We start from the raw sequence: 72,089 nt of genomic DNA, 5'->3' as shown, positions 1-72,089 counted from the left end.
AGCTACTCTTTCTGGTCCCTGCAAGGCCTTTGCCAGCTCCCTCATTTCTGCCTCATGTTTAATTGGTTTGTTTCCCGCTGTCCTAAACCCTGCTCTCATCCATTGTCTTAGCTCCACATGTGCTGCCCCTACCGTGTAAGCAGAGTCAGTATAAATATTCACTTCCTTGCCCTTTGCTAACTTCAAGGCCTCCACTACTGCCATTACCTCAGCTCGCTGTGCTGATTGCTAACCTTTCAGCCTTTCTGCTTTCACCGTCCAAAATTCATCTACTTCTCCCTGTGTTTCTGCCACCACTGCACACCCTGCTTTTATATCCCCGTATGGTCCTCTAAATCCACATCCATCGGTGAACATGTTCCCTGCTCCTGGAATTGGTTCTCCTTCTAGGTCTGGTCTCACCTTCTCCTGCTTTTTGACTTCCTGTTCGCACTGATGAGGCTCTTCTCCTCCCATCATGTCTGCCATGTTGATTCGTTCATGCGTGTACGTGATGTGTGGTGCTTCCAAAATTTTGCTGATCCTCTGTTGCCTTAGTGCTGTCAAGGCGAAAGCTTGTGAGTTCACGTATGCTATTACACTGTGTGTGGTTAGTACCGTGATTGGATGTCCCATTACCAGATGCGCTGTTTTCTGTATGGCTTTAGCCACTCCTGCTGCATGTCGGGTGCATGTTGGGTGTCTTTTTTCCATGTTGTCTAGCTGTGTGCTCACATGCATGAGTACTTGTCTCTCTCTCCCTTTCTTAGCTCACAATCTGATTCCAGTTTTTTCAGTCCTATCAGGTACCATGGAAAGGATCCACTTCCAATCCATGTAGACTCTCCTCTGGTGTCCCCCAGGGCTCAGTATTAGGCCCTCTTCTCTTTGTATACCTGTTCTCTTGGTGATGTAATATCTTCTCATGGCTTTTCCTACCACTGCTATGCTGATGACACCCAATTATTTCTTTCTTTCCCACCCTCCGATACGCAGGTCTCCAGACTTATCTCAGCATGCTTGACTGACATTGTGTCATGGATGACAGCCACCACTTGAGGCTCAACCCCAGTAAAGCCGAGCTTATGTACATCGAGAACTCCCTGGTATCACTATCTGAAGCTGCTCGTAGCCTGGGCATAACTTTGGACAACCAGTTGTCATTCTCTACTCATATTTCAAATCTGACCTGGTCTTGCAGATTTCTCCTTTGTAGCATACGAAGGATTCGGCCCTTTCTTTCACAGGAAGCTGCCCAATGTGTAATAATATTTCTTGTTTTTGTTCAGGAGATGTGCAGACATTATCTGCTGTATTATTTTTGTGGCTGCCATTGTCACCTATATTCTTATTCGCTCCCTGGGTAAGAAACATTTCCAACTACACTTTCATTGGGGAAAAAAATCATTATTATTGTGGGCTCAAGCGGAAGGTGTTTTACCCATGTATGGCTTGTGAGATATCCTTCTAACGGAGGTTCTAACACAGCGTGGCTGCTGGGAGACTCTCGTCATGTCGTGTTGCCCCAGAACTCCACTGGGATGTTTTGTGGAGCTGGAGTCAATGTGTAAGTCCCTCACATACTGGATTGGTATTTATATCTTCACAGGAATACCAAAACAGCACACCCAGTATGTAAGGAACACCGTCAGTATTCTTTCGAATGGACTTTAGTGAGTCGGACTAGGGTTACAATGGAGCTGTGCAGGTGCAAATCATGTGGAAACATGAAACATCAACAAGACAAGATGGGTTAGACTTTAGCTTTAAGATTTTCATGATTGGCACTGCACAGCAACAAGTGGAACCAATCAAATCACTTGTGTTTAATGATTGTCTCTAAACCAAGGGGTCCAAACTCATGTCTAGGAGTGTCACAACACTGCAGAGTTTATTGGTTACCCCTGTCAAATTCACCCTCGAAGAAAGAACACTTAGCTGGGTAGTGTTGTGACTCTTCAGCACTGAATCCTGATACACATACTCAAAAAATTGAATAAAAATTGTTTATTTAATTGGCTAATATTCATGTGTCAAGCTGCATTTGTTTCCTGCATCCTCTCGTGTTTCAGTGACAAACCAAACGTCCTCTACTTTGACCTTCTGAAGTGTGCCAGAGCAACGACAGAAATGGACGCCACTCTAGAGGGTCTCCAGTGTCCAACCACTCAAGTGAGATTTCCATACAAATGTCCTGTTGACATTGTACAGAAACCAAACACGTATGTCAGTAGCCTTTTAGAAATATGCACATGAGACTCATTTATTACAAAACAGTTTAGCATGTAATATGTGAATGCCAGTTTGTAATTCTGGGGGCTTGGGTCTCTTTTCGCTGCTTGGTTTGGGAGCCTTTTGCTGTATCATGCAATGAACAATGTGTAAATAGTGTAGATAGAAATTAAAAAAAGCAACACTGTGTTTAGCTACTCAAATAAGATCTCCTTCACTCTGTGTGTTTGTGCGTTGGTTTGCAGGTCTGTGTTAAAAAATGCCCTTCAGAGTTCTGGAAGTTGCCCCCAGAGGCGTATGCCCCAAATGCCCTGCCTAAAGACTTCTTTCAGCAGCAGTATTGTGACCCTAGACTTGACCTCGCCCAAACCACATTGGTAAAACCTCACACTGCAAATAAGCAATGTAACCAGCTTCATCTCTGAGAAATAAACCTTCACCTCACTCTTGACAGAACAGAATTTGTCGTATCAAAAGTCTTTGCAATATGCAACTCTTTGTACATGTAATTCATGCATTGGCTTAGCCACTCACGCATACATAGCATTTGTGCATACATAGCATTCTGCATGTTAATGAGATTTTCACATGCATTTCCACTACAGAGTGTCCAAGACATCCTCAATCAAGAGCTTTGTCCATATTTCTACACCCCAAGTAAACCAGGTACAGACAGCAGGATTACACAACTACCTGTCTATTTGTCCATTCTGTTTTGTAACAGTTTGACTATGCTATGTACCAAAACATAACCAAACCACCAGGAAAGTACTTATACCTGCAGTGATAAGTCAGCAGGTTTAATTGTTAGTCATATTATTTTCTGTCTCTCCCTCCACCCAGAACTAGGGAGATGTCTGCCTAGCTTTGACTGGCAGGACGTTCCTCCAGACTTCTCTCTCCCTGGATTCGCTTCCGTTTATGAAACAGTCGAGCACATAAAGGGATCTATGGAGTAATCCTTCACACACACTCACACACACATTTCACTCTCAAGCTACTACACATATGCCAATCATCAGGACTATATTGTTTTTATTTCCACTGTGATGTTTCTGTCTCCTCTAGTGGAGGGTCTGGAGCGTAACGACGGCACCGTGCAGAGACCATACCACATGCCCAGGTCTCTGTGGCAAATCCTTCACAAGAGAGACAGCTTTCTCCCTTAATGAATAAACCATCCAGCATATATTTGAGTCTTTTTTCTGTTGTTGTAACTGTAAAACTGTTCTCAACAGCATTTCGACCACTGTTTTGTTCAAGAGAGATCTGACGGGGCGGCCTCTGGACTGATCCAGTTTTGACCGAACGGCAGACACACACTGGATGTTCTGGCAGACATTTACATATCTGGCTGGACCTTAACCATGTTGCTCTGTTTATTTGATACGCCTGCTCTTTTCATATACCGCACTGCTTATTGTGTAGGAGTAGGCTTGTTCCTAAATGTGGAGTATATGAGAGGCTTAAGGGGAAGTTGATATATTTAATTGAGTTTTAGTTCATTGCCAACTGCTCTCATTATGTGTGAAAGATCACATTTCATGGGATGCTACAATATATTTTTTTTAATTCCTGAGTGTAATAATGTCACGATTGGCCACCCTCCTGGACTCCCTGTTTCCGTGGTTTCACGTCTTGCGCTGCAGGCTGCTCCCCCCTGCAGCGTTGGTCAAGACGGGTAGACGCTTACCTGGGATCTCGTCGTTATCAAAATAAACGTGACCCTGCTTCTTCCGGGAACGACGAGATGCCCGTGTACAGGCAGCCACGACCAAGGCACACAGCAGGGTTTAAATACATGAACTAGAAACGAGGGACAGGTGTACGCAATCAGTGTGAGGACAAAATGAAACCGTGGAACGGAACAAAACACAAGACATGGAAAACACGGAACATGGAAGGGACTGATCGTGACAATCAGCATAGATTATTTAACACAAAGATTCAGAACTGCTGGTGCGGTGTATTTAATCATCTAATATAGACACCAGTACCTCCACTAAATCCTGCCATAATGATATCAACATCAAATGCAAAAAAAGTAATTTTGTTTACAATAGTGAATCTAACACCAAAAAAAAAGCCAAACAAATAAAACGTGATGATGGACATGCGCCTCTTTAAAGGATTTTCTCAATAAATATATGTAGAATTTATGACTATAACAGAAAACAGCAAAGAGAAAAATGCAAGAATGCATATGGCGAAGGACGTATGGCAAGTATGGCAAATTCCTCCTAAATGTCTATTTGGTTCCATCAATGCAATATTTGAAGCTCAATGAAATAAACAAACCAAATTGTTATCAGAACACTCCACTATATTCATGAAAAACACTTTCTCATGTACTCATGTTTTCTGTATGGCTTTAGCCACTCCTGCTGCATGTTGGGTGTCTTTTTTCCATGTTGTCTAGCTGTGTGCTCACATGCATGAGTACTTGTCTCTCTCCCCCTTTCTTAGCTCACAGGCGAAACTCTCTCTCCTGGGGGCTACGTGTTGACATTCAAGCCGACAGCAGGGCCCAAACTTCGGGAATTAAACCTTAACAAGCTTGCCTGTCTAGCTAACTCAACCAGCGAGTAGGCTTAGTTAAAATAACAGCTTTAGTGAGCAAGGCTCCGATGAAAAATGCAAGTTATGATGGCCATTCACACTCCAGACACATTTTTTTTTAACTCAACAACGACTCCTAAGTTCTTTCAAACTTCTCAGTAAGGAATTCAAATCTGAAAAAGTACGTTCAAGAATAGTTTTGAGATGTCATTCACCATCAGTTGGTTCTGAAAACTTGACTTGTAGAGTAACATACCATGCTGATGAGGTTACAGTGTCAAGTGTGAATGTGTGGAAGCTTGACTTGGAAAAAAGACAATGAATCGGCCATCAAGTCTACAACAAAAGCATGCCAGCTAACATTGGTACTCACCCCAACCTGCCTTTGCACTGTGCAATTCCAGCAGTCTTAAACATTGTTTTGCATTTCAAACTGTACAAGACGATGCATCTGAAACCTTGACCAAACTCCATGGCACAGTGCTCCATCGATAGTTGTTCTCAATATCGGACTACATGATACAGATTTTCTGGAAACTATCATGCTAGATCATTAAGATATTGTGCTTTTGTCACAAAAATGTGACATCAAAAAGGCATTCTATCTGCTGCCACAACTGCACAAAATATTTTTGTGTCCCACATACTTCATGCTCATTTTGCTATACCACTGTTATTTGTAGTTGGCATGTGAGCTATGGCAGGCTGTTCCCTATTGGTTGTTTTTATACGCGTGTTGCGTATATGTGTACTGCGAGATTTTAGAGCAAAATTTCTGACACTGCATGAGGAGACATGAGATGCCCAGTCCAACATTTCAGTAAAAAAAAAAAAAAAAGTCAATCATTCATATTTTGAAGCACTATAGACTTTTTATGGTCTGAAGCTATAGTGGAATGGTTTTCCAGGCTGGAGGAGGTATGAAGTGAAAACATGGACTCGATCATCTCCACGTGTGGACTCTGTGTCCAGCAGGGCCTCTGCAGGAGCCTGGATAGTGACCGATTTGTCCCCTCTGCTGTCCCTGCTCTTAGAGCGGTGCCTGTCTCTCCGATCCCTGAAACACCACCACACACGCATGCGCACACAGATGTATATAAACATTTATATACACAGTATACTCCAAGTTGGTACATAAAGCAACATAAAATGGATAATCGTTAAATAACGATACGGTGGTACCCTCAGTGTTTGCAGTAGTGTACATTCACATTTGTATGTTCTAGACAAAACATCAATGCCCACCCACATTTAGGCAAAAGGGAAGAATGTCGGGAAATGGCATACGCACCTGTGCTTGCGAGAGCTACGGGAATGGGAGGACTTGTAGGAGTAGCCCGAGTACTGTGACTCGTTGTCCATGTCTGGGGCCAGTGGGCGGGGTTTGTGGACCCCAGCTCCGCCTCCTGGAACATTTTGTTGCTATGCCCAGTTGAGTTTTGCGCTCTGAGATAGATTTAGAGGATAGAGCCAGCGGCAGCTGCAGCAGTTCAACCTTACTCCTGAGAGAATCTATTTTGAAGGCTGAAGAGGAGGAGGAGGACTAACCTGAGGGAGGAAGAGTAATAAGTATACCTTTAAAGCAAATACCATAATCCAGAGCAACACATCTCAGAGTGAACACGCTCCCTGTTAATCAAACCAAAGACTGGTGGTGTCAGCACAAAGCTCTATCTGCTCTTAAAGGTGAGCTACAAGTGCCCACAATTTCACTACAATCTGTTCTCATTCAGAATGAACAAGTGCATATAAAATCAGAGCAACACCATAATATGTAGAGATCTATAAAGATCTGTTTTTATATATTTCAATGAATCCATTAATGTCCCAGAACAGTGATAGTATAAAATTGAGTCACATTTTGAAAATGAACATCTTGAATACACACTGAAAATTGAAACAAAGGTTGTAGTCTTCATCTATTAATTGAACTGTGCAAGAATAATGAACAAACCAGAAAATAGCATTACACACCACTTCACCTTCAAGGTATTAAATGTTTTTCACCCTAAGGAAGCAATTTACAAAAACAGGCTCATCGTTCAACAACTTTGTGAATCGGTACTTTCACAATTCTCACACTCACCACAAGGTCTCATCACTCTCACACACACACACACACACACACACACACACACACACACACACACACACACACACACACCAGCCATCTCCCATCATCTCCAGGGTTACCAAGCTTGGCTCTTTACCAAAGGAATGAATAAGAGGGTACAGGAGCAGTGAACAGTGTGGGGGCTAGGTTTCTATGGTTACATGACCTTTAACCACACAACCCTATTTCTGGGGAGAGCAAAAATATGTCAGTGAGCTGTTCGTATGTTTACCTGGGTCTGTGTGTGTGGTCAGCTCTAAAATAACAGCAGCAACTGTCATTGAAGAAGCTGTTGTGTGTGCCTGAGTAGGTACTAAACACATTCTTAAGAATAGTGACTCTTAATCCAATTCCTTTAATGAAGAACCACAACTTTCCTCACTTTCTATTTCTAAATGTCTGTCCCCTTCTCTCTGATTGGCTGTATATGAAGGGAACGCAAGCTTTCCTGATTAGGAAGCCAAAAACACAGACCTCCTCTTTCTGCTGTGTCTGTGTGCATGCACTTCTTACTCACCCACTTGTCAGGGATTGTTTACAAAACTGGTAATACAGTCAAGGATACCATTTGTCGAGGGCAGACTCCCAACACATGCCACGCATCAATCTCAAATAGGGGCTCTTGGATTCTCTCACACACACACGCTTCTCACAGGAATTGTAAAAACAGTAGGCCTACGTTTGAACAGAATAGAATGGGACCATAACCCCATGCATTTTATAATAAAGGTTAGAATAAAAACTCATATATAAAAACATAACTCTCGAAGAAAATTAAGAGATCAGTCCCAATCAGTATCTCTGCATTTGGCAATGATTTCAATTCCACAGTCTGTTGAATTCCACCACATGTACAGCTCTTTGTATTTAATGAGATTCTGATTAGGTAATCAAAGCTTATTTAACAAGCAGTGTGAAAGACTGGTGGAGAACACCTGAAGATGCATGAACAAGCTGCAATCAAAATCTGAGATATTCCACCAAATACTGATTTCTTAACTAATCCTAAGTTAAAACATTAGTACCATGAATGTGTTTTCTTTGCATTATTCTGTGGTTTGGAAACAATGCATTTTTTTTTTTGACCCATTGTCATTTTGTAGGTAGGTGTAAACCATCAACAGTGATCTCAAATTACTTGTCGCCAAGCGACGTAACCAGCTCAGCGGATCATTGTCTGCACAGGGTAAGGCCTAAATGCCTCAGAGTAACAGTGGACAAGAATTGCAGGGGAGGTACTCAGGGCGCCCCCAACACCCACGCAAAGACAGGCCGAGGCTTAGAGGCCTTCATTGAAAAGCTCGAATGCTGGGACTGGACCAAGTTTGGTACAGTAATCAAAATATCCATGAATCTAAGGCAGTTTACGCCGCACCTACATTTAAGAAAAGTTTAAGTTGGTGTTCGATTGTAAATACATAACCAGGACTATCTACATCCCAGCTTTTGCAACAACTTAAGTCGCTGCTTGACACACAGTATCGGTTCTCTCTCGCGTTTACTGGAGTTAGGCGAGCTAAGGATTAAATCGTAGCCAAACCCATTTTCCAATGAAGACTGCAATAAGGTATGGTGGAAACAGTTTGCGTCTACTGATACAAAGATTACTGCTGTAAGCATACATTAAAACATGCACTTCAAGCCACCAAAACAATAAACAAGTGAAATGAGTGGAAACATTAAGAATTATTTTATTGAAATCAAGTATTTGGGTTTAAGAAACAATTTGACGAGACTCCACACAAAGGAAATGAAAGAATACCCAGCAGGGTTCATCAATCCGGTTCCATTTTGTTTGCATGTCAGCACCGAGTTCACCGTATTCCAATAACCCTATCCACCAATACGCCAAGAACTATTAAATTACTGCAGGCTTAGAGCACAGCGACGCGGACAGGACAATGCGACGCTTAAAATGAGTTTTACTTGGCTACAAAAGTTAAAAGGTGAAAAACACAAAGCGAAGACAGGCGTCGTTCCCTCAATTCGCTGTGAGGGGAAAAAAGACTACAAAAATTAGGCGACTTGCCTTTCTTTGCGAGGGGCTACATCCGAATGCTAAGGACCTTGCGGCACAAAGAAAATCCAAGCGCAGGGGTTTTCCAGACTGGAATAAAATGCACTTTTCAACATCCACGTCGTGAAATTTTGCAAAACACTGCCCAGTTCTATGGAAATAAAGAAAGTAATCCTTAAAGGCAATACGTTACATCTTAAGATCAGTGCAATGTAAAATCCATGATCCGTTCCCAACTCTTCCACTATGCGTTGGTTCAATGCCTTGAGCCCCGCTGCGTGTGTGAATACTATCATTCATCACCCAGACACTTGCGAATCAGAGCTATTCGGCTGGAAAACCATCCAAATGAAGAGCGTTAAGGATCATGGAGAGAGCATAAAACGTATGCTTTACTTTCCATTACGGCATGCATAATATTGTTTCACCTAAGCATATAATTTATCCTCACTCTTATACGCTTGAGCAGTTTTAACGCCACGTTTCTTTACACTCACTATTAGACAACAGGCGTACTCGTCGCACTTTCTTGTCTGTTCCTTTGGCCGTGCACCTTCCCTAAACCAAACAATTCCACTCCGTTTTCCCGTTTTGCCTGCGGGAACAGCTACTCATCTGTTATTCACAGAAACACATATTTCCGTCTCCTTCATTCAAACCGTGGCTACTACACCGACTACGCCCCATGCCAACACTTCTCCTCCCCCATGTTCCTTGTGTCGCCCCGCCGTCCCAAACTCCCGATCCCTTTCCTCAATATTCTACAGGTTATCACTCACCGAATATACAGCTTTCAATCGTTGTTCACCCTATTCTACCATACTACTTCAGATCATAGTTTAGGTCATTATTTAACCGCCTGCTTCAGCTTCATTTTTTTTTTTTTTTTGTAGATTTGATTCTTTATTGATCGTTGACCGACTGTTATCTGGGTTGCGGGCCACCTTCAATACAGCAGCGTTGTATTTAGAAAGCGATCCTAGAGAATTAGGACAGCTAACGTAAACTGCATGGCGCAAAAGATGGCCTGTAGTCCTTTGGGTTTTTCTCCGGGATCATTCTCTGATTGGGTATGGTAGGCTCTGAGTTTAATTATTTTTGCCTTAGATTCTGTTAATTCAAGGCTTCTTGTCTGAACCTTGTCTGATCCTCTTCTTTGAGGAGAAGGTTGCAGCAATCCGCCGGTCCTTTTCCTCTGTTCCCATTCTTCCAGCCAGTGTTCATTCCTGTACATCCAACTCTCTGGCTTCTTTTTCCCCTCTCTGCTCAGAAAAACTCTTCAACTCCTGACTTCCAGCAATCCGACATGTCCGCTGGATCCCATTGCCTCCACTCTGTTCTAGACGATCTCAAGAGATCTGCATTCTGCATTCAGAACCACCAGGGTGGTACCAATCCTCAAGAATGCCACACTCAACAGCACCAACATAACCAGTTACAGACCAGTATCACTTCTCTCTTTCCTCTCAAAAGCCCTTGAACGAGAAGTTTACAATTCATTATCTGGTTTCCTCACACAGAAGTAGCTGCATGATCCCCATCAGTCTGGCTACAATCCAGCACATTCAACAGCCCTCATAGCAGTGACTGCGAATCTTTATGCTGCTAAAGCTGCCAAACTGTCTTCTGTCCTGATTCTTCTGGACCTTTCAGCAGCCTTTGACACAGTAAACCACAACATTCTCCTCTCTGTTCTCTCCAGCCTTGGTGTGACTGGCTCTGCATGGAAATGTTTTCAGTCCATTTAGGTAACATGGAAAGGATCCACTTCCAATCCATGTAGACTCTCCTCTGGTGTCCCCCAGGGCTCAGTATTAGGCCCTCTTCTCTTTGTATACCTGTTCTCTTGGTGATGTAATATCTTCTCATGGCTTTTCCTACCACTGCTATGCTGATGACACCCAATTATTTCTTTCTTTCCCACCCTCCGATACGCAGGTCTCCAGACTTATCTCAGCATGCTTGACTGACATTGTGTCATGGATGACAGCCACCACTTGAGGCTCAACCCCAGTAAAGCCAAGCTTATGTACATCGAGAACTCCCTGGTATCACTATCTGAAGCTGCTCGTAGCCTGGGCATAACTTTGGACAACCAGTTGTCATTCTCTACTCATATTTCAAATCTGACCTGGTCTTGCAGATTTCTCCTTTGTAGCATACGAAGGATTCGGCCCTTTCTTTCACAGGAAGCTGCCCAGGTAATTGTGCAGTCTTTTGTAATCTCAAAGCTAAGCTACTGCAACTCGCTACTTGCTGGTCTTCCTCTAAGAGCCATCAGCCCTCTACAACTTGTCCATAATGCAGCTGCATCACTGGTCTTCAATCTTCCTAAATTCATATGTCACTCCACTGCTGCGCTCACTTCATTGGCAGTATGAAGTAACTGACCACATCAGATTTGAAATCTTGATGCTTGCATACAAAGCCAAAAATGGACCAGCCGCTCTATACATTTTGTCAATTGTCAAAGCCCGGTCCACATTCACCCCAAAATCCAATTACACCAACGACCCTCAAAACAGTCCCAACACATGGGAGTGGGAAAGCCACACAGGATAGAGGGCCATTCTTCCTTCTCCCTTTCACAGGTTAGTTTATAAAAGGGAAATGTGATGGCATAATCTAGCATTAGGCTATTAGCATCCAGATGCAGCTAGATTAAGGTAGAACCTGGTCCTTAACACTGATCTTGGACAGTTTCATTCTTTTTTGAACCATAACATTAGCCATTATACAACAAAGGCCAAACTGGAGTCAGTGTAAAGGAGCCACTTCTACCAACATCTTAACAGATCAAAGTATAAATCCTTTCATATGTGTCAAAAACCAACCCTGGCATCACTGAGCCATTTCAAGAGGTGAGGGACGAGCTTCACAGTATTTACACTACACAGAAGGTGCCCCTTCATAGGTAATGACATGATATCAGACAACAAATGTTCCTTTTTGTTCCCTGCAATGTTGACAGGAGTCAGTCCAGAACAGGGCTGCACAAATAAGTATACAGTAATGAGCAGTGAAGATGATGTCTTGCCACAACACAATGGCAATCCCAGTACGCCCTGCCTTATCCATTGTGCGTAAAGAGAGGCCAAACCTTTATTTTCTATTCTGTAGAACGCTTAAAGAAATAAAATAAACTCCTTCCACACTCTTTATTCTTTGCTCTCGCATAGTGTTAATTTATAAAATAAAGGATACAACATAGACATATGATGATATTAATGCAAAATACTCTCTTGGAGCCCATGTGTCTTGCAGGGGTCCCAGTGAAAAAGAACCTGAATTTGTTTAAGTCACCCATCCACACATTCCATAAGGCGAAGAGAGCCACAATCTTGGGTCAAGTTGACATGGGCTGATTATGGGTCCTCGAGCAAAATGGCACCTGTTGGGTTGCCAGTTTGTCACTGATGACGTGAGTGAGTATTAACATACATGTATTGGGTAAAGTGCTTGGGGGGGGGTCCCTTTAATGGGCAGATTCATTTCCTCAGCCATACATTTTCAGTCTCATTTTAGTTCCATTTCTTCATCTTCATTGACTAATTTTTTTTTTAAACTGTCACCTCAGTTCCCTTGTTCCAACTTTAGCTTTACCTAATAAAAAAAAAAAACACCTCACATATCTGGACTTTCATTTGAATGCTTTTTATTCCAACTCGGTGCATGAGCTGAAGGTTCGTCTGTCCTGTCTCTCTTCTCAGTTGCAGACAATACAATATTTGCAGGTTTCTCCCAGGAGAAAGGCATGCTGGGATTCTAGTAAAGAGCTACACAGGATGTATGAAATGGCAGGAATGCCACACCCTTAGTATGTGTGTGTTCATGTTTCAAATGTGTAAGTAAAACTCTTTACAATGTCTCGTGTAATAAATCAAAATCCTGTAGAATGGATCTTGGGCTGAACTGGTTCTGTTGGCCCTTCTTCGTTACCTAAACAGGTTGGAAAGATGACCATACAATTGCCACAGTCTGCAGGGGTAGTACACCATAAGCAACATAATTACATCAACTCCAAAATCAATACTAAACATTATTCAAATAAATACATAAAATTCTTAAAGTTAAAATTGGGAATTGCTACAGGTTTGAAGGCCAGTTTTCAGTCTGGCAATAGCAAGACCCAAGATCTGCGGTGATGTTTTAATATTCAACTGTGTGCTCCATTTAAACTCAACCCCAAATTATTCTAGTGATTCCAGACTAGATCTTTTTGTTTGGTACAATCAAAAAGAATTGTGGTACAGCATTAAACAGGTTTAGCCCCAGTATTTATAAATGGCTTCTTTGACACACTTACCATCGCTCGACCCAAGATAAATAGATGGTGTCCTGATAATGGAGGAAGACCCATGGATGGTGTCATCTGAACTGACTGACAGGTGACTTTTTTCTCACCATTGTGAGCAGTCTACAGTGGTCTGCTTCAATCTCCTATGAAAATGAAAACAAGGAGTTAACCAGGATCTCACAAGTGCACAAAGCCATTCTTTTAAAACATAACATGAAAGTGCTAGCTAGCTGCAATGATAGTGTGTGTGTGTGTGTGTGTGTGTGTGTTTGAGAGAGCGTGAGTAATATATCCACTTTACCCTAAGCTGATGCAGGTTTTTCATCAGCCCCTTCATTGATTGAAAGATTCCATCCACATTTTTTATCATGCGCTGCCGTATGCTTGCTCGTGATTGGCAGGGCCTCGTTTCATGCCTCAGCATCTCCAGGTGTGAACGGCCTTTTGGTGACTGGCAAGGCATCTCCTGCCCTTCTTGCTGTGAGGACAATGATGTCACTTTCTGCTTCTGACTGGCAGCCTCTAAAGGATCCAAGGATCCAAGGATCAACAGTCTTAGTGTCCTGACTGGCAGAACACAAAGGGTGCAAAAAAGTTGGTAAATATCTGAGCCTGCTAAAATTCTATTTATAAAAACACCACCACCACCACCACCAGAAATATACTGTTTAACTATCATAGTGCAACAATGACTGTGTAACGGAGTGTAACAAATTCTTACCATCTTGAAGAGCAGCATCAGCCATTTTAGCTCGTCCTCCCACATAACCCTGCCCACCAGTATGCATGTAGGCTTCTGATTGGTCAGTTGGGATAGCTGTTGATCCTTGCTTGGTGGCTTCACTGCCTCCAGAGGCCGAGGAGATGGTCTTTTCTAACAGGTTCTTCCATCTGTGGAAACATCGCTAAAGCCATCAGGTCCCAATTTCTACAACAGCACAATGTTGTTAAAATCATCTGAACATAAATGGCCTGACACCATAAATGTTATCACAAAACAGACACAGCAGTGCTGACTGGTTGACCTTGATGAGAAGATGGTGGGTCAGAGAGAGACAAAAAAACAAACTCACGTGTTTTTCTCAGAGGAAGTCCCAGCCACCAGCTCGTATATCTGTCTCTCTGATGTACTGATCACATACAAGGCCTTGTTATCTGATAGAGAAGAGCAGGTTGTCAAACAATGTATTCAAACTAACCCACATGCAATTTCTAACTGGCTTCTTAATTTTTTAAAAATAAAATAAAGACATAGTTATTCCAGACCCATTCATCTATTCTGGCTATTCATAGCTGTAAGAATAACTACAAATATACCTGTAGCCACAGATCTGACAAGAGATGAATCCAAGCGAACAACGGGGCAAAAGGGGGTTTTGAGGTCCGTGTTCCTACCCCAAACCCCACCCAGTGAGCGCACTGGACATCGCAAGATCAAACGGTCACCTGAACCCCTTTGGAGTAGCACCAACATGTCTGAGAGAAGCAGAGCATGAATGTCTGGAACACACACACACACACACACACACACACACACAGAGTGAGAATGGACCTGTCAAGTAATCATTTGCAAGAGGAAAAACAAAAATGTATGCAAGCTTGCACACAGATCACTGAAAGCATCCATTCACATTAAAAGTCCTTGAAACATGTGTATACACACGTATGAACATACAGGCAGATGCAGGTGTACACACACACACACACACACACACACACACACACACACACACAGTTATTCAGACCATGTCATGTGTGAGGTAGCAGGGAACCAAATAACTCCAAGTCAGCATAGCACCATGCTCTCAATAGCTGCATTCCCCAGAGTTAACAGTGATTTGTTCAGCTGTGATGATCTCTTACCGATAGCTTTATCTTTACTAACTTTCCAAGTCAACGGTCCTTCGTGGATCATTTTCTTAGTGGTCAGGTCCAGATTCTACATAGAAAAAGAATATAGTTAATAATTCATACTCTGGATCAGGTGCTCCAAGACCAGAGAAGCTGTTTGGAAGGCAGATGGTGGATACATAGTAAGGCCGTACCTTGAACTGAGCAGCGACAGGACTGGCCTGCCTCTCCAGAGGGGACAAGTCTAGCCTGCGCTGATAACGGCTGAGCAGTCGCCGGTGCTCCGTCTCCCTGACGACCTCATTGACAGCTCGTAGTATCCCACGGCAGCACGCCTGTGCCCTCAGCAATGGCTGCAGGTCTGGAGAACCAGCTGTTGTGGGGGCACATACTAGTGTTAATCCAGGAGAAAGGGTGTGTGTGCTTGCCTCCTTGGTAAGCTGGTATGTGTGTGTATACTGAAGTGTTTTCATGGTTCAATACATTGTATGTGAGGGTTTCTATACATGCCTTCTGTGTCTGATGATGTTATCCAGCAGCAAGGGGTATTTGGTGAGTCTCTGCATCTCAGACACTAGAAGGTCCTTTAATTGTAGTCGGCGGCAGTGAGGGCTGGCTTCACATTCCTAACACACACACACACACACACACACGAATGAGCCAAGGACATCTAAGTCCAAATGTGGATTCTGTTGACTGCAACACCAATTTATACCTAAAACAGCATCACTAGAAGTTATGTGCTGCAATAAAAGTCAAATATAAAAGACTGGATAGTCTCCAATTCAAAATATGGGTCAACCAATTCACAACCCAGCCCACTAACAAATATGGCAGAAGCTCTAGTGTTTGTAGGTTTGTCCAAAGGCTTTATACCTCTAAAAAGTGTTACCTGTATAAGGTGCGTGAAACGTGGGTCTTTGCGTTTATTTTTAATGAGCTCCAGTGCCTGACTCTGCTGACTGCACAGGTGAGACACCTGCTCCTGGAACTCCTCTCCTGCAGCGTCTTCAAACTAACACGCACACACACAAACACATGAGCTACTGACATATCAAGTAAAGCAACAAGTATATCCCACACTACACAGAACAACCCCTTCATTTTAGACAGCACCAAAAGATGATGTGAACTAGAAAGGGAGTAACACTAGCCAGCTCACTCTAGACACCATGATGTCTCCGATGCCTTGAACTATAGAAGAGTCCCTCAGCCTCTTCATGGACTCACATAGATTCACTGAAACACAAATGCAACGCCACAAAACAGAATCTGTTTAAGCGAGCCAGTGTATATGTGGTTTGTTAGAAAGTTGTGTCAGTGGGCAACAGAACTCTACTTGTGTCATGAAGGCCACCGCAGAAACAACATGTACAGCCTCCAGTCCATACCTGCTCACAGTAATGGCATGGTGCCGATAGCTGATATTGTTCTGTCATTAAATTCCCAGTTTGGGTGGGTTTTACACTTCTTTAATCTTGATTATGATTTAGACACCAAGTAGGCTTCAGAAATGTAGGTTTGAAAACACACTAAGACAAATGGAGCGGATTTGCACGCACACACATACGCTCGCACACAGAGAGACTGACCATGAAGACTGTAGACCTGGGGCAGGTTGGGGAAGATACCGGAAAGTTCTTCGACGGTCAAAAGGTTCCTCCTCTTCTGGAAGAACACCTGATCGAGAACCCCGAGAGTCCGCAGGTGAGATGCTTCCGTTGTGAACAGCTCTGAGGAAGAGGATATAGCAAAGTCACTACAATTTCTTACAAACGTTACACAATTCAGAATTCCACATTTTCATGAGTCAGGATAGAATTACCATATGTGCATAATAAATAGAATACTGTATGTTCAAAAGATTTAGTTGCTATTTAGCTTAAGTTAGATCAGTAAATAACTTTTCATTTTACATGTTAACTGTGTACTGGGAGTTGTCTTTTATAGTCAGTTGCAGACTAAACCATTCATATAGGATTATATGATGGAAAGGATTAACATGATTATATATGAATCATTACATATGAATCACATGATAATACATGATCAAATAATATTTTCCATCACACAAGCAACTGAACAAGAAGGTCGGTGTGGGCCATGGCGACCCCAGCAAGTACTACAACAAGGAGCTGAAGCTAGCCAAGTCGCTTGCGCTTGTGCTTGTGTTGTTTGCCGCCAGCTGGCTCCCACTGCACATCCTGAACTGCATCACACTCTTCAGCCCTGGTTGCGAGAAGCCCATGTTCCTTCTCTACATCGCCATCCTGCTCACCCACGGCAACTCCGCCGTCAACCCCATCGTGTATGCATTCCGCATCAAGAAGTTCCGCACGGTGTTCCAGCGGCTCTGGAAGCAATACTTCTGCTGTAAGGAGGCTCCTCCGATCGACACACAGATGAGTGAGAGACTAGACAAAGATCACTTCTGTCCTGGTACTCCGCTGGAGCACAACATTTGACTGGATCCAGGGGACTTTCTGAGCAAACTGAAATGCTTGCTTCTATAAATCATGTCTATTTTGAATGTAATTCAGTGCTTTACTGCAAATGCCACTGAGTGCATTTACCCCTGCAAAGGGAAATAAGACTCCTATGTAAAATGTCACGTAAACGTTTATCAGTGTTCGGCTCTACATCGCACAAAGCAAAACCCAGATTAATTAATTAATTAATCTGGGCAAATGAACAGCTTTATCAGATTTCTATTTTTTTTTTTTTTATGTCAGTGTAAGTGGAATATGGGCTCTCTTGTTCTGCAGCCGGGCAAAGAGGACAAGGTTTTAAGATCAGGTCCATTGTAGAGAATTCCCCCGATTTCACTGATCCCATATAGCAATTTGTTTGTTTGTTTGTTTTTCATATGCTTTTTTGTCCTTTTTTACATAATCACATTATTATTATTGTGCATGTGAACACTTCAGTTCACTTATTGACAAACTGATTTTTACCAGTAATCAGGATCTTGTAGATGTATACATGCTCAGAGTGTGCTGTTGTCAGAGTCTGCTCCCATTGTAACTTATTATGAAACATTATAACTCCACTGGGACAAGAGGGGGAGGCTAGAATATGGAATTAAATCATTTATAGTGGCAAACAGATATGTGGTGTACAAGACATTTTTAAATAATTCTTTACTCAGTGATCAAAGTAGTTCTTTCTAACTAGTCCACAGGTATCATACAAATATGAAAAACAGTATTCTTTGCACCACTCTGCTATCCAAAGTGTGCAATCATGATGGTGCATCATCTCATTATAAAATATTATTTATAGTCATCATGATTTTTTATTTATCAGAACACACTTAAGAGTAACTTTGAATGTGTACAATATACATTAATAGTAGTTAATTTCAAGCATTTATTTGATACTAACTTCAAAATGCAGTTTTAATGAGGATATGTTAGGAATGTTAAAGACAATGCACACTATACAATTATATATATATATATATATAAAAATAAAAGGGCTGCTCATTAATCACATAAAAATACAAATTTGGTTTCCACAATAACTACTCACCAATGATGTACTTCATTTATTCATTTGCCTACTACATACAATGAAGTATTTATAGTTATGACATTGCTTAAGAATTGCACTAATGGAACAATACATTTATATAGTCTGACATTGATTAATAGCATTATAGGCCATTATAGTGTAGCATTTCTAATAGGCAAAATTAAGGCCATGCAAACGCACACAGACATTTCCCAAACATTTTATACAGGCACCAGAAACAGGTTTTTACATCCAGATTTTGCCTTTCAGCTCTGTGTTTGTAAGGGAGGAGCAATGCATGCAAGTAAGTAGTGCTGGATGACTTCAGGAAATGATCACTTAATTCATGTTTATTCAGCTCTTGTCTCCACAGGACATCAACTAGCCCATTTGACTTTTTTTGTAACTGCTGTATAATTTATGTTGTATTCAGGGTTCAAACGTTAAATAATTATATAATCCAAAACAGTAATATTCAGTTATACATTTTCTCTAATTTAATATCCCCTTTGCTATAACATTCAAATGAATACTGGAGCCATGTATTCTGGAGGCATTGTAAGCTTTTTCAGTATAGTAGCCAACATGTAGCCATGTTGAAAACAAAGCTTTCTCTATGAAACACACCAAGACTTGGACAAAGTCACCAAGATATTTATGTCCTCTCTGACTAAAGCTTGTCAGTAATGCACTTATGAAGATGCATCAACCATAAAAAAATAAAGTGAAATCATAACTACGAATTTTTTTTAACATACCATTTTTTTTTTATACTTGACTCAGTGTTTGCTAGTGTTCCTCACTTTATTATGTTTCATTAGCTCTCTGCCCAAATACAGTGTGAATGAAGGAATCACACCAGTATAAAGTACAGTATGTACATAATTGTTGGTAAACAACTGTGGGATTGCAATCAGTACAATTGTACATTATTTCTTATTTCATTATTTCTGAGTAAATGGAAATAATGAACTAAGTCTGTTTCTGGTTTTCACTTTATTTGTGCCTTTTATCCTTATTCCTCTGCATGCGTTTAAGCATCTCTGCTTTCTTGAGACACTGCTAAGACATAAGGTAATGCTCCAATGGTGATGGTAATGATGATGTTAAAATAATAATAATAATAATAATAATAATAATAATAATGCCTGATCAACAAAGCTATGAAGGTTGGGTGTAGAACAGTAAGGAGCCCGGCAGAAGAAGATCTGATAGAGCAATTGGGTTTGTAGTCAAGAAGATCAGATAGTTTAGGTGTTGGACGATGGAGAGCTTTGTATTTGAAAAGGAAGATTTGAAATGAATGTGGTACTTAACAGGAAGCCAGTGAAAATCCTGGAGGATGGGTGTAATGTGCTGGTGTACCTGGGATTGAATGAGAAGACAGGCAGCAGATTTCTGACCCATCTGAAGCTTGTGAAGGAGAGAAGGGCTAATGCCTGCAAGGACAGTGTTTCAGTAGTCTGAGAGGCTAGAGATGAAAGCATGAATGAGAGATTTATTAGCAGACGGATTTTGGATTTTAGTAATATTACAGGTGAAAGAAGTACATCTTAACAGTAGCATGAACATGGGTGCCAAGTTCAAGTTCAAGTTCGGTTTATTCGTCACATACATAGTCATACACAGTATAACACGCAGTGAAATGGTGGAGAGTGCTCTGTCCAAACTGAGGAAGAGAACCAGGGGTGCATAGAGAAAAAAAATATATATACAGATAAATATATATTTTCTATGTATGTACAAAATATATTAACAATGTATGTACAATATATGTATATTATGATTATATACACAATGTACAATGTACAAATGAAAGAATTGCACTGAGGATAACACCCAGGTTTCTAACCAGGGGAAGGGGACATAGCTATATCATCAGTGGTTAGAGTGAAAGAACCAGTTTTACTCAGGATTGATTTTGAGCCTATGATAAGCTCGGTCTTGTTGCTATTTAACATAAGAAAGTTGTGTTTCATCCAGAGTTTAATTTCTGAAAGATATGCTTCTAAGTGATTGAGTGGTAGATGTAACTGATTTGGTCCTGAGAAAGATCTGGGCTTAGCGATGGAAGTCCAGTTTGAAATGATGTTTGATATGTCTGAGAGAGAGTATGTAAACTGATAGAAATTCAACTGAGGTATAGGTGGTTCTTGTACAATGCTTGATTTTATAGTTTCAGAAAGGCCCAAATAAACTGCTTCTCACAAACTTCCACAGGGCATAATTATTAATTAACTCTTTAACTCTAAAACCAAGCATTTGACAAAAGCACCTAAAAAATTTTAACTACTCTGATTGCTAAATAAAACAGGCTTTTGGGGTTTGGCACTGGTCTATTCCTTTTTTCTCTTATTTAGGTTTTATTTTACCAATATCCTCTATTTACTGAAATCTTCTATCTGCTGCATGCTCTTAATAACTTATTAAATACTAGTTGCGGAGGAAGTCTATTGTGTTTGACAGCCATTTCAGAAACGCCCAGTGTAAAGTCAAGAAAGGCAGACGTGCGAAATTTGCATGACCCACATTTCATTTAGTTGACGAATTGGTCAAGTGTGGCTCATTCAGAATAAATGCGTTTTATTGCCCTCTAGTGGATAAGCAGAGAATAGCACCCTACAACAAAAACGTCAAGTAATTCCTAATGGAAACAACAGGCCAATAGAGCACAAAGGAGTAAACCCGAGTTACCTGGTTGCATATATAACTCTTGGTGTCAATACCAAAGTCAACTTTGCATCATGCTTCTACCTAGCTATATGTTTTTTTTTTCACGAAAGGCTCCAACACACGTTTCTTGATTTCCTACTACAGTGATCCCTGTATTTCTACAGTAGTCTAGATCATTGGTATATTGGACTCTAACCTACTGTACTGGGAATACTAGGACGTATTCTATGAGAAAATGACAAAGCACTTTTGTAAGTCGCTCTGGATAAGAGCGTCTGCTAAATGCCGTAAATGTAAATTTACTGGAAGAAAACATGTTTATTTTTATTAGGCGTTATTAACCGTCAAATGTCTACCATAGGTGGTGGCACGTATTTAATATATCCCTGAAGTGATTTTTCACAGCAATGTTTGGATTTGCTTAAGGTAGACTAATTGTAGGATTCTGTGTAACTTTGTTGCATGGACTATATAAAACAGGTCTACATTTATTGCATTACATTACATAACTAGCTCCGTTGTGAATGTAGTTTCATAGGTAGCATCTTCGTCAAAAATATAATCGATAGTTGTTGTTTTTTTTTCCACCAAGGCTGTACGTTTCCGAATTTGATGTAAAACATACTTATAGAAAAGAAGAGAACTGGTAATTTAAGATAATTTCAAAAGCATCGAAAACAAAAGAAAAGCATCGGACGTAGTCTAAAGATCCTATCAGAAACTAATAAAAAAAATAGCAGCTAAATAGACACTGACATGAGATGGAGTACTGTAGCTTTAACGAAAGCATCAGCGGACTATTTTGTTGTCTTGGCAGCCCAACCAAATCAACGAAACGGGGATCCTGGCTGTGTTTTGTAGCCAAGATATAATTTTAAATATTACATTGTAAATGCTACTGTGTTACTTACAAACACTACAGCCAGCAAATGACTTTTGCCGCTGTGTAGTTAGCTCGCTAGCTAAGGCAAATACACTCAGCACTGATGGCGTGTTTGGCTTTACACCGTCTAACGTTAGCTAACCTATCTATCCTGGTTCATTAGGTTAACGCTAGCTAACTAGCTACTTACAGTTGCACTGGATCTGACTGTCTAGGTTTTATTATTGTAGCTACTCCGTAACAAAAAGTAATCTCAGAATTGTATACGTAGACCTAATATACCTTCAAATACTTTATTACTTTGACGGTAATAGCATGGAACAGTCACACAAGAGAGTAGTTAGCGCTGGGAAGGCGAAAAACAAGCTACCCTGGGAGAGGTCTTGCCTCCCATGTTTAGTAAACAAGCAGCCTTGCAGTGCATCAAATGCAAAGGTATCTGATAATGTGAATGATTGCCTCATGAAGTTAATTTTACATGCACACACAATTACAAAAAAGGAAAAATAAGGTTAAAAATTAGAGAATGTACTATTTTGAATGCAGCTCCAAACTCAACAAGCTACTTTACCTTTTTTTTTCTTTATGTAGCTGTGAATCTTATTTATTTGTGTTAGGCTACAAGTTGTTTTCTATTCCATATTCCAATTTCCATCAATATATTGTAGTATTTGTGTGAAACCACCAAATTGATAAATCTTGGAATAGCCTACTGTCTTCTCCCATAGCTGTATTGGAAGGATTTAAAAATGAAAGAACCTGAAATACTAAATTGCAGTTGAATAAAATAACCTAACCTAAACTTTGTATTCTTTTAGACAGGATTAATGTACTGTCAGGTGTTTTATCTTCAAACTCAAGTCTTCACCATATCCAGATTCCCCCCTGATTTAACAGACTGGTCAGAGAGTAGGACCTAACAAATAGAAAGGATTCACTAGAGAGGGTCGGTTGTCAGAGAAAAGAGAGACAGTGTGCTGTTCTGGTTACAACCTCCCATGAAGCAGAAAGGGACCAGTGGGTTAAAAGGGTATGACATATCTTGTTCACCTGAAAGTAATTCATGACATGTGCTGACCCCAAAACTCTTTGGTAAACTGCACAACATGGGGCATTATAGTAGATATAACAGGGAAGATAAAAACACTTTCAAAATCGCAGACACAGATGTAATCAAATGCCTAATGTTCCAAGCATTAGTGCAAGATGTTTAAAATATATTTTACATACAGCTGAATTGGTAAAGCTAGGTATCTATCTTAGATTAATTTTCTTGCATGGTGTAGCTAACATTATAACATTGACTCACACTAAAATGATCTTTAAAATATCTACAAAGTGTTTGTAACACTACATGTTTCTTGGCAACATATCTACAACATTTAGTTTCCATTGTTAGAAAGGTTGTCTTGTTTGGCGTTAAGAGATAATTTATCATATTCCCAAAGCAGACATTGTGATAAAGGTCTCACTGTTCCCTGTGCCTGCATGTGAAGTTTGTCTTAATTAAGCTGTTGAAACCTTAGGGAACTGTTTCTTCCTTGCCACTGAAAATCACCTTGCGTGTTTACTTCAAGCTCAGCGAGGCAATGGCATCCTGTTGACTTATTTCTCCTTTGTAAGCACGCAAACAGTAAAAAGGTGGGGTTTTGTGCAAAACATATGTAACTGTTTTTAATAATCTGGGGTCAGTGTGTGCTTTTCTAGAGTTGTTTCACAAGCATTTTAGTGAAAAATATATTCAAACTGAATTCTATCCAATCTATCTCTCTAATGTCTCTAATAATAGGGCCGTGTGGTTTTGCTTATGGAAACCAGGCAGTTAGACAGTGTGTCGAATGTTTAATGAAGGGAGAAGATTATGAAGTCTTGGGTAATGTTATCACTGTGGAATTAGACACCCGTCTTGTTTTTATACCTCTTGGTGAAAAAAAATGACCCCTGAGAAGTTCTGATCAAAGGAATCTAGAAATTTTATAGACAAAATTTAAGATATAACCAAAGATGAAAGTTACAGCCTTACATTTCTTACATTACTGCCCTTCTGCAGACCTGAACTGTTTTGCCTAATGTGTAAGTTTTGAGTCACTTCATTTTTATAACATGACCCCCCCCCATTATTTTTCATGTTGAACTGTTTCAGTACTATTTTCATTGTAATTTAGTTGCATAAAATTGCACAATGTCCTGTACATTTTTGTTAAGAAAGCATTGTGTACTGAGCTACAACAGAACAGATGTCCAATTAAAATAAAGGAATATCATGGTTAGCTACATGCTTACTTATAAATGTTCAATAATAAGGGACTGTTTTTTGTTGTTGCTGCTTTAGTTTAGTGTGGAAGATCTCACTACCTCCTTGAGGCTGAATCAGTTAGTTAGCCAACAACTTTAAAAACGACTAATACGTTAAAGTTAAATACAAGCGGAAATATCGTACCTACTCGGTTAGAACGCATTGGCTTCTGATGAAACGTTAACACATTGAGTGAGCTGGCTAAAATAGCTAAGTAGCTAGCTAACAGTAATGTTTATTACCGCCGTAGCTAGGTTAGCTAGATAGAACCAAGTTAACGCGATTATACAGCAAGGAGACCATAAATAATTGTTAAGCTACCAGCACTTTAAGAAAACCATAAACATTCTAAGTATCTTGCTAAAAACGTTTACTTCTTAGTTCTTTGCTCAACCTAGCTATTGACCTTCACAAAGCTATCTAATAATACTTAAGTCAAATGTTAAAAATCAGAAGGTCATTCACAGTAGCTGCTCATGGCCGAGATCAAATCACCTGTCTGAATCCTGATGATGCTAGCTAGGTAGCTAGCTAGACGGGTACCATTAGCTTGATGACATGCTAACGGCTCGCTATTGTGGTTAATGTTCGCAAGCTCGCTAGCTAACTACAGTTGCTGCTAAAAATAAACTTTGCCAGGATGTGCCGACTGTCTATGTAACGTTAGCAACAAACTAGTCCAGCGCGCTCTACTACAATCAAGCAGTGTGAAAATATTACGAAACTGATGTTAATTACCTGTATTCAACCTTTTGGATGTGCCAACGAGGTCTAATGTATCGCAGTAGCGGAGATCAACACGCTAGTGACAGAAGCCTTGAGCGTTTGTCAGGAAAAACAAACACAAAAGAGGTTCTGTCTGCGTAACTTCCGGGAGAAGGGTGCACTAAATAGCACTCCAGAAAAAAAAAACAACCCAATCACATTACCATTTCAAAATGTGCATGTCACAAATGTCATTTTCCCTATATAGTATGTGTTTATAATTCAATTTGCTTTATACCACGCGCCTCTTTCATCTCTGTTCCACTACACAATAAGGTAGTGGTGTGATTAGTTGTGGTAGGCTGTAAGAGCTTCTTTGTGGATGTTGAGACAAGATTTGTTTTTGTTATTGATCTTTTTCATGTATATACAGTCTTTGGCATATGATAACTGCTGCTGGAAACTAGAAATGTAATATATTTCAATCGCCTAGCATATTTACATAACTGTTCTGTTAACTGAGTGGTACAATTTTTATCCTATACTGATCGCACATCAGACTGGAGCATATTTATGCTAGATTCCAGTTTGGCATGGCATGAATGAGAAAGCATGATTAGTCTATCCAACATGCTGTTTCATAAATTGTAGTGTGACGAAATGTGTGCATTTGTTAGTGAGGGCAGAAGTTAAACACACAGCCATGTTGCATGAGTTACACGTCATTGTCACTAATTACTTGGGAATGGGCCACCAAAAAATCCAGCTAGAAGCAGCCCTGTTATCAAAAGCGTATTGATGAAAGACTAGAAAATAGCTAACCCAAATACAACATGCACACTACAGTATAAATGGCAGTATATACATTTCACTGGGGATAAATATCAAGATGTAGACGTATACAATATGTAGAAGTAAATGAAACATTTTACAGTATACAATTCTATTTGCAAAATGAATTAAAATTTGTGACATGTAAGGTACAGTTTTGTAAACATGACAGTTCACTAGGCTGTGTGAATTGCTTCAGCAGTAATTACATTTCTAAGTTTTTCCTAATTCCTAATCACTATTTGCTCCTAAATGACTCCTTTCTTAATGATATTTTGATCTCATTGCTTATTTTGTTGTTGTGCTGTCTGGTGTTGACCATTTAAGGACAGATACCTCCTTCAAGTCTTGATTCCTCTTGAGGATTCTTTGTTACACCCATAGTTTTACCTTGCCAATGTCACCTTTGGCTTGCTCAGTGGGGGGTCCAGACTCTGACATCAGTAAAGCTGTTTTGTTACAATGAATGTAGTAAAAGGTGCTACAGAAATAAATTTGAATTCAATTGAACTGGTTTTCATCAGGACTGCAGAGGATTGTGGTTCAGCAAAGATATGCCATTGGGAAAGAAACAGGTCAGATGCTGGTTAGTATTGGTTTTGAATGCTTTAAAGTGTTTTCCATTGGGGAGTTTCTGAAATAAGTGACATCCAGGTGAAGGGATTTGCAGAACTTTTGGAGTTTCTAGACTGATGAAGCTCAGCAAGGAATGAGAAAGAGAAAAGAGAGAAAGAGAAAGATGACTTTCTGAGCGCACTCAATGATATGCTGCAGCTGGTTTCTGGACTGTGCATTAGTGGAGCCTAAAATGTAATTAAGCTTTTGATTAAGACATACCTGCGCTTCTGTACTTTCTTTGTAATAGTAGAATCCTGCATCTGAAATGAATTTGCAGGATTCCACTGCATTGACCAGTTTCTTAATGACTAATGAGGAGGGTGCAAGAGGATGCTTCCTGAAGTACATTATAATTTCCACATCTTGGTGGTGTTGAGATCCAGGTTGTTTAAGACACAGACACACTAAATTAGGTATATCTGGGAAAGTTCACTATTGGCTCACTCTAGGCTTAATTCTAAAACTAAAATATATATTTCTTTAACTTCACTTGGGATTCTCTGAACCTATGTAGACCCAGAACTAATGTATGCATCTGGTGTCTACAAAAAAGCTACAGTTCAGAATTACAAAATAACTCTATTTAATACCAAACATAGTTTGGAATCTGGAGGGTTCCATACACCCTGGAACATAACATTGTTTTAGTGTGGATGCAAAAGATGCAAAAGATTTGAAATTACCCACAAACCACGGACATACGAGTGAAATTTAGAAAACCTGCTGAGCTTTTTTTTTAGAGTACAGACATCCATTGGGATTTTATACCATGTAAATGTCCTTAAACAGAGATATGGACGCAGAATAACGTTATTGTGAACAGCTACACATAAGAAGAGTTGTTGTATCGTTATAGGCCATTTGAATGAACATAATTTATGGTCCAATACGGTCAAGCATATTTGGTCACAATTCCCATATTTTCACGCGCGAGGTCGAATCTTCGCGGTTACGAGAACTCGCGTCACCATGGAAGCAGTTGTTTTTTGACATAGTGTTTTTTTGATTCCAGACGATGAACTGTGATGAACGATGGTCTGAGAAGAAAATTCCGAGCAAGTCTATGTGTTTACATATACCCAACTTTCAAGATCGTACTGGAATTCAAAAGAGGAAAGTGCTTTTTATTCTTGTTGGAGAACACAGTCTTTGTAAATATCCTAATTGTCAACAATACTGGACAGTGTTGCTTGAACTGTAGCGTTACTGCGATTGCGATTGCTAACCTAGGTTAACTAGCTTAGCTAGTTAGCTAACGGATTCTTTCCAAGTTGAGCTCCTGACAAACTGACTTGGTGATATAGCACCTATCCAACACGCTGCTGAAGTGCGCTAGCTAGCCAACTGGCTATATTGCTTTTCCAAATCAGTGATTGGATCAATGAGTCTGATCAGTGATGATTTATGCGCTAATATCGCCGGAGTTACACGAACAACTCCTTGATCACGAGAACTACCAGAGCCGAACAAATGGGGTAGAAGAGCTGAAGAACATTATTTCAGAGCTGGACTTGAAAACCGTTTCCTCTGACAGTATTGTGGAATTCATCAATTTTTTACGTAGACTTCTGGATGATACAAACTTCAAAGTCTTGTATGGCACTTTACAGGTTATCAGCCTCCTGGTTCAAAACCTGGACTACGCCGTGGACAGACATTATAAACAGATTGTATGTGTGGCCCTCAAAACTTTGGGGGACGCACGGACTGTTCCCCGGAATGAGTACATGAATATTTTTCGTCACCTCATGAGGATTGTAGGTCCACAGAAAGTTTTGGAACTTGTAATAGGACAGCTAAGGCACAAAAATTCCAGAGTCAGAGAAGATGTCATCAACATCATCACAGCTGCTATGCTCACACACCCCAGAAAAGACTTCAATATCCCTAATCTGTGTTCTGTAGTGGCTCCTTATCTTGCAGACAATAAAAAGAGGGTCCGACATGCTGCTCTGGAGCTCTTTGCTGTTTTTGACTGCTGTCTTGACACAGGAAAAAAACAGCTACTCATGAAGGCCATTGACAGGTTGGACTTCACTGGAGATGTGGAGGGACTTATGGCTGCAGTACAGGCACGAAGAGCCAGACATATTCTCCCCCGATTGTCTGCAGATGGTATGGTGGAATACGCACTGGTCATCCCCAAGCCTGGTCAACGGCGAATACCTCAGTTTGGCTCTGGAGCTGACCTGAACTGGGTTATTAATGGAGGGAAAGTTAACAGTGCACAGAGCCACCACACAGAACCAGATTCGGATCGACTGAGTGGCTACGGCAGCTTTGGTTCTCTTACAGATGGCCTCCAGTCACACAAGAGAGTAGTTAGCGCTAGGAAGGCGAAAAACAAGCTACCCTGGGAGAGGTCTTTCCTCCCATGTTTAGTAAACAAGCAGCCTTGCAGTGCATCAAATGCAAAGTTATCTGATAAGGTGGGTGATTACCTCATGAAGTTAATTTTACATGCACACACAGAATTACAAAAAAGGAAAAATAAGGTTAAAAATGAGAGAATGTACTATTTTGAATGCAGCTCCAAACTCAACAAGCTACTTTACCTTTTTTTTCCTTTATGTAGCTGTGAATCTTATTTATTTGTGTTAGGCTACAAGTTGTTTTCTATTCCATATTCCAATTTCCATCAACATTACTTCTTACATTACTGCCCTTCTGCAGACCTGAACTGTTTTGCCTAATGTGTAAGTTTTGAGTCACTTCATTTTTATAACATGACCCCCATTATTTTTCATGTTGAACTGTTTCAGTACTATTTTCATTGTAATTTAGTTGCATAAAATTGCACAATGTCCTGTACATTTTTGTTAAGAAAGCATTGTGTACTGAGCTACAACAGAACAGATGTCTATTTAAAAAAAGGAATATCATGGTTTGCTACATGCTTACTTATAAATGTTCAATAATAAGGGACTGTTTTTTGTTGTTGCTGCTTTAGTTTAGTGTGGAAGATCTCACTACCTCCTTGAGGCTGAATCAGAAAAACTGTGGCACAAACTCTGGTAAGTAAATGTCTCTTTGTTTTCTCTTTGTGTCCTCTATTTTAGATTTGTCCTATTTTCTTACTAGGTTTTCAACATACAACCTATAAATACATGTTGATTTGTATTCCCATGTCTCTTGTGTCTTTTACTGTTTCTGCCTTTACTCATGCTTTCATTTTCACACCTTAAATTAGCAGCTAATTATCTAGCTAATTAGTGTGTGTGTGTGTGTGCGTGCGTGCGTGCGCGTGCGTGCGTGCGTGTGTGTGTGTGTGTTAATTTATCTGGACATTTGTCCTTGAACATGCCACCCAGACTTGTAACATGTAGGTCAAGACATGAAATGAAAATGTTAACTCATTGTTAAGTTTTAAATGTGTATGAGTACATGGAATACATTGAAGTGGGTTTCTATCAGTATTCGGACTGCTGCTATTAATATGGGCGTTCTTCAGTACTTTTCAATATTCCTGTACTTTATGGAAAAAAAATTTGGCATCATGAAAAATATCCTAAAATCCACACCGAAGCATTAACACAATGTAGCAGTGTGTGGATTATGAAACATGGGAGTAGTATTTATTAGAAACACTAGAGGAAGTCTGAATTTGAGTGTATTTCATGCTCCAGTACTAATTTTAGCAGTGATATGTTTGTAGATGACTGAGTAGAGCACACTAGAGTGGGCACCATGACCACCCACATGCAGGGTGGGTTTACGGTGAAACACATTATTTGTTGGGCAGTTTTGTTTAGCCTAGGATGATAATGCTTCCTACCATTGATATAGAAGCTTAGTATAATACTGGCTATACATGTATATTGATTATAGTTGTCACTTTGTCATTATTTTAACCCGCCCCAACAAACAAACAAAACATTGTCATGTTGCTTTGCTGGCTTCTGATACCACATCTAGATGGCTGCAAACGCAATCATCTATATAACATGGCTTCTTTAATATGCTGGGTGAAACAAGGCCAGTGTTGAGCTCTGGTGTGCTGCAGCGGTCTGTGTGATGTAAGGAATTTGTGATTTTTACCAAGTCCTATTTTAGTTGGCATTGACATTATAAGACTGCAGGCAAGACTAGACTTGAATCTTTTATTGCAGTCTGTTGATAAAAGATCCCACCTGCACTGTTCAAATCCAAGAAGAGCCTACAGAGGTCTCCTGTAAACAATGTAACCATATGATTAAGTTTTCTTAAAATTATGTTAAAGTCTTTAGTTATAAAATCTAAATTGCTATTGCTCACTTTTTGTTTACCGCTTAGTTGTTTTTTGGTATGCATTTGTAGTCTGATGTGTGCCTATTAGTTACATATGCTGAGCTGATGCTTCAAATTGTCCTCAAGTTTCCTGTTTCTGTTTCATTCTCCAGATTCAGTAGAGCCTTTCCAGCCCGATGCTCCAGGATGGAAAAGAGAGACAGTGGGTAGACTTTGTCGAAGCGGTAGCCTTGGTGCGGACCCAGATATTTTAAAAGCAGCTAATCTCAGTGATTCTGACAGAGGTGACTTGTTGATGTTGATTTTACTTTATTTATATATACAAAATGTAGAAAATAGCACATTTGCATAATTTTTGCAATAGATTTGTTTTGTTGTAAAATATTGCTAAATAGAATAATTGGAATCAAGGCATCACTTGACCATAAACTTCACTCACTGAGTGTCAAATGAAAGGAGCTACTGAACATTATTTGCTGCCAAATGAATAGTCATGGAAGATTCTCTTGAGAATAGATGCTCTTTTCCATACAGGTTTGCCCAAAGCCAACCGCTTGCTGTCTGGTAACCCCAGTGTAGAGCGCACCTTTTCAGTTCCTTCCAATCCACCCCCCCCCGGGTCTTTTCTGCTGCCCTCCTATCCTCTGGCCACTCTTCCGGGAGTGCAGCTGACTCCCACCCTGCCTCGTAGATGCCATGCAAACTCCTCACTGTCCATGTCCAATACATGGCCCAACAAGCGAGATACGATCCCTCGTCACAGGGACCCCAGCTCATGGGGGGATAAAACAGGTGAGGGCATAGCTACATTGCTTAGAAAATGTGTCTTTGTTCAGTGGGAAACTGCCAAAGCATTTTTGGCTCTTCAGTATTTAGCAGTGTCAGAATTAAAAATGAATCATACTGAAATATCAAATTGTATTGAAATGTAAGATTTCAGGATTCAATTAAAAAAAAAAAAGAAACTGAATCATTGTTGGGTCACACATTTACATGAGCTCTACTTAATCTGGAATGGATGTCTTGCTTTCAGTTATTCTTTGTTATATCTTTGTGATATCTAATCACATTTTGAGTAAGAACTTGATAGTTGGTAACAAGGATGCCAATTACAGGATGAAAATGTAAACTGTTTACTGTGATTGTAATGCAGCTGCCTTCACTTTTGACTGGTGTGTTTCTCCATATGTGAAGTACACAGAGGTTGATGTGGCTTTGCCTTAAACTGACACTTTTTTACCACCATGACAGGAGTTTTTGGCTTCACTGGTGCTCCCTGCTACCCTGGAGTGACTCTGTCCCCAGAACAGGAGGAGTTGGTAAGAAAACCCCCCAGGGAGCCACTGATTGGGGTGTATGGCCATGCTGTTTCAGCTGGCCATATGGATTCGGAAGAAAGCACTGAGCCAGAAAAAGCAGCGGTGAGACAATGTTTATTTTGTTTTATTGAACAATCTGCTAATATTTATTGATTCCCTTTACTTTAATCTTTCCTAACTTCAGCAGTGGTTTTTGAATGTGCTGTTGATATGGAATGACTTTGTTGCCAGTTTGATTTTGATAAAATAACGATTTGATAAGATTTTAATGCAAATTGACTCCTACGTTGCATAATTTCAGTCCGGTCCTCCAGGTTCTGATTGACAGTCTTGAATAGAGATGCTATGTGGTTATTCATGTATGTGTATTTGTTGGAGAGGGTAAAGCCGTTTAGGTTTGCAAGGGTTAAGATGCATCAACATCGTCTGGAGCAGCAAGAAGTTCCGCCTATACAGGGGGAGTGGCAGAACATGCAACGATTGAAGCAGAACTTTAGACACATGGCATTTGACGTGGGCTCAGACGACACGGCATCTCTGAAAGGTAACGGTTGACCTCAATGAATGCTCCTCCTCGTGCTTACTGAGACTCATGGAAGCTCTGTAGTCACCATAGCCTGTTAATCTCCTTCCCATCAGATTTGCAGCGCAACGGTAGTGTTCTAGCATCCACGAAGGCTGAACTCCTGGATGATTTGCCCTCGAGCCCCAACAGCACACACGCACCCAGAAGCCTGGTCAAAAGTTTCATTCGTCCCAGCCCTCCCACGGCTCCTTCCAGACGCATGCTGCCACGACGCCAACAAGCCCCCAGTCTGAACAGAGCATGTCCACCCCTTTCAAACTGCTCTGGTGAGTGTCACCTGTTATTCTGCGCTTCATGCATGGTCACTGCTCTTGAGTAAATAGATTTGCTCTAAACGCTGTATCACACAACTGTGTTTTAAAGGCCCTGCACAGTTGTTTGTTTAAAAATGCAAAAAAACAAAAAAAAAACCAACCATATATATTCCAAAGAATGTTAAATATTCCAGTCACCTTCCTACTATCATTTTTTTAAACCATAAAACGACATTAAAAAGAGTGTTGTCCTTTTACCATTCTGCTGTTTGGGCGTGGACCTCAGAGGATTCATTGACAGCCTCTGTGTGAAAAGCTATTAGGGATTTTGGTCAACAGCAGAATCCTTGCTGTGTTTAAATAGACTAATCAATTAGAGGACACCACAGTTCGTATTTTAAGAATACATTTATAGCAATATCATCTGCATTTATTACATATTGATCATGTTTACATTAAAGCTATTAAGGAACGTTAGCTAACTAGCGTATATTCGGCTGGTTAATCAGGTCTAGCTAACAGGCTTTGACTACGCACGGAGAGAGCTAAACATGGGACAGGCAGAGACTGGGGGCAATTTCAAATAGTGTTGGTGTATCATAACGTTATAAAAAATACATTTGTTGACCCAAATTGCACAAAATTAGCAAACGTTTGCATGTACTAACGTTTTGTTATATTTTCCATTACTTGCTACGGTATTGAATAAAGTGTCGAATGAAAACAATGGCTGTTAATTAATATCAAAGACTTACTAACTTATCAATATTACCTCCAGTAAGTGTGGGGAAAGGTGTTGTGTTTCAGTTATAGTCGGCAGGCAAATCTAGAGCTGTATTGAGCTCAGTTTGCAAATTATTTCACAGTAAAATGCTTGCTACAAACTCTTGTATTGGGTGTCACTTAGACCCCAGAAAGAAATTTGAGCAACCTTGATTTGGTCTTGTTTTCTGGAATAAAATGTAGAGTAACCCTTTTCCCGTTTGTATACAAAAACTGAGCATTTGTATGTACATGTCATCTCTGTTCCTTGAAAAGAGCTATGTGCAGTGATTGAAGTGTAGTAGGGTCAGTTGATTTCACAGTTCATGTATATGCAATATTACATAGCTTATGATTCCCTATAGTCAATTAGTGTTATCTGTGACATCAAAGATAACACCACATAAAGTGTAAGTCCTAAATAGAAGTTAGGCGGTATAGAAAAAATAAAACAATTAGAGGTTGTTTTATGCACTCTACAATGCCCAATAACTACTGAACTGAAGCAGAAGTATGAAGATAATCACATACTTCCAGCTAATACAACATTTTGAGTAAGGAGAAAAAATACTGTGCAAGGCCATTAAATGTAGTTGGCCATCTTGAATAATGTTATGTTTTGCAGTCAAGTTGATTTGAAACAAAGTTGAACTGGTAGCCCTAAAATAAGTAGTCAGTTTGTTTGTGGTGCGGTATTCCTCTTTAGATGAACTCACACCAGGAACCCCCAGGAAGAATCCCCATGAGCAGCTGGCTTTGCGGCCGTTCTCTAAACCGGACCTTGCTGTCACTCAGAGCTTCAGACTGCTTAGCTCTGATGACTGGTAAATCTCATACCTGTAAAATTATGACGCATTTGGCTAGGGTCAAGTAAAACAGTTTAGTAATTTATGATTTTCTGCATATATGATACATATGCTTAGAAATTAGTAAAGTGATTTTATCACTATCACTTTTTTCCTTTTGTCCCCTCTTTCATAATCTTTTTTCAGTTATGATAACCTACTTTTACAGTTTGTGTTTGTCCAATATTTTCATACAGGGAGAAGAAGATTGATGGCCTGATACTCATGCGTAGTTTAGCACGGTATCACTCTGATGTGCTTAGTAGTAGGCTTCATGATGTCTGCCTTGTTCTTAATCAAGAGGTAAGTGACTATATCTGCTCACTATTGCGTCTGACTCCTTGTAACTTCCTGTGAATCTGTCTGATTCCTAAAATTAACCTATAATACCATTAAATTTTTTGTCATACACCATCAGCCTATGTTATTGAGACATTGCTGCCAAAAACTACACAGATCTTTCAGTAAAGTTAGTATAATGCTTGAAATTATTATAAAAATAATTTTCATCTAAGGGCATTTTAGATGCCATATTTAACTGTAATAATGAGTGATGAAGCCATTTCTTGGCATAACACAAGCTGGAATGTCTTCCTTCCCCCAGGTTCAGAACCTACGCTCTGGAGTGTCACGCGTGGCGGTGGTGACCTTGGGAGAGTTGTACTCTGGCCTGCAGAAAAGTATGGACCAGGAGGTGGAAGCTACAGCCAAGGTCCTCCTCCACAAAGCAGGAGAGTCCAATGCTTTTATTAGGCAGGATGTGGACACAGCCCTGGACTGCATGGTGCAGAACTGCACCCCCACCCGAAGCATGAACGCTCTTCTCGCTGGAGGACTCGGGTCAGTTAACTTGCAGTTAGCTTTCAGCTATAGCTTTCATCTAGCTGCAGCAGTCAAGAGGCCAACAAATGAGAGCGCTTTGGCTGCTGTTTGCTATTATTTTCACTTATCCTTTGGTGTTTCGAAATGTTTTTTGGCATTGGACAGTATTTTTGTTGATTTATCCTCTTAAAGATTTTTTTTAAAGCCATCAAATAGAATAGGATAATTTGATTATGCCTTTAGTTCATAGATAAGTGTATTAAGTTACTTTAAAGATGAAAGAGTTAAACATTGCACTGTATACATTGACTAGATTACTACATATTTGTTATTATGTCATACTTTTTTGAGTGCCTTTAAATATTTCCTTCTCTTTTCTCGTTTGTGTTCTCCTCAAAAGTCATTTGAATGCTGCAGTAAGAAAGTGCACTTCTCAGCATTTGGCTACTTTGATAGAAAAGATTGGCGCTGACCGCTTATTGTCTGGGACAAAAGGTGTGACTAATCGAATTCTACCTGCAGTCTCCAAATTGGCGCAAGACTCTTCCCAAGAAACCAGGTTGGTACCAGGATCAGATGGAAAACTATCAAAGCTTTTCACATGCCCAGATAGTAATCTTTTGGTTTATTCTTTTAGTCTCCTAACTATGACACTCTGAAGTCAGCAAATGCAGCTAAATTGTAGAGTAATAGAAGTTTTTTAGACACAGAGTGTCTTGGCAACTGGAATTGTGTCCTGGTAAAATAAATATACTAATAAATATTGGACTCTGCTTAATTGTAGTAAATGTAGTAGACTGGTACAATTTGTTGGTGTGCTGTGAGTCACCCTTAAGTTCCTCCCTCATGGTTCTCTCATGGGAACGGGGCTGTTATTTGTCTCAGGTACTTTGGTCGCCGCATGCTACTGTTCCTGTCGTCTCATCACGACTTTGATAAGATGGTGGAAAAGTACATCCCTACCAAAGACCTGCCCACCATCAGGGCCACTGTCCTCACTCTGAAATCCAAGGTGACAATTCAGCACAGTGTCTATTTGTATATATGATTAGGATTTTTAATTCCATTCAGCCACTATGCTGTAAGCTTACTGACTAAACAAAGCTTATTCACTAAACTTATTCACAGTATTAGTGAAACCCACCTCAGAGCTGACAAGGTAGACAAATGTTTTAAACAAATACTAAAGTACAGAGCAGTGCAAGGCACCACACATTGTACACAGCAGTATGTATATACAACAAATATATTAAGCCAAAATCATATATTAAAGATGTCAGTGTACAAAAAGATGAGGCAATACAGTTGTCTCCTAGTAAATAGTTTGTGATCTCCCATTATAATAGTTCAAATATTGTATTTACAGTAAGGTATAGATATTGCACAGTGCAGTCCCAGACCCAGTAGTTAGAAACAAAGTATGAAAGAACATTTGGTCTTCATTATCTGGAGAGTCATCACCCAGTGATGCTGATGTGGATTTAGGTCCCGGGTGAGAAGCCTCAGGATACCCCTTCAGCTCGAGGCAGGCGCTATATTCCTTGCGGTGGAATGAGGTATGCCTCCTCTATAAACCGTCAACCTCAGATTGTCAGCAGGTGAATTTTTAAACAATCAAAGCAAAAAACATGAGTTCCTATTGAAACTGCTTTAATCTTTCTACTTTTTGATGGTGATTATGTTGTTGTTGTTGTTGTTGTTGTTGTTGTTTTAAATTTATTGTAACCACATTCAATTTCTTTTTATTACAATAAACCAATCCTTACATTTTCTCTCTTGTTGTGTGTGTTCAGCAAAGATGCCAGCAAAGCACAGGTCCACAGCATTGCAGACAAGACCAAGTACATCAAACAGCTTAAATACACAGACAGGACAAGGTCCAGGTGTGGGATCCTCCCAACTGTACGTGGCGGGCCAAACCACATGACTCGCGGGAGATGAGCGTTCTGTGACACTTATTGCCAAGGTGCTATTTAAACAGACTGTGAGCACACAAGGGGTCACTGACTTATGGCATGAAGCTGAACTCAGAATCAGAACAGAATGACCTCAGCAGCACTCTAGGAAGCCAATCTGATATATTCAACACTTGCTGTCTGCAGAGATGCTGAGAAGTGCTTTGCCAATTCTGTTTGATGTGTTATGAGTTATGCTTAGAGTTATGATGCCCACAAGCTGCTGTCATTTGAGGTGCATTAGTGCTGGAGGACAGGTGGAGTTTAGCAAGTAAATATGGTTGTAGCCATATTATCAACAAGGATAATGGAGTTGAGCCTGTGCAGACTTTGCTAAGATGTTGTGTATACATTTGGCTGTCAGCTGGGCCATGCACTGGACTGACCAAGTATTTTTTCTTTAACTGGAATAAAAAAATTTAAATGTTTTCAAGAATAACACGCTTCATGTGATGTTTTATGGTTTATTGTTTAAAAAATTAATGATATAGAAGTCTATTTTGGTCATGACATCAGTATGGTAAAAAATTAAATACTGGAATTAATTAAAAAAATTAAATACATGGAACAGGATAATCACAACATGATTATACAACAAATTTAATTTATATATCCAAAATGTATTAATTTTATGAGATACAATCTAGTAGTTCCTTTCTGTGATATGAAAAATATTTTGTAAAAGGGTGCTATCTGTTGTAGTTACTGATTCTTATTTTCACTTCTTATATATATATTCCTGTTAGATCATATAGAAAATTGGTCATTGTTAGTATGGCATACTCCCTTGTGTAACCCTTTTCTTTGACACGCCACCCAGCACAATATCCTTAGATTCAGCCTTAACCTTTAGGTCCTTATATGTATTGACACCCACAGTATAAGCTGTGCAATGACTGATAAATTATTTTTGCTTTATACACACTACTCCAGTGTGACATTTATTTCTGTGTTCCTTTCAATAAAAAATAATCACATCATTGTGGTACAAAGTTTCTTCAACAAAATTCCCTTGCTAAACAAGAGAATTCATTCTAAAAATGTGGATGTTGGCAGCTGTCCCTAAACATTGTCAATTCACATCAGAGTGTAACTGGCAAACTGTCAAGACTACTGCAGCTACACATTCTTCTGTTTGAAAATGTGTGAAGATGATCACTGTAGATCATTGAGGCACCTCTATCACTGCAGATCAAACTGCCACTGATTTTACCCCTGATTTCCACTACCTGAATGCACAGACTTTCATTCTTAAAAGGAATGAACTGAAATAAAATGCTATTTGAAAATAATTATTGCTCATACTCTGGGGAGCTCAGATTAGATTTTAGGACATTCTCATTTACAAACAGTCTATCTATTTTTCTATTTTTATTTTTCACTATCTCAGGAAATTGCCTATGTTTATAAATGCTTACAGCTGATGTCTGTCATGAACTGAAACAAAAAAGGGGTCAATCTGACATTTTAGAACTTGAAAGTTGTACAATGGATAAGATAATGTTGTCTTGACATCATGCTCAGAACAAAGAAACAGTAACCTCCCCAAGAAGCAAGAAACCTCCAGCATACACTTCCAAAAAGGCTCAGTAACTGGCAAAAGTGGCACAGTGACTTCTGTTGAGCTGTAACTCACAACCGCAAGGGCCTCTGTGAATTATGACTGCAATCTGAAGCATTAGTGCCTTTAATCTCATGAAAAAGCCTTAGCAGCACGCAGCCCATTGTCTGAAATAAGATAACCCAGCGCAACCTGGTTTTATGTGATAAAGGAGCCCTGACAAACAGAAACACAAGGTGTTACCTTTTTTGGCACATGTATGAAAAGCATGTGCAACGCACAATTATAAGTCAAGGTGAATCCCTGTGTAAAAGGACTGGGAAAAGTGAAATATATACTGGAGAGTGTGATGAATAATTAGGATCTTCTGAGTCTACTATATGGCACTTCTATTAACACTTATAATCATATCCATATTCTGCTATACAGTATCCATACGATGAGGGGTGGTGCCTGTGGTAGATTATGTTATATAGTTGTGCCTATAGTATTTGATTTGCTCCCCTGATAAGCCTTGTAATCCTGGAAATCCCTGCATTGTCATTTTAGTCACTCACTGGGAAGAGGTTGAGTTTTGTTAGAAGTTACAAGAGGTGGGTGTGGATTGTTTTACTTAGCCTTTATTGTTCTGCCAGTTCTGCCAGAGATTAAATCAAACAATATCACATGTGATATTGCTTTTATACAACAGTTCCACAAGTGCCATTTATTAGTTAACACTAATAATCTACAATATGTTATGATTTGTTTGTTTATTTACTAATTTATTTGGTTCTGTCAACACAAATAGCTCCGCAAATGGACTGGTACTGAACTGTCACCAAACAACACAAACATTTTCCCATAGGTTGCTACTTTGTGGAGGTTTATGTTACCACAGGCCGGCTACTTTTATAATGTACATTTATCTGCATGTTCCCATTTATTGTGCAAACAGAAAAATATGAGTCTGTTGACAAATCATTTGATGACGTGACTCTGATGAGATAACAGCAAATGTTACAATCTAAGATAGATAACAATTGTAATTAAGGGTTAATAAAATGCACTTGTAAAGCAGAGTACCATTATACTCTATATCAGCACTCATGAAATCTCTATCGTCTAATCAAAGAACTAACTGTTCTATAATAAACAATATCATTGGATTTTAATGTTGAGCTGAGTTTTGGTCTGTCTTGTTCTTGTTACTTTTACTTAATTTTCACAATAATACACACAACCATTTACATGGAACTCCAATTTCATTGTGCCAACCCTTCCGTTTTTGCACAATAAAAGATGTCTAAAAATGACCGCAACACACATTCCAAAGTCATAAAAAATATGTGATTGCGCTGGAAGTGACAGAGTGTACCTGGAGTCTCATTCAACCTCTTTCTTGATATTCTGCTGGAGATGCTTCCGAATTGACCTGTAAGAGGATAGAAACTGTCTGGGGGTTTATGAAACAGCCAGTGATAGAATGCATGTGTACATGTGTTTTGTATGAGAGAGAGATCGCAAGAGAGAGATGTAGAGAGATCTGGCTGCTTGCCCAGATTTTGGATATATAGCCTTAATGTTTAGCAGACACATTTAGGCCAAGATTTGCCACAACATGACAACAAATATGCCATGACAAGATTGGTTCATTTAGGCCAAGGCTAAATCTGATCCTGGCATTTCATCAGCATTTCTCCTGTGATATTTTATAGTGACACTTAATAAGGCTTGTAGAAATACAACCACCCAGAACCTTCAACTTCCCAAGAATCATTTTATATAATGTGAATGGTTAGTGGCTTTCATGGCTATGCAGAGACAATGGAAAGACCGTAGGTCCACCAAAAGCTTTAATCAGCTACTTTGGGTGGACCCACTTGCACATGAAAGCAGTAATTTAAATATTCAATCCATTAACTGCTTTATAGTTATGCAATTGTCTCCCCTCTATGATCACCACATCTGTCAGAGCATTTTCCCCTAGTCCTGTCTGAAGCAGAGCAGAGCCCTGATCGATGCTATTGTTTTTTGGGCAGGCTTTAGCAAGTGATTGCTGTCTCTTTACACGCTTCTCAGAAAAGACATGTTCTTTGTCTTGTGTTACTCAAAGGTGGTTCTGTGTGCTAAAACAACATCTTGACCTTTCAGCGATGCTGCCACACTGAAAAACAGAAGGCCAAGAAAAAAACAGCTTCTATTCTTAGACTCTCTGGCACTCTAAGTGCTTGCTGATACTTTGCTGACTGCAGTATTTCCTACACCTTTCCAACTGAGAGGCTCCTGAACTTGCAGCACCTCTGTCAATTAATCAATTGCATAACAAGAGTTCATCCACTCTATAATTGAGGGAGATACCCCCTCTAATCATTAACGCTCATCATTACAAAGACCATTAGTGTAAGCTGATGAAAAATTACTATTGGTCCTGATCAAACAAGGTTTCATAGACTTTAATGAGCACAGCAGACGCAAGGCTACACTGGGGGTCTGCAGCCTTTTGTAGTGCTTTTATTTTTAGGACTCATGTAAGGTGGTGCATGACCACCATGTGCATTGTAAGCTGTTGCCTTGGAAACAGGAGAAGCCATAGCACTGGCTGTGCAATGTTGCATCATTCATTGTTATAGCTTTCAAGAAAGCCCAGGTTGAGGAAATCATACATTCAAGCTTTAATGCATGCTTTCATACTAGTGCATAGTCCCAAAAAGCATTTGGAAATGGATGACAAACAGTGGCCACTGCATCCTCCTTAAGCCCAGAACGCAAGAAGAAATTCTGAATATTGCAGCTAAGAAACCAATTTGTCAGTAGATCCAAATTTGGAAGACATTTCATGCCATGTCTGGTGTTCTTTGCAGTGATGACCAGTCTTACCTAAGCATTTCATTATTCACTGCTGATTTCCAGATATTTGTCACCTGGGATGCCCTACAGTGCTCCTTGCAGTCATAAGCACAGTTGCCCAATGAAATTCATTCAAACCAAGCTTCATTCAGCTAACTGACCTCTGGAAAGAAAAGGTGATCACAGCAGAGTACAGCTAGAACAGAGATAACCATTCTCAGGTCAGTTCAACTTCACAATCTCTTACCCTCTTTTGTACCAGGCCACATTTAAAGTGAATAAAAGTAAGAGGTAACTTGGCATCATTTGGTAGCAAGATTTGTTAACCACTAGACTGATTAAACTGTGCTTTATGTGCAATTATTTCTGAGGATACAAAGCACTCAAATAATCAGAATTTTTTGATGTTCATATTGTCTTCTATATTAAAGCAATTAAAATGTTGGTGGACTGATTCCATTTTCCAGCACAGTAATTTAGCCTTTATGTACTTATTCATGTGGAGCCAGACTATGATAAATCTCTCTCTCACACACTCACTCACTCACACACTCACTCACACACACACACACACACACACACACACACACACACACACACACACACACACACACACACACCCCACATAGCAAGTCATATGATACAGGACAAAAAAAGGTGCAGTAATTTTCTAATATGCAGTGTGAAGCACACTCTACGTTACCATGAACATCACAATTCCCCCTACAATTTTTTGCAATTTAAAAAAATATGCTGGGTGAAGTGATGTGTAACTCTGGACACATGATTCAAAGTAAACAATGCTTCGTCATGCTTCTCCACACCAGCCACTCCCCCACAGCAAGGGATGTTGGTGGCAGGGGACAAAAAAACCAGAGTGGTTTAACTAAATCCTTCTAATTGAACAGAATATACCACAGCAAAATTCGATGAAAGATGCAGTTCTTTTATTACAGCTCTTTTACACATGTCCATATTGAGAAACATGTCATTTTAAGTCTGCTGGCCTTAATATTTTATACATGGATGCAGCAGCTGGGAAGAGAATGTTTTTGTCAGTTGCTCTTCAGTTGTCCAGAGAGTACAGACAGCACATACCCTGGAACAAATGCAATTTCCCTCTTCATTAAAATGATTGTTTTTTTTTTATTATTATTATGCCAGAAATGGTTTCCAGCAACATGCTTTCCTTTCTCAAAACTGTGTTTGGACCACTCAAGGACCTATATTCACCCATTCCTCAGGCTATTTAAGTCTTTTTTTTTTCATAATCTTAATGCATATTCCATATGCAGGTTGTCAAGGTTCAGATGGCTTCCTGGACAGCAAAATGAAGGTTAAATGCACATTTATAATCAGTATGGAATAATGCATTCCATTTTGTGATTAGCGATAGACGTGGTTATTTTTACTCCATCCAGATTAATGAGGTCCATATTCTTATTGGTCCAGTTTCCCTAGAATGTTTGCATTTCTCCAGATTATTTGTCTTTGTATTGCTAATCCTAGCAAGCATTGTTATTATTACAAACTCAGCCTGTATTTAATCATCTTTTTTATTCATTTAGTCTTTTAATCATCTTTTCTTATACAGACACATACATAATAAGAGATGTGCAAAATGTATGATGTATAGTCCATGTATCATATCCAAGAGCCTTTTATCCCTTTTAATGCCTTTTAAAAATCTTTTTTCCAGTGGCATATCAGAGTGTGATTCCTGCTATGCCAAAAGTATTATTACATATTTTTTCCTTTGGCTAGTTTCTGTTCCCATCTCTCCAGACTGCAAGCGTCCTGTGCTGTCCCATTTCTCTTTCATATTCTCTCTCTCTCTCCTGCCCTCTCTCTCCCTCCAATAATAGCATACTTCCTGTGGCTCCTGTAGTTCCATTACTAACTGTAACGCTCTCTGAGATCCTAATCATGCTGTATCAAGTGTAGGTAGACACGAAAGCAAAGGGACCCAGTAAATTTTCATATGGTAGTTTACACCAAGATTTGTTTGGAGATCTGTTTTCTGTTGTGATATGTGGAACTGATATTAGCTTTTGATGAATTGCTATAAAGAAATATTATGAACCCATAGAGGGGTGTCATCATTTTTATTTGAAATATGAATGGATGCTGAGGAACACAAAGGTGGGAATACATGTGTAGGTTAAGTCAGGTTACAGTGTGATAAATCACTCCCACCGTCATTTAAACATGCTTTTCTAACCATAGTTTACTATACCATGTAATGGACACCTGAGTCTTAAGGTGGACCCCTAAAGCTACCAGTAAAATGACACTCATGAGTTAGGTGATGTTTCAGCAAGGTCCCTCGCTGTCTCTTGCAGACTCCTCTGCGGTGACTCTGCGGCGGCGCACTGGCTCAGATGAAACCACGTTTCCCCTTTACCCTTCAGGCGTACGGCGTGGCTGGTTCTTTCTGTCACCTGGAATGGACCTGTCCACCTCGGCTCACTCCATTTTCTCTTGATGACTCTCAGCAGCACCCAGTCCCTAACGGGTATCGTCTGGGTTTGTCTGCTCCCTGTCCGGTCCCCCTCCTGCGTGGAGAAAGCTGAAACGATACTTTGCAATTCATTAAAGTATGATGTGTGTGTGAGATGTCTTTGTTTTCTCATTTATTGTTAAGGGTCCCTGGGGTCCTGGAAGTCCTCGACCTGTCTGCAATTCAAAAGGGGTAAAACCAGTTGTTGCATTTACTGAACATCTCATTTGCATTAATGCCAAAGGGAAGGTGTCAACCAAATTTAATTTTGTCTGTGCACAGACAAAATTAAATTAATTTTGTCTGTGCACAGATTTTGGCCACGTACGTGTACCCCTGTGCTGAGTCCACCATGTCTGTGTAGTCAATTACTATCTCTTCCCCTGGTGTTAATGACAACGGATACTTACCGGGTGCCACCTTAATTGCAGGTTTGGGATTGTACTGTTGACATACTCTACATGTCCCCTGCACTTTTGAGGAGAGACCACAGGTTCTCAATGGGACTAAGATCTGGGGAGTTTCCTGGCCATGGACCAAAAATGTCAATGTTTTGTTCACCGAGCCACTTGGTTATCATCATTTTGGCCTTGTGACATGGTGCTCTGGAAAAAGCATCCCACTAGCAAGTCTGGGTTTGACATCCTAAGACGGCGGCTTCGTAGCTAGCAAGCTATAGCGCCAACTAGCTACTGAAACTCTGCATTTCCATACAATTATGTCGCTATTAACAAGATAGCGAAGATTAATTAGCTACTTTGTTTCATTCTTTGGAAAGGTGCCATTTATAGTGATATAGATGGCTACTTATGTGGTGTTGCTTAAACGTACAGGTTTGATGGTATAGATTGACTTTTGCTAGCTAATATAGAGCTAACTAGCGAGCTAATAGAAATAGCTAGCTAGCAGAAAACGTTCGCCATTAGCGATCACAAAACCAGGTACAACTAGGAAACTCATTGCGCTCCATTGGTTGCCCGAACAGTTACATTTCTAACAGTGATTTAATATCGGTACTTACTTAATACTTTTGTTGTTTTTATTAATTTAACTGGTGGAGTTTCTGTCAGCCACGACCCTCATGTTTCTCCAGTGGTGGTGTTCATCTCTGCCCATCTGAATTATTGCATTTAACTACTTGTTGTTTCACGTTGACATTTTTTTTTATTATCGGGGACACTGCGTGTATATAAGCAGATATGATTTCTTTTCCGCCATCTGTTTCCATCTTCTTGTTGTCCATGATTTTTCTTCAAAAGAGTGGACATATTCCAGTTAGCTAGACTCTCTCTCCAGATACCGTTTTAGACAGATAAACGTCGGCTGGCCCTAAATGATGGCTTTGGCTCAACGTCCACGATAAAGCGTCAAACTATTGGCTGTGGAAAAACAACCAGTTTAAGACAAGACATGCGGTGCGTAAAGATACGAAAGAGCTTAAACGTACCGCTTGTCTAAACAGACTTTTGGGGGATATGAATAAGCATAAAACGGACAAGTAAGACACATGAAAATGACCATTGCCAGAGTGAAGGACAACTGATATTCAAGTCAATTATATTTAAAGGTATTTCAACGCAGACGTCGCCCCTGTGTGGCGAACTGTGTTAACCCTGAGTGACCGTGTTAATAGAGTTATGGTTACTGCACAATATTTTATCTTTTTAACCTATCGTCCTTCTTTTTTAAACAAAGTAAAAGCGCATATGAAAAATCTACATATGCTTTCTACTTTATATATATAAATTATATTGGCTGTGGAACCAAAGTATTAATCAATCTTTTTTCTGGAAAGCCCAGTAATATGAAGGCAACCTAGCTTTAGGAGGCTCAGTGAATGTTTACTTTGCATTTCTTGACTGACAGGAGAGCATAATCTCTCCTGTCTTGGACAATAAAGCATTCGTGTGAGTATTACTGAAAAACACTAACCATAAGAGAAAAAAGCATATTTTTTTCAATTGTTGTGTCCTGTGTTCGTTTGGTGTGTGTGTGTGTGTGTGTGTGTGTGTGTATCCATAAGACAAGCTTCCACTGTTGACAGCATTTGACCTCACCCTCAACCACTCTCCTCCGACCCACAAAGCGGCCAATGTTCTGGACCTGATCTTCACCTGTACCACCACAACATCGGACATCAGTCACCCCCCTCCACCTCTCGGACCATCACTTTCTATCCTTCTCTCTCTCCCTTCCTTCTCTTTCCATCCTGTCCTCTCCAACATGTTCCTCCTTCCTCCATCACAATCTGCACTCCATAACTCCCTCTTCCCTTACTTCTACTGTTTTGTCCACCCTTCCTCACCCTGACTCTCTGTCTTCTCTCTCTTTGGATACAGTTACAAATTCTTTCATTTCTACACTCTCCTCGTTAATGAATCTTCTGTGCCCTCTCTCCTCTAGACTTGCTAAGTCCTCCCCACCTGCCCGCTGGCTAACAGAAAAACTTCGCTGCCACAGGAGAGAACGAAGGACTGCAGAGAGGCGGTGGAGGAAATCTCACGTAGATTCAGACCTCAGCTCATACAAGTCTCTCCTTTCCAAGTTCTCACTGGAAGTAACATCTGCAAAGTCATCCTACTACAGAGAGAATTTCAAATCATCAGCATCTGATCCACGCAAGCTCTTCACTATTTTTTCTTCTCTCCTTAATCCTCCCCCTCCCCCTCCTTCCTCTTACTCTTACTCTGGAGGATTTTATCACCTTCTTTGAGGAGAAGGTTGCAGCAATCCGCCAGTCCTTTTCCTCTGTGCCCACTCTTCCAACCAACATATATTCCCCAACATCCAACTCTCTGACCTATTTTTCTCCTCTTTCCTCAGATTAAATTCTTCAACTCCTCACTTCCTGCAATCTGACTACATGTCTGCTGGATCCTCTGTTCCAGACAATCGCAAGAGATCTGCTTCCTTTCATCTCTTTCATCATCAACAACTCCTTATCTTCTGGATGCGTGCCTACTGCATTCAAAACCGCCAGGGTGGTACCAATCCTCAAGAAGGCCACACTTGACAGCTTCAGTGTTACCAACTACAGACTGGTATCACTTCTCTCTTTTCTCTCAAAAGCCCTTTAAAGCAGTTTATAATCAATTCTTTTTTTCACCCAGAACCAGCTGCATGATCCCAACCAGTCTGGCTACAAACCGGCACAGGTGACATGGAGAGGATCCACATCCAAACCATGTAGACTCTCCACTGGTGTTCCACAAGGCTCAGTATTAGGCCCCCTTCTCTTCTCTTTGTATACTCATTATCTTGGTGATGTAACATCTTCTCATGGTTTCTCCTACCACTGCTATGCTGATAACACTCAATTATTTCTTTCTTTTCCACCCTCTGACATGCAGGTCTCCAGATGTATCTCAGCATGTTTGACTGACATTGCGTCATGGATGATAGCCCACCACTTGAAGCTCAACCCCAGTAAAACCGAGCTTCTGTTCATCCCAGGTACTCCCAACCCTTACCATGACCTCACTGTTTCCTTTGAGAACTCCCTAGTATCACCATTCGAAGCTGCCTGTAGCCTGGGCGTAACTTTGGACAACCAGTTGTCGTTTTGAACTCGTTTCTAATCTAACCCGGTCTTGGAGATTCCTCCTTTGTAACATATGATGGATTCGACCCTTTCTCTCACAGGAAGCTACCCAGGTGCTTGTGCAGTCTCTTGTGATCTCAAAGCCAGACTACTGCAACTTGCTACTTGCTGGTCTTCCTCTAAGAGCCATCAAAGCTCTACAAGTTGTCCAGAATGCAGCAGCACGACTGGTCTTCAATCTTCCGAAGTTCACACATTACGCCACTGCTGCGCTTTCTTCACTGGCTTCCTGTAGCTGCACGCATCAGATTTAAAACCTTGATGCTTGCCTACAAAGCCAAAAATCGACCAGCCCCTTCATACATGAGGTCAATGGTCAAAGCCCAATCTATACCTCGAGTAATTCGAACCTCAAGTACGGCTCGGCTTGAAATACCTTGCTTCAGGTCTCATGGATGACAAGCATCGAGACTATTTTCTGTCTTGGCTCCAAGATGGTGGCATGAACTCCCACTTCCTGTCCGGACAGCAGAGTCCCTTGCAGTCTTCAAATGCAGACTGAAGACCCATCTATTTGCAGAATATTTAAAGGACAACTGACACTGCTCCCATATTGACTGACTAAATTAATACTTTTTGTAGGGTATTGTTTATGTTGTTTAACAAACTCTAGCACTTATTGTTTATAGCACTTATCATTGTTTAAGATAGACCTTATGTATTTTGTACTTCTAGTTATTAGCATTCATCCCTGTATTCTACAGTATTCTAGTTCATTGGTATGTCTGATTCTAAACTACTGTACTGTACTTGGATATATTCTATGAGTAAATGACAAAGCACTTTTGTAAGTTGCTCTGGATAAGAGCGTCTGCTAAATGCCGTAAATGTAAATGTGTGTGTGTGTGTGTGTGTGTGTGTGTGTGTGTGTGTGTGTGTGTGTGTTCCATTCTAGATCCACTTCTAGATTCCATTACAGAGTTTCATGTTTGCAGAAAATCAGGAGACAAGACTCTGCCCACCCTGAGGAGAAATAAAAGAGGGAAGAAGCTAGAGGAAGAGAGAGATGTTCTCTTGAGTTGTTTGTTAGCAGTGTTGATGGTTGGCTTAGTGTATGACTTTGCTTCCCATGTTGACTTTGCACTAGCAGTTTGTTTTTGCCGTTGTGTATTTGTATATGTTCCACTTTGTTCCCTTTGTTGTGTTTCACTGGTAAGTAGGAAGTGACTGCCATTTTGTTTGGGGGGTGGGTTTGCTCTGTGTTTTCCACGTAGTGTAGTTGTATGTGTATTTTTCTTTTGTCTGTTTAGGTTTAGTGAGTTATTTTGGCCTGTGTCACTCCTGACGTTATAATCCAGTGTTACACTGTCTCTTATATATATATATATATATATATATATATATATATATATATATATAAATATATAAATATCATACTGTCTATTGTACAATACACTGTATATCATTGAACTGTTTTGGTTTGTCGCTGTCTGACTTCATTTCCACCATTCCACTTGATTTGTGGTTTTTATCACATTTCCTCTTACGACCTGGAGCCTTAAATGTTGTCACAATTTTCATTAATAATTTTACAATAAGCATTTAATTATGCTTTAATTGGGGTGCATGTACATAAAGCTTCTCAATGCTTATCTAGGATTTGTTTGTCAGTGTTGTAGATGAGACAAAAATATCACCTTAGGTTAGCACTCATGCTTTGAGAAGCTTTAAGAATATAGGCCTAGATTTAGTAAAATTAAAGTTTAGTTAAGCCTCTTTTCCTGTAAACATTCTTTTAGTTACCTCAACACCACCTATTTTTCACACACATACTGTTAGCTTTAGTCTTTGAGCAAGTAGTATACTCTAGTATCTGAAACAACAGAAAGGACAAAACAATATGAGCTGAAAACAGAAGAAAATGGAAATATAATGCTCTGTAAGTGTATGTAGCATTTAATATGAGAGTGCGCTGACCAAACATGCTGCAATGAACAGGTGATGCCTTTAGGATGTGCAGATTGTGGGGACATTCTGTTTCATGAGTTCTAATGGTTTTTTTTAAATACCTAAATTGTTATTACTTTTCTATCATTACTTTTGCACTGTTAGAATAGATCTGTATATATCTATGATAAACTGTGGACCTCCGTAATAGGCATGCTACAGCCCTAGCTACAAAATCTAGATAATTTTCTGGTGTCAGATGATCTAATCTGGTCAATGATGGTCAAGATAGTTGAAAAGCTGGACATCCAGGCAATAGATGTACTTTATGCTATTAAATCATCTGATTAAACTGGTAGACTAGCAAAAGCTACGTTTTGTTTCAGGTTTGATGGTTTAGCCACAATTTCCAACTGGACAGCAGGTCCAGCAGCATAAACAACTTGACCAAGCTATTCAACCAGTATGATTGAGCAGTTGGGTCATACTGGTCAAATCTCAATCTGATTATACTGGGCAACCAGTTTGGTCATTGGTTATGCTGGCCAACTATCTTGTTCTTATCTTATCTGAAGTGTAATGCTTATAGATACATACAAAACACTCTTAATTGTAGGTATTTATCCAGAAACCAGAGTTGTATTATGCAGCATCTCTTTAGATTGAATACTATTCTGTAAAATAGTAGGCAGGTATTTAGACAGAACCTGAATTGTGTTAAATGGGATTTATATCAGCGTTTGTAAGGCTGCGATATGTACAACCTAGCATAAATAAATACGCTAGAATGTATAGCACGAATAGCCAGCCATGATAAAACCATGGTAACCTAAAAACGTACTTTTCACTTGGTTGTTGTTGCTTCCCGCTGGTCTCATTGAAGTCCAATCGCCTCTGTGTCCTCTGGAAACAGCACTTCTGTTGTGTTGGGAATGGATTTGAAGCATTTTTGAAGTTGCATGTGTTTTCTGAATTTGCACCGGGTTGTGTTGTCATTTTGATGAATGTGCTTTATGTATTTGCATTGCGTTTGTGAAATGTATCGCAAGTGTTGTCATTTTGATGAATGTGCTTTATGTATTTGCAGCACGATGGGTCTTCCCTGCAACCGTAGTGGGTGTGGAGTGTGAATCAAGCTCCAACTTTGCTAAAATGAAAATGTAAATAAAACATTTTCTCTCTTGCACTTTATGTATGTTCTTTAGAAAGGCTCTTCGTTCGGCTCTACATTCCTTCACTTACACACAACCCCACACCTGTTCCACCTTCTAGCTTGCCAAATGAGAGTAGGGAGGATTGGGAACTTTCTGCTCACCTACCCGACAGGCAAACCTAAAAGCCACCCTGAAATCATGTGATGAGCGACCCCAGCCCTTAAATTCTGACTCGAGATACCCTAACACAAAATCGATTCCGGTTGAGTCTAAAATGAGAAACTCCAAAACCAGTGGCAATGCTTAACAAGTGCCTTTGACCTTGCTATTCAACCATGCCATCTGATGGACAGCAGTGGGGAAGTCATTTTACATTCTCAAAACCTAACCCCAACAACATATACAATGTGTCATCGCAGTGCTATTGAAAATCTTGGGATTATGAGTGAGTGAGCTCTCATAGAGCTCCTAAAATGATCCAGTTCAAGGGTGAACTGTGACCTGATCCTGAACTCAACTCAACAAACAGGTAACGGGGTCAGCATGGTCTACTTTGATGCCAGTTCGCTGTGTGTTATCATACTACCTGACCACAGAATGACATTTAGGCAAATCCAGTCTAGTTCAATGATTATTTAGGACACACTTCCCTTTCAGGAGTCCCAGTTTAGTGTTCCAAAATCCATGGCATTTCCCTTTTGGCTCTATTTAGTTGTTAATCAATTTTTTTTTCTCTTTCTAGTTTTGTGGTAGCTTGGTGGTTAAGGTAGTTGACTTGTAATCAGAAGATTGTGGTTTCAAGCACCACTGCTGCCAGGTTGCCACTGATGGGCCCCTGAGCAAGACCCTTAACCTTCAGTTGCTCAAGTTGTACTCAGTCATAATTGTAAGTTGCTTTGGATAGAAGCATCTGCAAATGTTATTTGTGGTTTTTCTACAACAATTACTATACCTATAGCTTCATTTTAGTTGGTTCCATATACTCAAGCCCTGTTTATTTACTATATATGTTTATTAACATTTAATTTACCATATAATGCAGGATTCACTTTCATTTTTATAATCCCTGCATACGTGATTAGGACTCTGACTAACCATAACCTGAGTGAGACTGAATTAATATAAAGCTTTTTTTAAAGTAATTACACTTCAATTATAATTAACATATTTCCCTACATTTAGCATGGTGCCCTGGTTAAAGGTATTTTGACAAATTTAAAACATACATTGCTACTATTTCAATCCACTAACAAAAAACTTGATCATCTTAGGGAGGACAAGATGCAACAATTTCTATCAAATGTTTCCAGATGATGAGAGTGTTTACAGTGAAATGCATCATACCTTGTGCAGTAGAAATATTAGACTTTATTTGAAGATTATGGCAAAACAGAGGCAGACTTCCCATGTTGTTCATATGTGTCACACTACTGTCAGATGAAACATTTGTAATAATGTATATACGAATTATACTGAGGGATGACTATGAACTTGACTTGGCATGAAAAACTAAAAGCACTGTTAATATTTACTGTAAATTATTAAGGTTCATTCACATATAAGAAATCATACATTTATTATAAAACTGAATGTTACTCAGCAATATGAATGATGAGGGTTTAATTTTAGGTGCCAAGTGTTGGGGCAGATAAGTGAGTTACATGTGAATGTGTTGGTCACGTGTGATGAACTTTGAAATCCAGGTTGCACCAGTGCCTGTGAATTTTTAAATAGTATTTTGCCAATATTATTCCAACCTTGAATGTAAATACTACCCTTACATGTTAAAAGTGAATGGATTATGCCAAGTAGTTTACTGCGCTGAGCTTATGGGGAGAGGGGTCAACGTGAAGCCCACAGCTGGCATGTGGTCCAACTGTTCCTCAGACACGCCAGGTGGAGGAGTGAAACGAAAGTGCTGCAGAAGAGTGGCGAAGAAGAGGAACAGCTCCATCCTGGCCAGACTCTCTCCCAGACACACCCTACGCCCTTAACAGACACACAGACAGACATTTAAAGTACAACATGAAATCTGGAGCACCAGATCAATGACAGAAAATGATTTCAGTGCACCTCCACAGAAGGGCATGAAGGCATCTCTCTTAATGAAGTGTCCCTACTCATCGAGGAAGTGTCCTGGATTAAAAGTGTAAGGGCTCTCCCACTCATTCTCATCCTTCAACACGGATGTCAAAAGAGCAAATACACAGGTTCCCTGGAAAGAATCACAGTTTTAGCTTAAGCAGGAAGCTAGTGACAGCTTTCTCTGGTATGACAACAGTGCAAAATTTAAATTTACGCAGCCATTTTGTCATGTCTTTGTTATATTTATAAACCAGCCAGTTTCAGCTCTCAGTCTCCTACGTACATTTAATAATTTTATCCTATGCATGCTTTTGTTGTATTGCTTTTAGACTCTTCTCAGTTAATCTAACAGCCTGACCTTCTTGATGAAGAAGCCTTGGAAGTTAATATCACAGGTAGTGGTGTGAGGGAGACTCATGGGTACTATGTCTGCCAGTCTCTGTGTCTCATGGATGACTGCATCTGTGTAAGGCAGGTTCTTGTGGTCATCCAGCACTGGCTGGCGGCCTCCAACCACCCTGTCAATCTCCTGTTGTACCTGATCTGGAGCACAACAGAAGATATTGTCTCGTGTTTTTAAGAAGACAAAAGCAATCAACTCTTTCAATATTACAATATAAACAAATACAAGAAGCAACCATGGTAAACCCTCAAACACCATCAAGCACCTCTTTGTCTTCCTCATTGGAGAAATGTCTTGGACACTGGATATTCACATTGCAGTTGGAATTCTTACCTTGTATGTGGGGGTACTTGGCCATTAAGCAGAATGCCCCAGTGGAGCGTTGTGCTGGTTGTCTCAGTACCAGCAGCAAACAGGTTGGAAACAGTTTGAAGGAGATTCTGTGCATGGAACAATGAGTTCTTTTTTCCAGCCTCCTAACCAATAATCAGAAGGGATCAATTAGTCAGCCAACATAAGAGACCACTTTCTTCCATCAGAGTACAACTGAGTAATACCAGGGATCATATAGAGAGATGTTTGAAAACCATCAAACCACTGGCTTTTTCCATACCAAGCCTAATCAGCTGGCCTAACAGTGAACCAATTCAACAAGCATGAAAAGGTTTTCTTAAGAAGTCCCATTTTATTTATATTTTTAAGGAACCAGTTTTGCTGTGCTAAAACCTATAAAGAAGCTTAAAATCATAAGGTTCCATTTATGCTTGCCAACTTAAGCCATTGTTTCATCCATGTTCATTTGTATGGTGGCCAGGAAGACCCAACATGCTGCAACTACATTAAACACATTCATCAAAACACATGTGCTACATTTCAGAAATGCAATGCAAATTCATGAATGTTATACAAATTCCAAAAACATTTTATTCAAAATGACAACATATGCTACATTTCAGAAATGCAGTGCAAATTCAAAAAACACATGCAACTTCAGAAATGCTACAAATCCAGTCACAACACAATGAAAGTGTTGTTTCAGGGGGACACAAAAAGGGGTTATTCAACCAAACAGCCAGTGAAAAGTAATTTATATTTGTGATTTCCAAAGTTTTGTCACTGGTGGTACAGAATGAACAATTGGCCTATTTGTGCTTTGCATTCTTGCACATGTTTGGTTGTAAAGAATGCAGCCTTAAAGAACACTGATAAAACAAAATCCCAACTAACAGAAATATAAACCTGATCCTGCCAGTTAATAACTAGCTAGATGCATTCAGAGTGTGTTACTATTTTAAACTCCAGTTCAGCCTAAAGAGATTCTGTCGAATACAACTAGGTTTCTGTCCATATACCTACTTTTAGAGCGTTATTGATTTCAAACCATATTTTGTATGTATGTAAAAACAACACACTTGAGATTAACTAGTAAGAATAAGACAATTGACAAGATGGTCACTGTAGCAGACCAGTTAAACTATCAAACCTGAACAAAAACATAGTGTATCCTGTAAATTAGTAACACACTCTGAAGGTAGCTAGCTAGCTAGCTAACTAACTACGTATTAAGCCAGAAACATAGTCGCGTTAAATGGGATTTTTTTTTTCATCAGCGTTCTTTAAAGCTGCATTACAACCTAGCAGAATTAAATATGCAAAACTGCTGAGCATGAATAGATCAGTTGTTCATTCTGTATCAACATAATCCATAACAAACGATATAACCATGCTCTTTCACCATGAATCTTGTTTTATTAATGTTTCCCTTGTTGGTGTCACTCTGGGTGACTTCTCCTTCAGGATATAAACACCTCCCCTGCCCTTCTTTTGGAAAATCTGATCACACCTCCATCCTTATCCTGCCTGCATACAGACAAAACTCAAACAGGAAAAAAGGTTTTCTGATCAGTCTATCAATGGAGTGCAGAGGCCACCTTCACACTTCAGGACTGCTTTGAAACCACAGACTGGTGGATATTTTGTGACACAGCTGGCACTAACATCAATGAATTCTCAGACATATGTGGAATAGACTTTGCATGATCACTGACTACAAAGGAAGTTGGTACTGTGATAGGGGGGTTGACCTCCTCACTTGCAGAGAAGCTAAATGTTCATTATGCTCGGTTTGAGGAAAACATCCCCCTTGCTGCAAAACTCCCAGTAGATCAGGAGAGCTTTGTGTCTGAGGAGGTCAGATCCTTTAAGGCAGTTAACCCACGCAAGGTACCTGGTCCACAATTGGATACTGGACTACCTGATATGCAGACCCAAGGTGGGGAAAGTAGAAAACAGCTTCTCTTCAACACTGACTCTGAGCACAGGGGCTCCACAGGGTTGTGTGCTCAGCCCCCTCCTGTACTCCCCATTTACACATGACTGTGTAGCCAAACACACATCTAACATCATCTTCAAGTTTGCTGATAGCACAACCATCCTAGGCCTCATCACAAGGGGAGACAAGTCAACCTACAGAGACAAGGTTAGTGCTCTATCAAAGTGTTGCTACGACAACATCCTCCAGCTCAATGTCAGTAAAATGAAGGAGATGATTGTGGACTACAGGAAGCTGCATTTGGGTGGTCACTCTCGCCTATACATCAACGTATCCCAAGGGGAAAGAGTCGGTTGAGTTTTTCGGTATACACCTCACAGATGACCTCACCTGGTTCAACCACACCAACACACTGGTGAGATCAGCCCAACAGCACCTCTTCTTTCTGTGAAGGTTCAGGAGGTTTGGCCTGCCGCCTGACATTTTCACCACCTTTTATAGATCTAAAACAGAGAGCAAACCCACAGGTTGCATCACTGTCTGGTACTGCAGCTGCACTGCAAGTGACTGAAGGTCCTCCAGAGAGTAGTGAGGACTGCAGAATCCATCATAGGCCACAAACCTCCAGCCTTACAGGATAGCCATCAGTCCTGCTGCTTGAGGAAAATGAAAATGATGCAGCTAGACAGTAGCCACCCAGCACACAGCCTGCTCACTGTGTGTCACAGGCATCGCAGTTCCCACGGCGACATATTTACGTGCTTGGTTTGGTTTCTGTCCCTGGTATACTTGGCTCGGTTTTGTCAAGCTCTTGTTTTGGTTTCGTTCTGTTCCACCCCCGAGCCTGTATCCCCAGCTGTAATTATGTTCACCCGTGTCTGGTAATGTTTATCTGGATCTTCATCAGTCTTGGTTATTTAAGCCCTGTTTTGCTTTCCAGTTTGTCGGTTATTTTGGTTTGCCAGTTGTGTTTAGATTTGGTGTTGCTGTTGCTGTCATTGTCTCTGTTACTTCCTAGTTAGTTTCCTGAAGTCTACCTCATTCTGTGCTGATGAACAGTTTCTACCCTCCTATAAGGCTCTTAAACAGGATGTGAAACAGTTAGTCCTTAGTATTAGTTCTTGGCAGCACACCACTACTTGAACATTTCCACATAGTCACTATTAACATACAGGGTGTAGTTTATCTACAGATTACCCTGGGCTAATATATTCAATAGCAGGAGGCTCCTTATTAGGACTCTTCTGAAGTCTAGTCACCATCTATTCTGAAAAAAATCAAAACAAAAAAGTAAATAAATAATGAATGAAAAACAAATAATTTACCTAATTAAAATTTAAATAGTACCATGATCAACTCACACACACATTCCATCATCTAAATTGGCTGAATAAGGTTTTCTGAATCCTTGGCTGAAGTCATAGAATATGGGACTGATGTCTCTTGTCTCCAAATTCTTCTGCATGATTCACCAGTGCTTGTTTGACAGTTTGATATCCTGTCAGGACAACTACTTTCTTTGGACCAAAATACACAGTGAATATGGATCCATATTGTTTTGACATCTGCAAACACAAATTGGATGGATAAAAAGTTTTCTGTTAATACAATGTACTCTATACAATGGGTTGATGGATTTTTTTGAATTTTAAGTAAAGACACTGCCATATTTATTTATTTAGTTAGGGTTTCAGAAGTAATAATCACATTGTTGAACTTGTGACTTTATGAGTCAAGACTGATTTAACATAGTCCTTAAATAATAATTAATTCATTAATTTTCCCTGCTAATCAGAGTGGTGCGGTAACGTGCGGTGGCCCGAGTGCCGTAGGGGGAGCGGCAGGACGCACAGACTCCTCCGACTGGGACGAACATTTATTCACATTTAACATGAAACACTAACGGCACTCACAAGAATCACTCACGACTGATACAAACAAGAAACGATTAACATTAAACACATACGGTGAACACTAATACAGTGAACATTGACTATGTTACAGCACACGTTACAGAATAACCAACCGCTACAGCACGCACTCTCCCTCGACAAAAAAAGTAATTCCTAGCGGGGGGTGCATGAACATCCTCTGCACCTCTGCCTGGATCCCAGGATATTGGGGAGAGGACCGTTGTCTGCGTCTTCTCCGGAGGTAGAGGGGAACAGCCCCAGGAATTTCTTGGGGGGGGCCTCAGGCGGTTGAGCCCGGGCCAGGGAGGACCGAGGGGCACCACAACCACCAGAAAGAGGGCGGTTGCGTGGAGCCAGCGGGATCTCCCAAGACCCTTCTCCTCAGCTGACTCGCCAGCGAAACTGGAAAGGTCTGCCCAAAGCCTCAGAGGCAACCCGCCTCTGGGACGCTCTTAGAGCGGCGGGAAAGAGGAGGACCGTTTAGGGATGTCTGGAACCGGGGCGGACGTGCACCCCCGCGTGTCCGCTGAGGCCTCGGACACGTCAAGGAGCCTGCGGGGACGGCGGGCGCCACGTCACAGCGCCTTGTGTTTGTGTGTTGGTGCTATTGTGTGTTTCTGTTTGCGCCTTTTGTGTTTACAGGCGCAACGTGTGGTGGAGTGTACCGGACTGCCCCGAGAGAGGCAGGGAAGCTGCCTTTCTCTCTCTCCCCGCGAGGTCTCTCTTGCTGGCGGCACCTGGCCCGCCTGGGCGCCGGGCACTGCCATGCTGTGTTTGTGTGTACGTGTACACGGTACCTGGAGGTTCACGTTCATTGGACGGATGCGTCGGGATCCGCGCCCCTTGGGAGGGGGTTCTGTCACGGAACGCTCGCCTCCCGCGATTCACGTGGTTCGACCCGCCATGTGCAGTGGGAGGACTGTCTTGTCTGTAACCACACCTGCACCTCGTATATACACCTGCACCTTAATGTATATAAACGCGTGTTAAAGTGTGCAGGATGTTGGTTATTCTTGGCGTAATGTCTGAATGTAATGTGTTTGTTAGATGTATTCTTGTGTATCGTGTTTGTTTAACTTTAACCATTTCATGTTCCTTGTTTGTGATAAGCGTGCCATTGTGTCGTTTGTTAATAAATGTTCGTCCCAGTCGGTAGAGTCTGTGCATCCTGCCCCTCGCCCTACGGCACTCGGGCCGCCGCACCTTACAGGTGCCCCAAGTAATCTTATCATTTTTGATTGCCAATTTATTGAGGTGATCATAACACTATATTTGTGACAATAGCTGTTGTAAAAAATGCTATATACCAACTAGCTAGCTATCTTCTCCGTAAACTAGCTACTGTTAGCTCACACCTACGTTCCATGCAAACATTATTGTAAAAAGTAGAAAAATGAACATTATGAAAACTATTCCAGTGTTTAATTAATATCACTTCCACTTTGTAAATATTTCTACCATGTGAGTCACGTATCTGTGACTATCATGAACAATTGCATCATTTCCTAGATGAGGCAGATGTAAAAGGAGACATTTACAGCGAGGCCTTACTTAGCCATTGTTGTAAAACAATTATTTTGTAGCCTTCTTGTCATTTTACTACCTTAACCCTTTCCTTTTATAAGCTGTTTTTTAATCAGTAACAATTTATGAAACATTAGCTAACCTACTAATATGCAAAAAATAGGCTTGTCTTCATAGCCAGAGTACACATATTATACTGTTACTGTTCCATATTACACAGGGTACTGTTCTGAATGTTTCTTGTAGATAATGGTCTAATGAATCATTGCTTGGTCTTACTAAATGCTACGCTGTCTGCCAGTTCACACAAGCCACCTGTTGCAGTGTTGCTGTCAATGTATGTCAATTAGAATTCTGTCAGTGGAGGTGCTGATGCCATCAGGGGCTGCTGTGTTCTCGCACACATAGCTGGCACTAAATAACAGGTCTAAACCAAGTTAAGAATGCACTCTTCTCGGTAAAATTTAATTTTTAGCTCTGAAAATGACCAAGGTGTGGACCTCAGTGACCTCATAGCTAGCTATGAGCATGCTCCTAAAGTTAAAGGGGAACTTCATGGATTTGACTAATTTTCTTTATCATTCAATGATTTAGACATAAACAAAGTTATTAAGAGTTTTTTGGTGTGAAATGTGCATTTCTAGACACATTTAGTAATTAGCTGTCAGAGTAGTTCACAGTGGTAGTACTAGAACCACACGTTGTGACGTCTACACTGCAAAAATAGTCACTTAATCTGTTCTCCAAAATGAGCAGTATCTGTCTTCTAAGTTTGTATATGATGATGGTAAAAGAGTGATAAACTTTAAAAACTACATCTTTGGGTCCTATTTTTCCTTACAACATCCTCCATGTGTCTCTCCATCCTACACCTCCTGGTTCTTCTGCTTGTGTGTGTGTGTTCAGTCAGTCACTCTCCTTGCATTCAACCAACCAGCAGGTCAGCAGGTGTAGTGTTACGATAGAAATGACAAGTCACCATTTACTACATAATTAATGTGAAGTAGCCCTATTTTGTTAGAATAACTTGAAAGTAGTCTAAAAATGTCATTTTATTTATTTTATTTTTTTAATGCCCTGGCCAGTATTCTTTGGCTGCACTTTAGGGGGACATTGATTTTATTTTTCAATTTTCATTAGTGATGTCACATACGTCATTGTTTGTATGCAGACCTCTACAGGATTTTATATTTGAAGGTTCAGTTTTACAACTAGCTGACTGGGGATTTAGGAACGACAATATCACAATATTTTTTACTAATATCAGCCTTTATCCAGTAGACTCAGTATAATGTGCAAACAGCAGTAAGATGTTGTAAAGGGATTGTGGGGCAAAACATGGGTGCAAATTCACAGAGCTGATGGACCTGGAATGTGGAACAGGTTGCACTGAATGGTGGGAGATGCTAGAGTGACGCTGAAAGGACAAAAGCTGAATGTGACATCATCAGGAACAAGGCGCGATTAACAGTACTCATTAAGTGACGATTTATTAATGAAACACACAAAGAAAACAAAGCAGCTTCAAATAGAAGCAAAAGAAAATAAATGAAAATAAAATAAAATTAAAAACAAGCAGGAACGCTACTAAATGGTGGGCAGGCTCAGCAAAGCCTGTAACAGCAGGGTTAGGGACCATCAGTAGGGTCAGAGCTGATGAGATAGCACCTCTTTTATATCTGAGGTCAATTTTTCAACTAGGAGTGAGATATTGTATTTATTTGATGCTATGAGTTTATGTATTTGTGTTAACATTTTCTGAGGTTTAATTTAGTGTAGTTATATATATGGCTAGGGGGAGTATGGTTACAAAAGTGTCTGATATTGACTGTTTTCTTTAAAACATCTTTGTACAAATTGAAAGTGACAGTTATCTGGTATGTTGTATTTTTCTGACGTCAAAGAAAATACCAGAGAATAACTGTGCCCGGCTGATTATACCTCTCTGCCTCCATGTGCAAAATACAAAGGGTTTGTTATTGATTAAAAACATGGGATTGTTCCATAAAGTTTGATCATAGGGAGAATAGATGCAATTAAGAATTTTGTTTGAAATCTACCAAGTATTCAAGGTAGTACTTATTGTATTGTATTCATAACATTTCAATTTTTTAATAATTTTGTTTATGAATGGAATGCTATTGATGCCTACTTCTTGAATTAAGCTCCTCAATGTCTAATCATGATTGGTTTAAATTACTTGTCCAGTGTCTGATGTAAAGCAATTGGTGGGAAAAGAAGTAGTAATAAAAATTTGTATTAATAAATAAATTTAATTTTGAGGTTGACATTCAGGTACATGCTGATGGCAAACACCTAGAAATCACAGAGGGGGAGAGTTAGAGAGTTAGTGTGCACCTTCTGCAGTTGTTTGACACATTTAGGTCCTTTTCAGGATACGAGATTAACTGGTCCAACTTTTCCAACTGGTCAGCTCTTACATCTTTGAACAACATGGCCAGTTCAATTCAACTACCCTCCTTATTTCCTGTTAATGATTCATTTAAATACCCGGGGTTTGATTCTTTCTTCTTTATCAGTGATGGCAATGGACAATTTTCACACCTTGCTGCAAAAAATTGAGATGATTTATATAGGTGGAGCTCACTGAGAACATCTCTGGGATAAAAATGAATATACTTCTACAACTCAGCTATCATTTTTACATACTCCTGATTTACCTCCCACTCCCTGTATAAATGACATAGGCTACCGTGATTTGGGCTGGCATTTCAACAAGCAAAATGGCTCAGTTTTTTGGCTTGATACATCATTGTTTATTCAAAAAACCTTTTTCCATAACTCTTTTTCACATTTTGACTTTAGTAATATTCTGACTTTTCCATCTCATCCTAGCGTAAAAATCTTTTTGTGATATTTGGGTGTTTGGGCTTTTTCCAATTCTGCAAAAACTTTGTGGACAGAAACCCCACTACTGATGGTGTCTAACCCTGTTGAGGGTCCCTAACCCTACTGATGGTCCCTAAACCTGCTGATGGTGCCTAACCGAGTTTACGGAGGCAGTAGGAGGGTTTATTGGAAAACTGGTGGACGAAATGATTCCAAGAGCCACCATAAAGACATTTCCCAACCAGGGTGAGAAAAAAACCATCTGCAAGCCTCTGAACTCTCACACTACTGCCTACAACGTGGGGCTCATCAGGAACATGAACAAGTACAAGTCTGTGGCATACGGAAAGCACAGGGCGGTGAGAGAGCTGAATCAGCGCTATGGGAGGAAACTAGAGTCACAGTTCCAGCAGAGTGGCTCTAGATCCCTGTGGCATGGACTATGGATAGATACATAAATATATATACCTACAGAGAGACAGATAGACACAAACCTACCGATAAATACCTGCAGATGGATGGACAGATACATACATAAATATACATACCTATAGATAGATAGATAGACACATACCTACCGATACGTACCTATAGATGGATAGACAGATACATAAACAACTATACATACCTAAAGAGCGATAGATAGATACATACCTATCAATACATACCTGCAGATAGATAAAAACATAGATACATACCTGCAGATGGATAGACATATACATACATAACAATACATAACTATAGAGAGAGATAGATAGGTACATACCTACCAATACATACGTGCAGATAGATAAATACATAGATACATACTTTCTGATACATACCTGTAGATGGATAGACAAATACATACATAACTATACATACCTATAGACAAATAGATAGATACATACCTACCGATACGTACCTATAGATATCTATCTATAGGTACGTATCGGTAGGTATGTATCTATCTATTTGTCTATACAGATACATAAATAACTATACATACCTAAAGAGAGATAGATAGATACATACTTACCGATACATACATGAAGATAGATAAATACATAGATACATACTTACCAATACAGACCTGCAGATGGATAGACAGATTCATACATAGCTATACATACCTATAGAGAGAGAGATAGATAAATACCTACAGATACATACATGCAGACAGATAATACATAGATACATACTTACCGATACATACCTGTAGATGGATAGACAGATACATGCATTACAATACATACCTTTAGATAAATACATAGATACATACTTACCGATACATACCTGTAGGTGGATAGACAGATACATACAAAACTATACATACCTACAGACAGATAGATAGATATATACCTACCGATACGTACCTGCGGATACATACATAACAATACATACCTATAGAGAGATAGACAGATACATACCTACCGATACATACATGCAGATATATAAATACATAGATACATACCTGCAGATGGACAGACAGATATATACATAACTATACATACCTATAGATAGATAGATAGATAGATAGATAGATAGATAGATAGATAGATAGATACATACCTACCGATACGTACCTATAGATGTATAGACAGATACATAAACAACTATACATACCTAAAGAGAGATAGATAGATACATACCTACTGATACATACCTGCAGATAGAAAAATACATAGACACCTACTTACCAATACATACCTGCAGAAGGATAGACAGATACATACATAACAATACATACCTATAGAGAGATAGATAGATACACACCTACCGATACATACGTGCAGATAGATAAATACATAGATACATACTTACCGATACATACCTATAGATGGATAGACAGATATGTATGGTTATGTATGTATCAATAGAGAGGTAGATAGATACATACCTACCGATACGTACCTATAGATGGATAGACAGATACATAAACAACTATACATACCTAAAGAGAGATAGATAGATACATACCTACTGATACATACCTGCAGATAGAAAAATACATAGACACCTACTTACCAATACATACCTGCAGAAGGATAGACAGATACATACATAACAATACATACCTATAGAGAGATAGATAGATACACACCTACCGATACATACGTGCAGATAGATAAATACATAGATACATACTTACCGATACATACCTATAGATGGATAGACAGATATGTATGGTTATGTATGTATCAATAGAGAGGTAGATAGATACATACCTACCGATACGTACCTATAGATGGATAGACAGATACATAAACAACTATACATACCTAAAGAGAGATAGACCTATCTAGAGATACCTATCGATACATACCTGCAGATACATAAATACATAGCTACATACTTATCAATACATACCTGCAGATGGATAGACAGATACATACAAAACAACACATACCTATAGAGAGATAGATAGATACATACCTACCGATACATACTTACAGATAGATTACATATATACATACTTACCAATACATACCTATAGATGGATAGGCAGATACATACATAACTATACATATCAATAGAGAGATAGATAGATACATACCTACCGATACATACATGCTGATAGATAAAAACATATACATACTTACCAATGCATACCTGCAGATGGATAGATACATACCTATAGATACATACCTGCAGACAAATAGCTAGATCCATACTTACTGATACATACCTGTAGATGGATAGACAGATACATACCTACCAATACATACCTACAGATAGATACATATATACCTACTGATACATATGTATAGATAGATACTTACAGTGAGAGAGATAGATACCTACCAATACATACCTACAGATGGACAGATGCTTACCTACCAATACATACCTGCAGATAGATATAGTTACATACCTACCGATATAGATAGATAGAGCGATAGATACATACATACATACAGACACATAGATACAGATAGATGCATACATACATACGTACATACACAGATAGATAGATAGACACTTACATACAGATACATACATACATACATACATAGATACATCCAAACATACATACGTACATAGATACATACATACATATATACATACATACAGATACATAGTTACAGATGGATACATACATACAATCATACACAGATACATATTTACAGATAGATAGATAGATACAGATACATAGTTACAGATACATAGATACATACATACAGATACAAACATACATACGTACATAGATAGATAGATACATACATAAATACAAACAAGCATACATAGATACATAGTTACAGATGGATACATACATACATACATACATACATACAAATACATAGTTAGATAGATACATACATACATACACAGATACAGTTACATACGTACATAGATACATAGATACATACATACATACAGATACGTACGTACATACATACGCAGATAGATAGATAGATAGATAGATAGATAGATAGATAGATAGATAGATAGATACATACATACACAGATACAGTACAGATACTTACATACATACACAGATACAGATACAGATACATAGATACACAGATAGATACATACATACATAGATACAGATAGATACGTACATAGATACATAGTTACAGATAGATAGATAGATAGATACATACATACATACATACACACACAGATACATAATTACAGATACACAGATGCATGCATACATAGATAGATACATACAAACATACAAAAGTAATTAGATACACGTAGGAAGACAAAGAAGAATTTTAGGTCTACCTTTGATATCGAAGAAATCAAGAATTGTCCTAACTATCCAATATGAGGAAAAGGCACGCAATCGTTATTTTGCAGTGTCGGTTTGCGCTCTGACCGTAATGTCAACACCGCGTGCAGTCGGACCTTTATAAAATAACTTGTTCTATTCTGTCTCACACACACACACACACACACACACACACACATACATACTTACCAATACATACCTATAGATGGATAGGCAGATACATACATAACTATACATATCAATAGAGAGATAGATAGATACATACCTACCGATACATACATGCTGATAGATAAAAACATATACATACTTACCAATGCATACCTGCAGATGGATAGATACATACCTATAGATACATACCTGCAGACAAATAGCTAGATCCATACTTACTGATACATACCTGTAGATGGATAGACAGATACATACCTACCAATACATACCTACAGATAGATACATATATACCTACTGATACATATGTATAGATAGATACTTACAGTGAGAGAGATAGATACCTACCAATACATACCTACAGATGGACAGATGCTTACCTACCAATACATACCTGCAGATAGATATAGTTACATACCTACCGATATAGATAGATAGAGCGATAGATACATACATACATACAGACACATAGATACAGATAGATGCATACATACATACGTACATACACAGATAGATAGATAGACACTTACATACAGATACATACATACATACATACATAGATACATCCAAACATACATACGTACATAGATACATACATACATATATACATACATACAGATACATAGTTACAGATGGATACATACATACAATCATACACAGATACATATTTACAGATAGATAGATAGATACAGATACATAGTTACAGATACATAGATACATACATACAGATACAAACATACATACGTACATAGATAGATAGATACATACATAAATACAAACAAGCATACATAGATACATAGTTACAGATGGATACATACATACATACATACATACATACAAATACATAGTTAGATAGATACATACATACATACACAGATACAGTTACATACGTACATAGATACATAGATACATACATACATACAGATACGTACGTACATACATACGCAGATAGATAGATAGATAGATAGATAGATAGACAGATAGATAGATACATACATACACAGATACAGTACAGATACTTACATACATACACAGATACAGATACAGATACATAGATACACAGATAGATACATACATACATAGATACAGATAGATACGTACATAGATACATAGTTACAGATAGATAGATAGATAGATACATACATACATACATACACACACAGATACATAATTACAGATACACAGATGCATACATACATAGATAGATACATACAAACATACAAAAGTAATTAGATACACGTAGGAAGACAAAGAAGAATTTTAGGTCTACCTTTGATATCGAAGAAATCAAGAATTGTCCTAACTATCCAATATGAGGAAAAGGCACGCAATCGTTATTTTGCAGTGTCGGTTTGCGCTCTGACCGTAATGTCAACACCGCGTGCAGTCGGACCTTTATAAAATAACTTGTTCTATTCTGTCTCACACACACACACACACACACACACACACACACACACACACACACACACACACACACACACACACACACACACACACACACACACACACACACACAGTGACGTCATATACACCACTGTGTCGTTTTAGCGTGATTAAAATAGGCTACTCACAGGACTGTTACGGATCTTTTGCTTTGACTAGCTAGGTTAGCTAAATCAGCTAGGTTAGCTAGCTAGCTAACTATTCGACGAAACTGAGTATACAAACGCAATGGTAAAAACCTGTGGTAAAAAGACCAAAACCTTAAGTAAATTGTTAACTGTTAAAAAATAGATTTCTAAAGCCTGGATTATGAAATATTGGGAGATAGAGGCGACAATGCAGCGCTAAAGACAAAAAAGGAATTTTAACCGCAGTTATGAGTGGCAGCACCAGCAATCGCAGGTGTGAGTGGCATTATATTTACATTTACCCTCCACATCCTTTGTGTCTGTATATTCGTCCTCGATGCGTCCAGTACACCATCTCCAGAAACGCCTCATTTTTCCTCTGTCCTCTTCAGTGACTTTCCACAGACTGATTTGTAAAGGTGTTCATGGGATTCCCCTCACATGTGACATCAGGCCACAGGACATATGGGGTTCTAAAGTTCCAAGAGTGTAGATGAGTTGTTTTTCTTTGAATTTCCTAATTTCATTGCTGCCATAGCAACAACTGGCAATGCAAACAGACGTGTCATTAATGCAGTGACTCTACCTCAACCTGGATTGATTAACCATGTACGGCTCACCGGAGACTGTGATACATATAACATCCCAAAGTGTACTTCATTCTGAGCAAAATCTAACTAGCCTCATTACTGCTGAACTATGAGGGGCCCTTTAGGGAGAAATCAGGGAAACACGACTTGTACATACATATGAAACATTTTCACATAAATAGCCTACTACTTACATTTGTGTATAATAATTTAAACTTGCATATACACGCACTTGCCCACTCAATCCCTGGTGCGTAAACATAGAGTTGCACTATGCTTATGTTGGTATGGGGATGTCTGTGTGTATATAACAATTTTCTGTGCGCCCGGAAGTCATTTCATTGTAACTTCAAGGCAGATATTTAACATGTGTACAGTGCGTATAATAGACAGAGGAAGACTGTTGAACTATTAATATTACGACAGTTATTGACATTTGTGTAATAAGTAGTGCTTCTCTTAATGACAAATGTAACTTTTCCCATATAGAATTGTGTGCTTTATATTGTTTGGAGGAACTTTTTCTTCTCATTTAGAAATATGTTCACTAAGTGCTCAGATTGTCTTATTATTTATTATGCTCAGTCTCAGCATTTTTGGCAGATTTCACCACGTTATTACGAACGTGGATACGTCATCTTATAATTATAAGCAGTGTGAGATGTGAAGCTAAGCGAATCACATGTGCAGAATTTCTAACAATAGCCTGTTTTGTATAGCCTGGCTAACTGACCAATCAGTGAAATTAAATGTGGCTGCTGAGCTTGTTGCAGCTGGGTCAATTTAATTTGATTTAATTGTGTTTAATTTTAAACTCAGCTGCGTGCCATGAGACACAAGTTAATCTGAGCATTTTTTTTTGTTCTAGCTGTAAGATAACGCCGACTTAACCTAGCCATGTTTTAGTTCGCTTGAAATAATTGAGGTTCATCGCTAGAGGGTGCTGTTCACTTTTTTTCTTTTTTCTTTTTGTATTATTGATCAGGAAAAAACTGAAATAGATGAGGTGGACGTTTTCTATGTATGATATGGAATTTGAGTATATGAGTGAATGTTACTATGTAAATGTGTAAGAATTTGTGGATAAGATTATTATGAGATTATTTATAATCAAACGACTACATTATACAACCACATCTTCCTTTTATTTACATATAATACAGATATTTTATTTACAGAGCAGCTCCTCATTGGTTCAGCTCAGAAGCTTCTTTTTTGATGTCCTCTTTCTCCAGGTACTCCTGCAGAATTTGTAGATAAGATTATTATGAAATTATTTATAATCAAATGACTACACTATGCAACCACATCTTCCTTTTATTTACATATTATACAGATATTTACAGATATTTATATTTTACTTACAGAGCAGCTCCTCATTGGTTTGGCTCAGAAGCTTCTTTTCAATGTCCTCTTTCTCCAGGTAGTCCTGCAGTTTAGGCATCTCATCTGCCAACCGCCTGAGGGCAGAAGAGATGTGGTGTGAAGCTTAGCCTGCTGTTAAAGGCTACAGATATAGTACATCTGTGAGGCTAAAAGCGCTTATTATATGAAGCCTTATAGAGGTCATTTGGAATGATCTCTTTCGATCATCCCTAATGTAACCCTTACAAACTTTCATGAACTCATTTGAATAACACTACCATAGCCCTTAAGAACTTTCCTAAAATTTTTTAGGATGTTCTGAACAGATTATCTCTTAAAGGTTAAATCCCTCAAAGGTCTTAGTCCTGCTCATCCCACATGCTGATGTGTGAGTGAAACAGTGCAGAGGTGTAGAGACCTGGACTTGGCGGCATGCAGGGCTTTCCTGGCAATTAGTGCTGCCGGAGAACCAGAACATGCTTCCACATCCAGTATATTTTACTCCAGTTATTCTTTTTATGAGCCTACACACACACACACACACACACACACACACACACACACACACACACACACACACACACACACACACACACACACACACCACACATTGGCTTTTACTTTGCTTAAAAAAGGAGGGAAGATAGGTTAAAAAAGAAAATATTGTGCACTGACCATAACTCTATTAACATGCTCACTCAGAGTTAACACAGATCACCACACGGGGGTGATGTCCGAGTTGAAATACCTTTGAATATAATTTACTTGAATATCAGTTTTCCTTCAATCCGGCAATGGTCATTTTCATGTGTCTTACTTGCCTGTTTTATGCTTATTCATATCCCCCAAAAGTCTGTTTAGACAAGCGGTACGTTTAAGCTCTTTCGTGGTGCATTTGACATACGAGTTTATCTTTTGCTCATAATGCATTAATGACATTTACCATCTCCAGTTAACAATTTACTTCAGGTTTTGGTCTTTTTACACAGGTTTTTACCATAGCGTTTGTGTACTCAGTTTCGTCGAATAGTTAGCTAGCTAACCTAGTGCCTGTGTGTGTGATAGTTAGGACAACTCTTGATTTCTTCGATATCAAAGGTAGACCTAAAATTCTTCTTTATGTCTTTCTGTGTGCATGTATGTTTGTATGTATCTATCTCTCTATAGGTATGTATTGTTATGTATGTATCTGTTTATCCATCTACAGGTATGTATCGGTAACGTACCGATGGATAGACAGTGAGGGAAGCCCATTGTAGGTATGTGACCTACAACCTTCACCTGTCTGTCTTTAAGTGGGTTTCCCCTAAGGCTGGATTTTAAGGCCCTGTTTTGGGTCTACACTGAACACCATCAGTCCATCCAACAGTCCATCATCTTAGCCATTCATCTACCCACCTCTGCCCTGAAGTCATTCCCCTCAGTCCTAGCTTAGCTAGGTCCTCCCTCCTTGTTTGATCAATCTCCCTCTCTTTTTCTATCTAGCTCTTTGTTTTTTCACATTGCACAAGAAACGTTTGTGCGCAATTAGACACGCACGCACGCACAAACACGCACACACACTCGTGCTCACACGCACACACTCGCGCGCGCACACACACACACACACATGCACATGTGTACACACACACACATATGCTGTACTGACTCTGTAGTCTAACTCAGAGCATTTTAAATTTAAAAAATTCCATTGAGATTAAGCTGCAAAACCACATCTTTAATTTGAGAAATTAACATCAATAATGGATGAACTATACAATAATAACTGCTCAGTTTGTTCTGAATCCTCTTATTTAACGGGACCATGAGTAACTGGCCCCATGGCTGCTTGTTTCTCAGCCAGCTGTTTGTCATTACGTTATTAGATCCTGCACTAGAGAGCTAGCAAAGGTCTAGAACAAACCCATTTAATACACAAAAAGGTCTGGAGTAAACGCCTTCACATCACTTAGAGTGTGGCCTCCTTATAGACTGTCTTGTAGGTGTAGTGATGGAGTACCAAACTCCCTCTCATTAACTGTAAACCTGGAATGTATTTATGATGGCCAGTAACCTGAATTTCCAACACCCTAGACAATGCAGACTCAGTACGGTATGCTGCCTTCTCTATTCAATTGCCGTTAAGGGTTCTTATTGATGGGTTGGGATTATAGAATTATGGTGTATTAACAGATTATTGTTTCTGTGTGCTTTGGATGACATGCCCAAATCCACCTGAATATGTCAAAGCCAATCCAGGTGGTGTTTATATGAGTAAGGTTTATATGAGTAATCTTCATCACTGCCCACTGGTTCTCTGGCAGCTCCAAGCGCAGACATGACGAGCGTGAAGAAGTGGGCGCCTTCGCCTCTCCGGGTCCTACACCTGTCCGCCAGGCTCTTCTCACACCCACGCGCTTCCATTCAGTGGGGGCGGCCTCCCACGACCCCCGCCCACAGCACTTCTCGCGGACGTGCAATGCTGTGCACTTCCTGTGTCAAATGTATGGGTTCGGCGTGCCACTCTACAACGTGCGCTATCATACCAACACCAATGGCTTACTCTGTGTCAACTACAGCGTGCTGGTACCAGGGTTATCCGAACCGTTCTGCGGTGCTGCCGAAGTTCTCCCCTGCCCCAACAACAACAACATGGAGGAGGAGGCCCACCACACCGCAAGGCCATGGGTCATGCCTAGAGTTACTGCTGTTACTTCTCAGTTTGAATAAGCTTGGTTCATTTTGTTGTTTGAATTCTCATGTTTACCGATGTTTTATG

General features: G+C 39.7%; 1 protein-coding gene and 1 pseudogene across 1 annotated transcript; one reads left to right on the top strand and one right to left on the bottom strand.

Annotated features, from left to right (window-relative positions):
• Positions 1-27,964: 27,964 nt before the first annotated feature.
• On the top strand, positions 27,965-37,722 carry LOC145655529 (TOG array regulator of axonemal microtubules protein 1-like). Its single transcript, XM_081709052.1, has 16 exons — positions 27,965-28,996; positions 29,518-29,581; positions 30,947-31,078; positions 31,329-31,663; positions 31,875-31,887; positions 32,046-32,213; positions 32,487-32,657; positions 32,753-32,965; positions 34,422-34,539; positions 34,758-34,863; positions 35,165-35,400; positions 35,783-35,941; positions 36,268-36,394; positions 36,868-36,980; positions 37,176-37,284; positions 37,702-37,722. Exons 1-16 carry the CDS (start codon positions 27,965-27,967, stop codon positions 37,720-37,722), a joined length of 3,117 nt encoding a protein of 1,038 aa, XP_081565178.1.
• Positions 37,723-52,668: 14,946 nt separating this feature from the next.
• On the bottom strand, positions 52,669-53,968 carry LOC145655528 (cytochrome P450 2K1-like; annotated as a pseudogene).
• Between the last annotated feature and the right edge of the window lie 18,121 nt (positions 53,969-72,089).

Source organism: Electrophorus electricus, unplaced genomic scaffold (assembly GCF_041902795.1).
Source record: "Electrophorus electricus isolate QZ-2024a unplaced genomic scaffold, ASM4190279v1 Scaffold27, whole genome shotgun sequence".
In the NCBI taxonomy this organism is placed as follows: Eukaryota; Metazoa; Chordata; class Actinopteri; order Gymnotiformes; family Gymnotidae; genus Electrophorus; species Electrophorus electricus.
This window is presented reverse-complemented; position numbering and strand designations above follow the sequence as displayed.

Excerpts from the sequence above, each read along its gene's own strand:
- LOC145655529 (XM_081709052.1), top strand. The coding sequence starts at position 27,965 with ATGATTTATGCGCTAATATCGCCGGAGTTACACGAACAACTCCTTGAT. Across the intron at positions 32,658-32,752 it reads CGACACGGCATCTCTGAAAG|ATTTGCAGCGCAACGGTAGT; the intron begins GTAACGGTTGAC and ends CCTTCCCATCAG. Across the intron at positions 35,401-35,782 it reads CTTCTCGCTGGAGGACTCGG|TCATTTGAATGCTGCAGTAA; the intron begins GTCAGTTAACTT and ends TCTCCTCAAAAG.